The following is a 59,680-nucleotide window of genomic DNA, read 5'->3' as shown; positions in this document are numbered from 1 at the left end:
ATATATATATATATTATTCTTCTTAATTTGGAGACCGACAGAAGCAATTCAGGAGGCTATTTGGCCAAAGGGCATGTCTGATGAACTTGACATACATCTGAAGGTTATGTTGTATTCTGTGATAACTAAAGCGCAATTCACTTGACCAAGAACCAGGTCTTTCATGAGAGGTCCAAGCATTAGATGTGAAGCTTTATGTTGTGAGGGATGTTGTTGCTAAGGGTTTGGTAGTAGTGGGATAGATACCCACTGAAGAGAATCCAACCGATATGCTCACTAAGGTGCTACCTATATCTAAGTTTATGTACTGTATAGACTTAGTGAACTCAACCAAGAATTAAAGGCCATTTGGGGGCAATGTGGAGGGAATTCCTTTTATTGAGATTTGTAATTAAGAGTCAAGGTAGAGAATCTTTATGATGACTCTCAATTACGTGAACTAAGACGACGCCGCAATTTATAAGGAGGTTTTCTATAGCTAATGGGTACAACGGTCATTTGGCTATGACAAGTGTTTAACCGGCCATATTGTATGAGTCATTGCTTATATATATGTAAGGATGTATATGAGTTGAGAGAGTTAACGAGAAAGAAAAATTCTGAGAGCAATGCGAGGAACCAAGAAAGCTTGTATCGAGATCAAGATCAATAGAGAGCTAGAGGAGTTGGTTCGTCCTTGAAATTGTGCGGTGCAATCTTTAAGATTATCTCAGTGAATTATTTATTGATTCCCTCCAGTGGATGTTGGTCTTATGAACCAAACCACGTAAGTTGTCAGTGTTCTTATTTTCATTTTCTTTGCAGTTTTCTTTTTCCAGTTTTTGCCGTCCTGCGGTTCTCTTGGCAATATATTCTGCTACATATACTTATAGTTTAAGTTGGCGAAAGAAATCCAATAAGCTCAAGGTCATTTCCTTCTTATTGTTTATTTAATTTATTTATATAATATTAGCACATGATTGCTTAATTATCAATACATTAATGTGCTCAAACATTAAAAAAATATCATGTGATGAATGAGATTGTTGTTAGATGTTTTAAGGATGCGATAGAAACAATAAAACCGTTACTCCAAAAACATATAAACAAACCATCATTTCCTGCACTTGTTAGTCAAAAAAGAAAACCCCAAATTCAATATGAAACTAAAGAGAGTTTGTGGAATCCAATTGCTAACCTTTGTCTTTGATCTATTTATTAATGCATGGTCGTCATCACTGGCTTACTGCAACTTGATCAACAATGTTGGATCTTTGTTGTCTAAACACTATTGTTGGACCGCCACGGTGTGATCTCTACAAACAGATAAATGTCACCGGAAAACCGTTAAATTTGCATGCAACCATCTGAACAAGACTCATCCCTAAACGCCTCACTAACTTTTCAACCACTGCAACAAAGATCAAGCCAATAATCCTTAATCATTTATTCTTCCATTCTTAAATTTGTGGGACGGCCAAATCTTTGTAACATCATTTCACTTGATGATGTCATTTCAACTGATCATACTTCTCATGATTTTTTTTCCTATTTGTGTCTCATAAGGTCATTTTATATCGTTGCATTGGCAATATTTTGTGCATAGTTAAGATGGAATCCCACTCTATTATGCTAAAATCTTGTACTAACATGATTATATTTTATACCATAATATGAACTATTATTTTCAAACCAATAAAAATAAGAGTTTTTTACATGCATGTAATACAACTATTCTGCATTTACATATCCAACACCTAACCTTAATATTCACTGTACATTAAGATGTGCAAGCACGGATCCTAAGGAGATCCAATGGTCTAGAAGAAAGGAAGTACAAGAAAGAATGACACACTGATAGGAGACCAAGCGACCCACTTATCTGATTGAATGCAACCATCTGAGCCAATGGACAACGGTTGGCCGAGCTAGGAGAATGACAAAAAGAATGATCCAAGTCAGAACCAATCAGACAAAAGCAAAATGAAATAAACACCTATGCCAAGCATTACAAGAAAGTTGAGCGAAGACACTGCCATATTTTTTGGTAGTTCAAACTCAAGGAAAGAGTACTCTAGTTTCTCAATATCACAAATTGTCCTACGGATGCCTTCGATGTTCCTCATCAGGAACAAAGAGCTAGTAATATGATAGAGCCTCACAATCATCCATACGTGATAGGACACCATCGTCAAAGAATGTGTTATCTATTGGGTTACAATGATTCACTTTCTGTTGACAACATAGTTTTGTCCTGTTGATAGGAGCGCCTCAGGGATCGAGGGTCGATAACCATAGTAGATCAAGCGATCGACAAGGCCTAGCCGATCGAGTCAGTCCTGCCAATTGATATTATAGTACACAAATTACATAGACTGTTCAATCGTAAAATAGAAAAGCCAGAACCATCTAACTAATGAACTTAGAATTTTTACTTAAGAACTTCAATATGGCCTTACTAAAGCATGTCAATCATGAAATTACCAACATAAAAAGTCTTTCACTTATGTTAAAAATTTTCATAAGTTAGCCACCTTTTTTTTACACGATCGATTTATTAAAAATTCTCTCTTCAGCATAAACTCAAATTACAAAATTTTTAGTATATCGGTTCCTAATATGATTAAAGCCTAAATCCAAATTAAACTCTTCATCATACCTTCAACCAAAGTTAATTTTTTTCTTTGAATATTACTTGAATTCTTTAACCAAAGTATGTATATATGTATGCATGTAAGTTTTATATTACTTTCTTTATTATGTATTTATGAATATTATTTCCAATTTTGTAATCATCTTTCTTATTTTATCATTTCTAACTTCTATCTATACATTCAATTAATTAATATGTACTTAATGCCACTAATCATAAATGACCAGTGTTAGTTGAATCTTATCCCGCTCTATTTATTATAATTTGGCTAACACATTCCCTTTGGGGCAGTGGTGTGGCGCCACACCGCAATTTTGCCCATTCAGGTAAACTACGTTATAACATTTTCTTCAAAAAGCTACTGCTAAAATCAGCATTTTCCACCGCTCCTGACTAGATATGATGAAAACATTCTAACTTCAGTATGATTTTTTCAAAAAAAAAAAAAAAAATTGTGGTAGCCGCCGCAACTTTTTGCAACATCAGATTATTTTTCAAGAGCTTCACAACAAGCTGCAACTGCCCTAAATAGACTCTCAAACTTCATTTCTATTACAAGATTTTTAATTAAACACTAAACATCATACATCCATTTGGGCATTTTTATAAATAATTTTTTTCCATATAAATTAAATATATAATATCATATATCATATACATACCGTATACATTACTCATCTTATAATTTTAAAATTAATTTTAAATTTTGAGTTGGCCACCAGAAAATATTCCTTCGGTCATTACTCATAGCTTAAGATCACTAAAAAGCTATATAAAGCGGGATTTGATGTTTGATTTTTAATTATTATTTTTTAAAAATAAGTATTAATTAAATTACGAATTAAAAACACACATCAGCAAGATTATCAAGCTGGTATTTACCCGATAAACCTAAAAAAAATTAAGAATATTCTAATTAAAATTTAGTGATAATAAATTTAAATTTTCAATTTCTTTTAATTATATAATTAATAATTAAATAAATATTCATATGATACATTTAGGGGTGTAAACAAATCGAGTCGAGCTTGACCCACCACCGCCTTGAGCTTGTGCTTCATTAATTTTATCAAGTTCAAGCTTAACTCTACAAATTTGACTCACCTCACAGAGTAATTATTCCGTACGGAGCTGCATGCGGTGTCCGATCTCCACATTCGATCAACGCAATCAAAATTTTTTTTTAAAAAAAATTGAAAGTGAGGTCCACCGAAATACATTTTTGCGGTGATCGACGATGGAGATCAGACATCGCATGGATCTCTGCATGCAATGTCCGTATGGAATAATTGTTCCACCTCACGAGTAGAATTACTTTTTATAAAAAAAGAATAAATAATATTAATTTAAATTATTGTTAAAATAAAATTATAAATTTGAAAGAAATAAATAGACATCATTTAATATAAAATATAAAATATAAAATATAATTTTTAAATATTTTTAATATTTTAAAAATAAAGTCTTTAAATTTATATTTTAAGTATATTTTATTGAAAAATTTATAGACATAACACCAAATTTATGCATTTAACTATGTCATATCGAAACATTCATTTCTACAAAAATAACACACAATTCTTTCAATCTGATAAAAAAATAGCACTAATCATGCTTTTCAACCGAGAAATCCACATTTTCATATAAAAATAAAAGCTTTAGCATGAGAAATGTAAATACACAAGAATTGGTTGCTACTTAAGTTTCACATTTTATATCAATAATTTTTAACCGGGCTGGCTCACATGCTAACAAGTCGAATCAGATGTAGCTTGAACTCGAGTTTTAACTCATCGAGCTCAATTCACGAGTTACACATCGAGCAGAGCTCGATCAGGCTCACTGGTTGGGCTGACTTAATTACAACCCTTTTCCATTTAATTTAAAATAATTATAAAAAAATTAGTTTATAATAAGTTAATTACTTGTATGATACCTGGAACCAAATTATCCTCTGCTTTAAAAGGGCAACTGCATCGTGCAGGACCCGATAGCACCGCCGGCTACCATTTAGGGTTTCGGCTTGAGAGAGGGATTCAATTCGTGAAAGCGAGCTTGGAAGAAAGTTAAGATGTTTCTGGGAGGGCTTCCTCGTCGGCCGGACAAGGCGACGGCATACAAACAGCTTAAAAGGCATCTTACTATCATGGGGGTATGGGTTGCGGTTATCCGCGTCACTCCCATCGTTCTCCATTACCTCACCAAGGAGAAGGAAGAGCTTAAGCTAGAACTCTAGCTAGTTAGGTTTGTCCTAACGATTGAGGTTTTTTTGTCAGATTTGTGTAATAACTTGATTAAATTTACACTATCATGCCTTTAGGATGCTAGGGTTTTGCGATGTGAACTTATTTATGGATTTTATGGTTTTTTTTTTTTTATATCTGTAATGATGTCTGCAGATGCTTCGTTGTGCTGAATTCATTCTTTCTGCGTTATTTTGTTCCTGCTATTTGCTGTTGCGTTGAGTTGCCATTGTGTAAACTACTGATTATTCTGGTTCTTTGGTTTTTCTTGTTATGTAATTTCCTGCATTTGCCTACTTCTTGATATGAATCAATTTTAAGTTCAATAGCATTGAAAAAAAACACCAGCTTTGGGTCATGAAATTAATATTCCGTTCTTTCCTCGCACCAAATTTGGAAAGAACAGGTCTTTTCTTTTAATCTCTGTTTCACTCTCATTTTAATTGCTTCACTTGACCTCCCGTTGAAACAAATAAGTTTGACCTTTTTAAGAATAACAAGAAGATGATGGGAGAAGCAAACTAAACTACTCAACGGGTGTTTAGTTTCCTAATGCATTCGGATTTGGCTTAATATATGTCAGATTACTGATTTGTCATCTTCTTAAATCAGATTTGGGCTCTCTGCATTTTGTTATCCTTAAACTGGGAACTGAAATTTTAAGAAACCGGCATCTTCAAACACAACTTTGACTCAATTTTATCTCCTACAAATTGTTCTGTACATCTTGTTTTTCGTTTCCCATTTCAAAGCACTCATAGTTTACATGAGAATCGTGGGCATGCCTCACAGATCCACTTTGGTGCGCCATTTTTGTGGACTGGCTTTATTTTTTCATCATTTTATGTATTTTGATTGTTTCTTTGCTTCTTTTAATGGATGGGGTTCTTGAACTGTGGCATCTAGCCTATGTTTACCGCTTCCTTAAAATTGTTATGTATGGGGATCTTCTACAAAGCTTTTTTGGTCCTAATTGATCTAATTAATATCTCTCATACCAGGTTTTGGATTAGAATTCGTAGGAGTATGCATTAAAAGATTGCAAAGGTAGGCATGCATATCTAACCTTTTAGATCACCAAATATGCCTAAGAGAATTGGTTTTGTGCTAGGACACGGCATAAGTGATCAAGAAAGAAATACAGGTTAGCCGGGGAGTTGATTGCCATCCAGCTTAATGAAGCAATAAGGGGAGGATATGTTTTTATTATTTCAGGAGAGGACAATGTAAATAGTTACTCAACCACACAAGTTATAGTCACTTTAAGCATTAAACACCAAAACAAGACAAACAAACTAGTGTATGCACTCCACACACAATGAAGATGATTATTATAAAATTAATTAAGAGATAATTGCATACATAGCACTTAAAACATTGCTATTTACAAAACTAGCATCCATGTGACTTTTTTAACAACGGATCGATACATTTTTACACGTGTCGCAATCAAGCCATTGAGAAGCTGATAAAAATAAAAAAATATGGGGTAGGATTTTATTGTTAATTTTGATATTTGAGTGAGAATATGAAAATTGGATGAAGCAGGGTGCTAGATTTGTAAATAACAATGTTTCAAATGCTATAGATGTAATTGCCCTTCAAATTAAGTATTAAGTGTATGAATATAAAATTTATTAAGTTTAATAGTAATGCTTACTTAGCAATTATAGTATATGCAAGTAAAACATAAATCACCCCGTAACCATATTAATTGTACATTTAATTGAATGTTCGAAAACTAATTTTACACCATTAAAACAAAAAAGAAAAAGTTTTGTTTGGGTTGGTGTCAAAAGTGTACATCAACGCATAAGAACTCCTTTACTTTAGGGTCTACTACTTCCCTCTTTCACTCTTTGAGCTGGTGGAGAAGTTGATGCATTATTTTTTTCAAAGAGCACCCACTTGTTGACATAACAAAAGCACCAAATAGCCTAGCTTTATATCCAAAGCTTCTTTAAGTGTACTTGATATCTTCCAAAGCATTTCAAAGTACTGGCAGTGAATGAAATCAATCATAAAAAAAACTAAGAATTGCACAGTTTTCTCCTTATATTCAACCATGTCAGTTTAATCGTCATTTTGAGGACCTAGATTGGGCTTAGACTATCGCAGATTGAGCGCTAACTTGAACCATTTGAAAGTTGGAACTCACCACACTTGAATTCTCTTAAATCTTTGAGTATTCCATAACTATTTACAGGTCACGTTGCCCTAGAATTAACTTTAGCTTTACCCTCAACGTTAAATCGCTGAAATCGCTCTTTGGGACTCGCACATTCACCCATTAATTTGTGAACTCTCCAAAATATTTGTTAGTCGCTTAGGGATACTTGCTAGAAAATCTCATCACATTTATTGGTCTTCAATCCAAAATCTGTTTGGAAGTTTTTAACTAGAAATGACTTTTAGAAAAGCTTATTTGTTACACAGATTGTAACAACATGTTCAATATATTTATTTATTATGAAACTATATTATATAGCTAATTATGTAAAGTGGACCTTGATTCTCACTTAAAATAAAAGGACATTGGTTGAGCACAAACATGATAAAGTCATATGAAATATCAGTAGGATTTTTATGAAGGCCTTTTCTCTCTGAAAAGTTTTATTATAATTTAGTTTGAATGAGTTTTATGACCTGAGTTTGTTACCAGTAACGTTGCCAAAAACTTGTTATGGATCAAATGCAGCGAAATACTGATGAAACACAAAAGTATATATGTCGTCCAAGTTGTATATGAAATATAGTATGTATATCGATCTCACAGGGAATGAACTAAATTTTAAAGCAAAAAAACTTCTAGTCTACTGGTTTTGAACCTAGCTTGAATGAACGAAATTTTGTATTTTGTTAACGTGATTAACCCTAAGTTTTGAAATTTGACGATACTAAGCTAACAAGATCAGAGAGTTTAAATGTTTTCAAATGTACGATAATTTCTTTCAAACTGGCGATTTAACTAGGCGAGGATTAGGATCAACACTCTTCCTTATCCTCTCCTAGGCGTCTAAGAAAGTTTAGCGATCAAATAACTTAATTCTCTAAATCCAGTGAAAAGCCGAAAAATCTTATTCTCCTAAACGATTGCAATAATCTAGAAGCAACATCCCTACAATAACAACAACAACAACAACAACAAGCCTTTATACCACTAAGTGGGGTTGGCTACATGAATCATTTTTCTCCATTGCGTCCCATGGAGTGTGATATTTTAATTTAGTTCTAATACATTGAGATCGTTTTTTATACAATTTGCCCATGTCTTTTTAGATCTACCTTTGACTTTCTTAATATAAATTGAGTCTAAAACTTCTACTCTCCTAACAAGATCATCAAATGTCGGCGTTTAATGAGATCAAACCATCTAAAACGACTCTCTCTAATCTTGTTCGTCGTTGGAGTTACGCCAACTCTATCACATATATATTCATTTCACATTGTCTCTAAGTGTCAAGCCACTCATCTACCCAAGCATTCTCATCTCAACAAATCTGAACTTTCTTTTATGCTTCTTTTTTAAAGGCAAACATTCTGTGCCACAGAGCATTACAAGTCTCATCACCATCTTATAAAATTTTCCTTCAAGTTTGAGTGATACTTTTTTATCACACAGTAGACCCGATGCATTCCTCCACTTCAACCTACCAACTTGAATTCTACTCATAACATCCCAATCTACATTACCTTCACTTTGAACTATAGAGCCAAGATATCTAATTTGGTCACCCATATATACAACTCTGCCACTAGAGCTACTATTATTAAAATTACATTTTATGTATTCAGTTTTAGATGTACTCAAACGAAGGCCTTTAGACTCCAATGTAGATCTCCATAATTCAATATTTCCATGAACTCTTTCTTTAGTCTTATCCACAAGAAGGATATCTTTAGTGACACCAAGGTACATCCTCTTGTAAATGTCCAGAGCATCCATAACTAAAGCGAAAATATATGGGCTTAAAGTCGATCCTTGATGTAATCCAACTGAAACAACTGAAATAGATGAAATAGAAAAATACTTGATCAATCCTCCTGTTCGAACACAAGTAATTGCTCTAGTATACATATCTTTAATGACTTGAATATAAGTCATATGAACATATTTCCTCTATAGAACTCTCCAAAGAACTTCTCTTGGAACCTTATCATAAGCTTTTTCTAAATCAATAGAAATCATATGAAGATCTTCCTTATTCTCTCTGTATTTCTCCACAGATTTCTCAATACATATCTAACATCCATAGTAGATGTACCCGACATAAATCCAAATTGATTATGAGAAATCTTTGTATCATGCCTTAACCTATGTTCAATTACCCTCTACCATAATTTTTAAGTATGACAGATCAATTTAATTTCTCTATAATTTGCACATTCTTGTGTACCTTGTTTATTCTTAAAAATAGGGAACAAAATACTCTTTCTCTACTCCTCAGATATCTTTTTAAATTTTGAAATAATATTTAAGAGTTTAGTAAACCAAGAAACTCCCAAATCTCCTAAAAATTTTCACATTTTAACTGGGATATCATCAAGTACTATTGATTTTCCACTATTTGTTTTCTAGAGTCAACATCCCTATTCCACTAAATTAAGTGGTTAACCTAATTGTTCTAAGAATTTTCTCGAATCTCGAAGTTCACGATGAGTTTTAACATTTTAAATGGCCAAGTCGAAAGCAAATTATGAATCAAAAGTTAAAACATCACCCTGGATGAATTTTGCATGAAATCACACACTAAAGTTCTCACCAACCATTCCTACAACGCCAATCCAGGAGAGATGAAAATAAATTATTCACAAATCATACTCAATAACAACATTATCATATTATTGAAAGGAAATAGCATGCACAAGAAGTTTGCAGGTAAAAACAATTAAAAGCACATAAAAGAAATACAAACTTTTCTCCTTTCTTCTTATAAAAATGTTGTAGTTACAACACGATAACACACTTCGAATCACTCTTAATCTCTCTTCACTTACTTTCTTGCACTTGGATCTTTCTTCCTTCAAATTCTCTCCACTTGCATCCTTCTCCAAATGACGAGTGTATAAAATTGCCTTAGATCCTATCTGACTTTGTTTGAATGGGCATTCAAAGCGCAGATCACGAATTGATGCTAGTGAACCGTCAAAACTTCCTAAATGCATGTACTAACATTTAGACGCTCCTATGCGCTGGGCATTTGCGCCTAGGTACTAGAGCCGCAACACCTGCTTTTTGCTTTCTCGGGATAAATTTCTAGGTCTTTGGGCGCCTAAGCGCTACGAAGTGCCTATCGCAGTGACTACTTGCCACATTCTCTGTCTTTTAGATGAAATGCTGAGCACGGAACACATCTTAGGTGCCTAGTGTCACGCTCCGCGACATTCGAGAAATCATCGAGACGAACAGAGGATGGAAGGCTCTAGAGAAGGTCCGAATATGAGGAGTCATCAAAGGGGCTCTAGAAGATTCCACCACGTTCAGGGGAGAGCAAGAAGGAAAAGCTCTAAAGAGGATCTAAGAATAACCTAGAATGTTCTAGAGTTATTTATGTACATTAGAATAGTCTAAGAGATAGAATATTATATTGTAATCTAGAAGCTTCTCTTGGACATTGTATAGTCCCACATTGGCTAGATGAAAGGCCAAAGGCATGGAGGAGGCTATAAATAGGAGCTCCTCCCCTCATTTGTATTTACCCAAGCATTGAATCAAAGCATTCTAGTATTCAAGTGCTAATTATTCCTTTCTCTCTATTCTTCTTCTTAAGAGTGCTTGGGGCTGCTAAGTCCAGTGTTGTGAGTGATTAGGCTGATTTAGTGCTAAGAGAGAGCGCTAAAGCCGCACGGGTGACTTGACGAAAGTTAGTCCGTGACAGTTGGTATCAGAGAATGTGACAAGTGACTTGAAGAAACAGTTTTATCCCGAGAATGCTGAAGATGAGGCTCGAGCCCGGCTACGAAGGCTCAAGCAAGAAGGTTTGATTCAAGGCTACATCAAAGAGTTCACAAGTCTAGTTCTTGAAATCCCAGATATATCAGATAAGGATGCTCTCTTCAACTTCATGGATGGGCTTCAACATTGGGCAAAGACCGAGCTTAGGAGGCGAGGAGTGCAAGATCTGAGTTATTCCAATGAAACCAAAGTGGCGGTCCCCAAGGCCATGGAAGGATTAAAGGGCCTTTACATACATTCAACAATCAACACTCAATTCTTATGTATAATACGATTTAAACTTTACTTTCTTATATTTATTCCCCCCAAATATATAAATATTTTTTAATTCATAGATAATTATTTAATTATTTCATGTCCTAACATATCTAGAAAATTCTAAATGAATTTAGTTGCAAAAATACCAAGAATAAGTTTCATGATAGTTGGATCTATAATTCTTCATGAATTAGTATAAATAAGCCTCATGTTTTGCCATTTTTTATAAGCTAAAATGAAGAACAAATGGTTTAATACAAGTTTGATTATTTTCTTCCTCCATCATATATTGTATCAAAATGCTAACAGAGAAAGGTTTATGAGAACATGGCTAGCAACATGAACCTCGAAGTGCCTCTTCTCATGAAGAAGATCTATGAGAATTTGAGTATGCAAATAAAGGTGTTGTTTGGCTCGAAAAACAGTTTAGGAGGTATTCAAAAGAAAGCTGCATTATTGGCATCCCAAAGTGACCCTTTGTAGGAAAGTATAAAGAAGAAGAACGTCCCCCATTTCATTTATGAAGTCTACACATCCATTGACAAAATATTATGAAGCAAATTAAGCCATGAACTCCTCCATTGATCATGTAACTTCCCGTATTTTATTATCAGTGTGGTTCTTACAAAGTAAAAATAATTGAATCAATGATCATAAAAATAAATTGTTGTAATTAAGTCATATTATTTTTTTGGTTTATTTAGATTGTTAAAAATTACCATGTTTTTTTTTTCTTAAATTGTATTTAAGAAAAATGTTGGGGAGATATCATAGATGTTTTATCTTTCAAAAAATTTTAGCAAAAAAATTAATTTTAGATACCTGTCTATATTAGATCTAGCCATACAAAGCTTATTTTCACTACCAGAATAAAAAAAAAAAAAAGAAAGAAAGAAAGCAAAAAAGTTGCAATCCAATAAAAGTGTGGCTATTATTTAAAAATAAGATCGAGAATAGACTACTTCATGAAGACCTTTAATCTAAAAAGTGTGGTCATTATTTAAAAAATAAGGTTTAGAATAGACTACATCAAAATTATTTTGATTGAAAATTGTATATCAAAATTTTTTTTTAACAAAAGCTATTTTGCTTCCTATCATCTATACTGTTACTTTTTACATAATAATTATTAAAAAGATAAAAAGTGGGAAATAGAGGAAAGAAAAGAACTTTATATGATTTTGTTTCACACAATTCATTTATACAAACATAAAATCACGATCATTTAGGTTAAGTTAATCAAATCAAATTACACACTTGAATAGGTCAGGCTCAGGCTCAGCAAGTCCTAAACACTAAAATAATTTTGTAAAATATAAAGTCACCTAAGAGAAACACTTGTTAAGTCACAAATGCATGCTAGAACTATGATTAAGTATGTTTTATTTTAATATAATTTTAAGTTAATTTTATGCATTTGAAAGGTTTTTGTGATGTATTTTACAGAATTCATGCTAGAAAGTTATTGAAAGCTTAAGAAGTAGAAAATTGAGCAAAGTAGAGGAGTAGCGCCTAGGCAACGACATGGGGTGCCTATGGCAACCAAGAAGCATTTTTGAGCCAGAATGATAAAGAAGTTTAAAAGTAGGCACTAGGTTGGTGGCACTATTAGACACCATGACTTAAGAGCCTAGTGTCACGCTCCGCGACATTCGAGAAATCATCGAGACGAACAGAGGATGGAAGATTCTAAAGAATGACCGAATATGAGGAGTCATCAAAGGGGCTCTAGAAGATTCCACCACGTTCAGGGGAGAGCAAGAAGGAAAAGCTCTAAAGAGGATCTAAGAATAACCTAGAATGTTCTAGAGTTATTTATGTACATTAGAATAGTCTAAGAGATAGAATATTATATTGTAATCTAGAAGCTTCTCTTGGATATTGTATAGTCCCACATTGGCTAGATGAAAGGCCAAAGGCATGGAGGAGGCTATAAATAGGAGCTCCTCCCCTCATTTGTATTTACCCAAGCATTGAATCAAAGCATTCTAGTATTCAAGTGCTAATTATTCCTTTCTCTCTATTCTTCTTCTTAAGAGTGCTTGGGGCTGCTAAGTCCAGTGTTGTGAGTGATTAGGCTGATTTAGTGCTAAGAGAGAGCGCTAAAGCCGCACGGGTGACTTGACGAAAGTTAGTCCGTGACACTAGGCACTGGTTCATCCCTTGGCATTTTTCTGGGGTTCTTCCGCTTCAATGAGTTTTCGATTCTGTATCCTGCATAACATATCATAAATACTTTCCAAAAGCATACAATTAACATAAAATTAGATTAAAATGAAACATAAACAAGTACATTTCTTAGGAGCATCATTTTACCATGTTTCTTGTAAACCGATTCTTTCAACTATGTTTGATTTAAACCAATCCTCTAAGAGACTTCGCTTCTATATGACTCTCAGTCTTTGGAATTAATTCATTTTATATGGTAATGTCTTGGTATTTTTTCACAGAGAACTTTAGATTCAATATTCTTTTTGGTGCAGTGAATGTGGATTATGCTGTACTTTCTTGAGAGAAACCAAAACAGATGGAAGTGTGTTTTTTAAGAATGATTCAGGGCATATTCGAGGAATTGCCACAAGTTTATCTTTCTTCCCCTTGTAAGAGAGATTCTACGATCTCTTGCTGATGTTTCTCAATATTGAAAGCTGGTCCTTAAGCTCCTTGTCAAGCTGGGCATTTTTATCTCTTGAGAGAAAAATACTACATAAACTCCCCTTCTCATCATCGTACAAAGTTTCAGGCTTACTGGATAATTCAGATCCTGGCGACCCAACCATTATCAAAGTTTAAGATGATGATGCTAGACTCCTTCAAACAACAGTTAAACCCTATCATTCACATCGCTTGCTTTGAGCCGACCATTTTTCTTCACCATCAGCAACATCAAGACATGCTATTTTTACTTCTACCATTAGTTTCTCCTGCATCCTCTTGGAAACATCAAGTTAATTTTAAGCTTCAATTTGTTAGTCAATTCGCTAGCCCCTAATTGTCATAGAACTCCTAGGCTCTCTTGAACTTGAACATGAGACAAGTTGGGAGAGTCGCTCCAACTTTTTCGTATAGGCATTGCTTACTTTAGGACACCCAAGAAGGTCCTTTTCGTTAATTGATTTGCAGCTATTAAAGATGGAGTTGATTAGAAGTCACATAAGTGGAGAGGAATATAATCACATGACTTTTACTTCCAAGCCTTTTTGCCTTGGTCCCACAATGGGATTTGTGGGTTCAATGGAACAAGTTGGCTGTGTCATTGAGGTCAAGTCTTTTGAGAAGTCACGTCAACTTTATAGAGGAAACCTTGAAATTTCCGTAAGAACTTTACCAATTTGAACCCAAAGGACAGCACTTGAAATATTTGTAAACAAACTACACACACACACAAAATAGAAAAAAAAAAATAAAAGCACATAAAACAAATACAAACTTCTCCTTCCTTCTTCTTATGAAAATGCTGTAGTTACAACACGATAACACACTTCGAAGCACTCTCAATCTCTCTTCACTTGCTTGCACTTGGATCTTCCTTCCTTCAAGTTCTCTCCACTTCTGTCCTCCAAATGTCGACTCTCTAAAATTGTCTAAGATCCTTCCTGACTTTGTTTGAATGGCCACATTTAAAGCGTAGAACACGAATTGATGCCAGTGAACCGTTAAAACTGCCTAAACACGTGAACTAGCATGTAGGCGCTTCTAGGCGCTGACCATTAATGCCTAGGTTCTGGAGTTGTGGTGTTTCCTTTTCGCCTTCTCGAGATAAGTTTCTAGGTCTCTGGGCGCCTATGCGCTACGAATCGTCTAGGCACTGCTATCGCGGTGCCTACTTGCCACCTTCTCTGTATTTTTGACGAAATGCTGAGTACATAATACACCTTGGGTGCCTAGGCGCTGTGGCCCGGAGCCTAGGTGGTAGTTCATCCCTTGGTATTTTTCTGGGGTTCTTCTGTTTCGATGAGCCTTCGATCTTGCATCTTGCATAACATATCATAAATACTTTCCAAAAGCGTAAAATTAACATAAAAATAGATTAAAAGAAAAATAAAACATAAACAAGTACATTTCTTAGGCACTTCATAGTTCTCTCAACTGTGTTTGATTTAAACCAATCCTCAAAGAGACTCCGCTTCTATATCACTCTCACTCTTTGGAATTAAGTCATTTTATATAATATCTTGGTTTTTTGTCACAAACAATTTTTAGATTCAACATTCTTTTTGGTGCGGTGAATGTGAATTATACTGTAGTTCCTCGAGAGATACTACAAGATATGGAGGTTTGTTTTATAAGAATGATTCAGGGGCATATTAGAGGAATTGCCACAAGTTTATCTTTCTTCCCCTTGTAAGAGAGATTCTAGGATCTCTTGCCGAAGTTGCCTAATATTGAAAGCTGTCCTTAAAGCTCCATTTCAAGATGTGCATTTAGGAGGTCCTTTTCGTTATGCAATTGATTTGCAGCTATGAAAGATGTTCAACAAATTGATGGGAGTTGGTTAGAAGTCACATAAGTGGAGAGGAATATAATCACATGACTTTGACTTCCAAGCCTTTTTGCCTTGGTCCCACAATGGGATTCGTGGGTTCAATGGAACAAGTTGGCACTGTCATTGAGGTCAAGTCTTTTGAGAAGTCACGTCAGCATTATAGAGGGTTTTTTTCTAATGAAAAAATATTACGTCCGGAGTTCTGAAGCAGAGCTGTGTTCGGACAACGGACGTGATACAACAAAAAGGAGCGGAGCTCGGACCTCCACTGTATCACATCTGTTGTCCGGACACAGCTTACATCCGGACTCGGGACGCAATATTTTCTCCTTTTTAACAAGTTAGACCTCTTACTCTACTCCGATTGAAAGCATATAAACAAATTGGTAGAGTGAGTTGGGTGTGTGAGGACACCTTGAAATTTTCTCTAGAATTTTACCGATTTGAACCCAAGAAACAGCGAATGAAATATTTTTAAACAAACAACACACAAAAAAATAGAAAAATATTTATCTATACAAGAACACATGTACAAGTGCTGGTGATAATTTATATAACATGTGCATTTTACAATGGCAGTGATCAAGATTATGTACAAGATATATGATATAAATTCAATTAAATTGGCGCATAACCATACACAAGTGAAGCAATCCTACGGGTATAGCATTTTGTATTTGTAGGAAATGTTAAGCCCAAGTATAAAGAAACTACTAGGCTCATGAGTATTATTTGCTCAACTATAATAAAATGAACGGATGTGTAAAGCATGAGTCACTCCATAAAGAAGAGAAAAGCTAAGGAGAAGTGGAAGAGAGGAGAGACAATTTTATACTTCTGATTCATGGGTTAAATATGTTTGTTGCGATTGTCAGCACAAATAAGAGCAATTGCTAGTGCAAGTTAGCGATTTAAGCTAACAAAAACAAAACGAATGAGCAATTGTGAGCTCAAATATATTTATGATAAATCTTTTTTTTTATTAATATATCAATTGATGTAGTTGGAATGGATGCTTTATTGGAGAATATGTGTAGCTGCAGTGGTGGACAAGATTAGAGAGAGTCGTCTTAGATGGTTTAGTCACATTAAACGTCAACCACGTGATGATTTTGATAGGAGAGTAAATGTTTAATGTTTGACAGCCAAATCGATGTATTTTTGAAGAGCAAAGGCAGTCAACTAATTTGCTACTCACTGAAAAATTTTAGGGATAATTACACAAGACCAAAAATTTACAAAATCTAACACCCAGGCGATATTTTTGAACAACCAAACCAATGTACTCGTGCATTCCATGATCAAATCCTTGAGATTGATAAAAAATGAAAAACATGGGTTGGGGTTTTGTTATGAATTTTGATATTTTGAGTCAGAATTTGAAAAATGGATTGAAAAGGGCGGTTGATCTGTAAATAGTAATGTTTTGGGTGATATGTATGTAAACAGCCCTAAATTCTAACATTGCCCTTACAAACATTAACATAATGATATGTATGTTCTTATTTTAAAATTGACATCAAGTAGGATGTAAATGAATCAAATCTAGCTTAGTAGGGAAGGTTGTTTGAAAATGAGCTCGAGCTCGAGCTCAAATTTGAGTATTTGTGATAGTGTTTTGACTTTGGTTTGCTAAATGATCTTTGTTGAGTCAATAATGAGTAACATTATAGCAGTTTGCTTAGTTAATTTGATTGTATTTTATCGGGCATTATATATAATCACATGTTAAATATATGGTTAATAGCCAACATATTATCGCGCTTTAATCATTTTTTTTAAAAAATAAGTTTGTTCATAAGTTTTAAACGTTTCTATTTGCGAACCGATCATCCAATTGTTTAAGCTTGAGTGCACACAACACGGACGGACATAAATTTATTCATCAAATTTCGCTAAGTGTAATGTTAAAATATATTTTATCAGATAAGCTTTTAATAATAAAATTAATTATCTAAATGCTTTTTTTTGTTATATATATTCTTTATTGATCTCAATACATTATATTACTAAACTGTTTATATGTTAGTGGCTGTTTAGGTATTTGCCATTTTTCTTAAATAAAGCATTAAGTACCATTTCTTCTATTATTTTAAAGGGTAAAAAAAGTTTATTTTTAATATTAAATTAAAAGTAATTTTATGAATCAAAAAAGCTAAAGATGTAGGTTTGATATTTAATTAAACATGTAATTATAAGAAAGGCAGAGGATAATTATATAAATGTGATTACCTGAAAATATTTTGGGGCATTTACATACATGTGGCCCAATTCCTATGTGTTCACATATATAGCTCCAAAATTTAACTTTTTATATCTATACCCCCAAACTTTTGGCATCACAATAATTGGGACTATTCTAACTTGAAAAAAAAATGAAATACACCTTTTCATGCTTATATGAAAAAATTGAAGCTTGGATCTTAGATATGTAAATACATAGGAATTAAGAGGTATATATGTAAATCTTCCAAAGTATTTTTGAAAATTTTGATAATACATCTAAGATTTAGTAATGAGATAAGATACAGATGACTTGTTGAAAAAAACAAAAAATTGTGACAGATGCTTAAAAATCTTTTACATTAGTAAGGTTTCACAAGCCGGGTGTACGTGTATTTATCAACGTTAAAATTGGTTTTGGTTCTGAAAGTTACTCTTTTACGTTGTGGGGCATAATATTTTGATGTACTTTGAAGCAATCTAGAAGTATATATATTGTGGCTGACATGCAAGGTATAAAACCCCTCAGGTCGGGGGTTCGAATCTCCTTTGACACAGTTTGTCTTAAGGAGGTGGTACTCGAATTGTTAGTCACATTAGGGGTGGTTGAAGACTCATATAATAGCCACCGGTCATTCCCTAAAAAGGAAAAAAAATGTATTTATGTGCAACTATTTATATATTCAAAGTATGCTCGGTAGAAAAGTTGGATAAAAATAGCTTGACTAAAATTTAATTTAAGGTGGACCCATACACAATTAATTAATCAAAGTTCATAAAACATTCATGCCCAATAAATTTACAATAATAACTTTATCAAAATCAAATTTAACTCAAGATATACTAATATAAATTTTTTTTTTGCCATACTTGTAGGACAATATCAAAGGAGGCATTAACCTTTGTCTTTCAAATAGAATGCAAAAGTTCAAATCTCCTAATCAAAACCTATGAATTTAGCTATGTATTTATAATCATGTATTGAGAATTCATCGAATTCAGCAGCTAATAATTAGTTTTATGCTTATTTATTAACTTATCTAAGTGCTAACCTGATTAATTTAGGCAAGTCAAATATACGCCAAGCTTACTCATGGACAATTCTAAACAAAGTATAGACATATGTATGAAGATATTTGTTTGAGCTTACGCCGAATTTGAACAGTTTGAAGTACATAAACAAGTTTCAATCAATGATAGAGTTAACTGAGCTCGTCTCAATTATAGCCCTACATGGAACTTCTACTTAGTGGGATAAAGGCTCGTTATTTTTGTTGTTATAATTAACACGATATGAAAACTCGCCCAAAGTTAATGATTTAAACTTCTAATAAAAAGTAAAAATGGACCATTTATTTTCAAAATATCACCTAAATACTAAAATTCACAATAAAATTCAACTCATATTTTTCTCTTTTATGATATTACCAGCAGCTTGATCATTTCATGGGTAGATACACAAATTCAGTAATTATATATATATAAAAAATCATATTTCTTAATTTTGTAAACAAAACATATGCATAAATATTACTAAAATCTCTCTTCCCAAACACAAAAAATATAATCTTAAAACAAAAGCTCTTGATAGCGCATCATACCCAATGCTACATTAGTTATTTAACCATGAGATTCATGCAGGATCTTAATATTTAAAAACAGCACATATATAAAAATCTATACATGCAAAATCATGCCAATGAAGATTGCAATTGAATCTCCTAGATCATAAATCAGTGTCAAATTTAATACACTAATAACATCTAAGATGCCAGACCACATTGCAATTTAACCTTAACTTGTCCATGCTACTAAAATTGCCTCATCAATAAACTTTGAAATTTGTGCCAATTAACCTATCAATATTTATCTTCTATAATGACATTTTGTAGCTTTTCTTTCTTCCACAATGTTGTCACATTGGAGGGAAAAAAAATTGTCTACTTTAGTGTCATATTTAAGAATTATTTAGAGGTATAATACATGTCAATGTGAATATCATGTTTGTAATTGATAAGCAAAGGCCAATTTACAAAATGTTGAAGCAAAATCATAAACTTAATAGTAATCATATCTTGATATCATAATGCAATGGACAAGTTCTAAAAATGCCATATTTCTACATAAAATCATGCTGCAAATGTACATGTCCCTACAAGTAGTTCAGATTGATAAGGGTCTTGAAAGTTATTGCCAAGATCTTCGATTCGATTCTTGTTTATATGATTGTAAACTTTCACCTAAGGAATTTTTGGGTGGCACACAAAGATAACAAAGCCACAATAATGTTCTTTAAGATGTATTTCTTTAGTAATCTCTCTTTGTGAATTGTCAGTGAAAGAGGTCATACAGAGGCCAAGAATTCTTCGATGTTTTGTAATTTTGACAATCTTTTCCTACGCCTTAGAAAAGCTCTCTCCAATTATATGTAATTTTTTGACCTTTGTTTCTTCTATGTTCTTGCAGGTTAAGAAAATGATATCAAAACTATATTACTATATAGACAAGTTAAGCAAGGTATGATTAAACATAGAAAATTACAATACTCTCAGGATACAGAACTACTAACACTCTCCCACATCCATCACAGAAAAAAAATGTAACCAAATTTCATTATAAACTCATTGAATTTGCTTCGAAATGAACTGAAAATGAAAATTGATTAATTAATCATGCATTGAACTAATATCAAAGTAAATTTAATGGTTAGAAAATTCATTTGATGAAATTTAGGCTACTATAACTTACCTAAAAATTCTCCCTATTCTCACACATTTGGAGCTGATAGCGCGGAACTGTACTTCTTGCAGTAATGCCGCAATCTTTCAGCTTTGGCTTCAGAATCAACAACATTTGCAGTTCCCTCAATCATTTCATTTTTTTGCGCAATCCATCCATCTATGATGCAAGAAATTCTCAAAAGCTGCAGTAATAATCATCAATGTTAAGAAAATAACCAGGTAAATAACAGCAGTAATATACATGTAGAAACTTACCGAAATTTACATACGAAGCACACAATTCTCATGCATTTACATGTCTCACATCTAAACTTTGATATTTACATATATATAGCACCTTGGTGCTTTAAACTTATGCATGAAAATATACATTTCACTATTGAAAAAGCGGTAATGCTGCTATTTTTGACGTGACATTAAAGATATGAGAGTTATGCGTGTAATATGAAAGTATAGGTGCGAGATATGTAAATACATAAGAATTGTGAAATACATACGTAAATGCCCCAAAAAGATAATAACGAATTCAATTTTCTGACTAAACTATCCACTAAAAAGGATACAGTTCTAACAATTGCACCAGTGTTGGAGGCATTTAGATGGCTGGAATCCTCCATTTGATGACCATCCAAGTCATCCATAATGAGACTGGACTTCTCTAGTAATAACGAAACAAGTCGGTAAAGGGATGAAATTTCGATATCTGGCTCTGCGACTAGAGCGAACAACCACTCTAAGATGCACCAGAGAGCGTCACGGGCTTGCGGATCGTCGGAAACAAAAGGGATGGTTTCGAGCAGACCTTTCAGGAATTCATGATCTAGACATACCAATGCTAAACCTATTAGCTGCAGCTTGGTAGATTTGTAAGAAGAAATTTGTTGAAAGCCTATTTTGTTTCCTTACCTTGTGAAAGTTGTGATGCAATATGTTGTTCGTCCACCAAGAGGTTTGCAATTATAACCACAGCAGCGACACAGGAGCTAGTGTACTAAACCAAATATATAAGCTGTTATATGCATAAAATAGATGCGAGAAAACATAAATTTTGCTTTTATTGTAAGATAAAATGATTTGGAGCCTTCAAGGTCCAACAATCCATTCTCAAACATGATTTAATCAAATTTGACATTTAGCTTCATAAACTTGTAGGACTACAAAAGGAAAGAAAATTATAATGAGTTCAAAAAAGGTCAAATCTTAATAACGGCTTAAAGCATTTTGTTTTACTAACAAAGGTATATGTGATTTATAGAAAAGAGTGAATTTAAGTGTTGATTATTTTTTCTTTCCTGGAAGAATCCCTGTTTGGATCACACACAAAATCAATAAAATTGATGCCAAGCGAGAATACTGTTACAACCTTCTCCTTTTTCCCATTCTCATCGTCTTCCTTACCTTCTCTCACTCTCTCTCTTGATACAGACAGACAGACAAAACCCTCTCTCTCTCTCTCTCTCTCTTTCTCTTAGCACACTTAACCTGCAATCCTAATTTTTGTAGCGAATGCATCACATTTTGGAGCCAACGGGTAATGAAAACTATTGAAAAGTCATTAAGGCAACAAATCTTGCCTCAAGGCCAAACAAAAAAAAAAAAAAAAACTATAATTACATACAAAGAACCCGGAACATTGATATACAAATTAAGCACCAAAGTAATTTTTTTTGGAACTACCGAACCGATATATTTATGCATGCCACGGTCAAATTACTGAGAATTTGATAAAAATGAAAAATATAATTTTGATATTTGAAATAGAATTTGAAAAATGAATGAAAGTGGGTGGTCGATTTGTAAATACTAAGTTACGGGTGGTCTCGTATGTAATTACCCCTAAAAAAAGAACAAAAAAGGAAAAAAAAATTAGCTCGCACACATGCCCGGTTGCAAAACTCCAGCTATAGTCCTGATCATGTTTTGGCCAAAGCAAGATACTTCGGCATACTGTAGAAGAAGCAACAAGTGTGGGTGCTTATCCCCACTTCGCACAGAAACTCTTGTCATTTACTTTTATTCTTTGGCAGTTTATTGAGCCAGAAATCATTTTGTACGCCAACTATTGAAATTCATGAAATGGCGTGACCCAATTTAGAGGCAGACTCATATCTAATCTGTGGCTCAGATAATTATTTTTTAATTATTTTTTAAATATATATGGTTAAGTTTTGATCATTATTTTGACATGTGAAATGGCTTGGAATTGCGTTAGATTTTTTTTTCCCTTAAATATATCTGGTTAAGTCTTGATCATTGTTTTCACATATGAGGTGGTTTGAGAATGTGTTAAGTTTTTTTTTTTTTTTAAATATGGTAAAAGCTTAAAATAGTCTCCCGGCTATTAAGAAGTGTCCAATTTATGTAATTGACAATATTTATGTGAGTGTGTGTGTGTGTTCTGAAAGAATATTTGTGTAAAAATATAAGTGAGTCACAGTCAATCACACAGTTTTATCATTCGCATACATAATGTTTTAAATGTAAAATAAATTCATTCATTAGTTTTTCAAGTTAACTTTAACTATTTTAAAACTCATTCTCTAATAAATAATATTAAAATTAAAAATTCAATTGAAATAGAGTAATTTATATAATTTCAGATTAAGCGAGCTCATATTCATAATTCTTAATTATTTTAAAATTTCTCATTTAAAAATAAAGTGATGACTATTGTAAAGATTTATTAATACAAAATAAAAATTATAATTTTTCAACAAATAAAAAAGAAATTTATATACAAATCACATAAATTTTGAATAATTTTATAGAAGACAAATCTTTCAATTAATGCAGACAACTGTTAAATTTAATTGAAAATATGATTTAGGATAAATTTGGAGCATTCTAAAATTCTGGGACTAAATTATACACTTTTTAATATTTAGGGACCATTTTTCTCTTTTACTCTTTTTAAATATATGTCTAAGTTTTTATCATTGCTTTGACATATGAAGTGGCTTAATATTGTAAATAGCAGTGTTTTGAGTGCAATGTATGTAATTGCCCCTATAATCTATTGATAACTTGTTATGATCAACACTACTAAACTGTTCAAACAATGCTCACCTCATATTTCTCATTAAGCTTGATCACACGGCAGACCAAATGACAGAGTTCCTCATTTGGAATGGTAATTTCCGAACCACACTCCGTGGAAGAAAGTGCTTCAACTAAGCATAAAATTGGATCAAGAAAAGATGGCCTGCTCATAATTCAAATAAACAAACAGTTAAACTAAAGAGAAATTTACTTACCACTCAATTCTTATGTATTTACATATCTAACATCCAAAGTTCTATATTTACAGTTGTAATATCTTGGTGTCATAAATCTATGCATGAAAATGTGTATTTTACTTTTACAAAAATAGTGTTGTGGGTTCCAAAATTTAACAACATTAAATTAGTCACACTCTCAGTTGGGTCGCCTTGCCTATACGTTAGGGGGTGATAAATTTCATCTTTCACTAATCTTATCTTCCTCGTGATTAGGACAAGAGTTGACAAGACTGAGTCCCCGTCCAAGCCAATCGATCCTTCTTACAAGATATGGAGTTGACAAGACCGATACTTAATGATATTCAAATAATAAGCTATAATCAATATTAAATATGAATATTCTAAGTATTTCAACCAATTCTCCAATAATGACCGTGTTAATTGTAAATTTCAACAGAAATGATCGACACATAAAATTAAGATTTTAAATTATACAAATAAGAAAAATATTTAAATGAAAGTCTATCATTAAAGCTTAAAGGCAAACAAACAATTCACTATCCGTAATCGCTTCTCGAGAGTGATAAATTTAAGATTAACAAAAACTTACAAAGAATCAATGTCATATAAAAATATACTACTAAATTCACACTTAAAATAATTTTGTATTAGAGAAAACATGGTCCGAATTCTCTGTCTAAATAATTTGGCTAGTAGGCTCCACAAAAGAATGATACGAGTAGGACCCACTAACAAAATGATTTGACCAGTTGAATTCATTATAAAGCAATCACAGCTGCAACTAATACGCTCCCTAATGAGTTTCAGCTTTAAGTTGTACAATAAGATTTACCTGATATGACAAAAAACTCTCTGTAAGCTAAGGTCGACTTAGATTAACCCACTTAGAAAAAAATCCAGACCAGGACTACAATTTTCCATTGGACAAAATTATGGTTGTTGATAAGTAACATTTTGTCAGGTTAGGATGATTGTCACCTCTAGCTAAGTGGATCAGGGATCATGACAGCCCGAAATAGTCGAACCATAGGATCTTGGAACCCAGGTAAAATATTATATTAGATAGGGGAATTTGCCGATCATTTATGAAATGTTTTGCAGACCAAACGGATGTCACACTCCTTATTTTAGGTGGTTGAGTCTACTGTCAAGTGGTACGCTTATCTTTCGGGATAGTGTATTACTTGTAGTATCACGCTCAACCATCCAAACCGTTCAATATGTGAGACTCGTTTGGTCTCATCTAATTTTAAATTAAAATGTTACTTTAAAAAAAATCATATTTACATCAAAACTATTTTCATATTTTACAAAAATCATCATTTTAAAAAATAACGGCCGACAAATTCTGGCGACTCTGCAGGAGACTGATTCCTCTCTCCATCTTTGATCATGTGGTTTTCTTTTCATACATCGGTAGTGTGCTCATGTCCCTCATGGGCCAGACTGCTTTTCTTCTGTTGACATACTGTGTTTATTTCTTCCTTAAGTCAGTATAGTTAACTCTTTTCAGATTCCAAGACTGTCTGCTTAACCATCCTTAAGCAGAAGGGTTCAGGAATCCTTAGGGTTTAGTGGGGTGGACTCCCAATAGGTGCGATAGATTAGGAGTGGTCTATCTAAATGAATCTGATGTGAGGCCGACACCCTCCAATTCTTAAACCAGGTCTTACGCTTCATTCCTCTTTGATCTTAACTTGTTGCGAACAAGTTAACACTAAAATTTCACTTTCACAATCTTCCTTTTAAACTCCAAACAAAACAAAATTTCATCAAAATTTCAAAACAAAACAAATCATAAATTTTGTTACAAAATTCACATGAATAAATTTTAACGGATACCCAGTTCATAAGACAAGTGCGTTAACTTGAGTACTGTCGCCGAAATTGCAAGGCATTGGGCGTCACTAACTTCTAGAAAATTTTCAAATGACGGATATAATGTCTTCACCAAAGTTGACATTTTCTTTCGCCACTGAAGTGAAGTTTGTTGTCAGCAAGAGTGAGCTGCCTGACTTGGAGGTCATTAAATTTGGACAAGGATTCGACGATATTGAAGCCAAGTTCGGGAATGTCGCTGTTGCCGTAATGAAACCTGAAATGGACAAGTTCGTCGAGTCTGTGATGGAGTTTAACTTGAAGTCTGCTAAGGAATTTCACCCTCTGAAGAGGGTGTTGATTGAAAGAATTCTGTTGTTGTTGCAAAAGTCTGCCACTATGAGCGGCTACGCTCCCAAGACTATTTCTGCTTCTGCCGCTGAATTCACCGCTACTACACCAACTGTTCCACTAAACAAAGAGAAGCAGATTCTATACGAAGAAGTGTCAGTCGATGCTTTTGCCCCGCCGTTTTCTGTATTCAAGATTGGGTCCAATTCAAAGTCCATGCGACTGATCAAGACACAAGAAAGGAGGTGCAACCAAAAAATTCTAAGGACCGAGAAGGCGAAAGCCACAGAGTTGACTACTGACATCGCCCTCCGACTGGATGTGACAGGATGACGTGATACCTCACCTCTACTCATGGGGAGTAGGTTTCACCAGTTGCCTGCTACCTACGGAGAGGATGAAGTCTATGAGATTGCTACCACATCACCACCACCATCTCTCCACAATGGTCCAAGGCAGGTGACGACATTCGAAGGAAAATCTGAGATAGTGGCAGTGGTGGACAAAGGATACTCTTTTAGAAAAGAAGCTGTAGCAAAGATGTTTCATGATTTGATTAAAAATTCCAAATTTAGATTACGAGAGCCAAAGAGGCCGGAGGAAGTCGACAAGAAAAACCATCCCAATTACTGCCCCTACCACAAACTGCTCGGACATACTATAAAAAACTGTATCAGCTTCAAAAAATGACTCGAAAAGAATTTAAAAAATGGAAACATAATAATTTCGAAAGAATATTTGACAGAGCCTGAAAGAGGTTCTATCAATATTTCTATCAATATGATTTCATATGATTTCAGCTGATCCAGTTGCTCCATCTGACTTCTACACAACTACCCCAGTGCTCAACAAAAGAGGTGAAGCTCATAAAAAACCTCAAACTGACCTTAAAGTTGTCAAAGGAAGGCCGATCAAGGATACATTGGAAAAGCTTCGAGCCGACATTACACGGTTGTCTGAAGAACGAAGAAAATATATGGGTGATGAACCCTACGACCCGTCAAAATATGAGATAGAAGAATTTGCAGAAATCAACGTTGTTGAGGCCAGAGCCACCTTATCCTTGTGCAATGCTCCTTCACCCACTGAGGAGAATGACGTGGATGAGTTGCAAAGAGTCACTCAACAACGTGATGAACATATCAACCAGATGAAGGAACAACTAGAAGAAATGACGACCGCTATAGCCACTATTCAAAGACAATCACAGTCACCGCCGATAGTACCCCCAGGGGCAAGCCATCCAGAAAGCGTCCGGATCGTTGATGATAAGAAGAAATTCACTTTTGTCAATGAAGATGATCAACCAAAGAAAGACTCAGTTCATGAATCAATACCAGAAAAAAATATTAAACAAATGGTAAAGCAACATGTGAGAGAAGCCCTGACTCAGTCAAAAGGAGAGGCATTGATTCTAAAGGGTAGACCCTATACCGAAGAATTTGATGATGTCTAATACCCTAAGGGTTTTCTATCACTGTCGTTCAAGACATTTGATGGAACGGGAAACCCCCGACAACATGTTGCACACTTCTGAGTAAGTTGTGGCAATGCGAGGGGTAGTGATAAGTTGTTTTGTCGTCAATTTGTGAGCAGTCTTTTGGGAATCGCTTTTGACTGGTACGCCGAACTGCCCAATGGCTCAGTGAAAACAATTGTAGAATTGGAAGACCTCTTTGTTAAGCAGTTTGCTAGAGTTAAACACCATATCACCATTGATGATCTCGTGGTGGAGCGATAGAAGCCAACCAAAACATTGATGAACTACATTCTGCGACGGAGAAATTTAAGCATGAAGTGTGAGCCACAACTCCAAGAGCAGCACGCAGTTGAAATTCTTCTAAAGAGCATCCATGGTCCAGTGGGTTTCTTACTCAAAGGATTCACTATCAAGACATTCGAGAAACTGCTTAGAAAAGTTGAGAATCTTCAAGAAGAAGCTAAACAACTTAGGTTTTTTTAGAAAACTAGAAAGCTAGAGCCATTGAAGATATCTGAGAAGAAAATCTGAGAAGAAATCAGAAGAAATCTGGGACAGTAGCAGTGGTTGATAGGGGCAAGCGACCGTTGCAGATACAAGTTGAACAGTCTCGACAGATCTATCAACTTCCTCGACAGAATGGTCAGCAATCATTTCGACAGAGTTCTTATCAAACAAATGGAGGGAAACCCCCGAACATAAAGAATCGTTTGAAAAAAATATATCCTTTCAAGGATGAGGCAGTCGAACAAATGTTTCAAAATTTGATAAAGAAACATGAGTTCAAGCTCCCTAAACCAAAGAAACCAGACGAAGTTGATGAACAAGATCATCTGAGGTACTGCCCATATCACAGGCTGATCGAACGCACCATAAAAGATTGTTTCACTTTTAAAGATTTGCTTGAGAAGAAATTCAAGAATGGGAGCATAGTGATCCCGGAAGAGTATTTGAAAAGAACCTAAAAAATGTTTTATCAATATGATTTCAATCGATCCCAATGCTCTGATTGACTCTGAAGCAGCTAACAAAGAATGAAACGTCTTTTAATTACTATTGTACTATTTTTGTTGTTGAAAGGGATGTTAGTGGTATCAATATTTGTCTGTCCCTCCGCTCCCACCGCAATAAAATAATAAAAGAACATGTTTTTCAGTCAGAACTGTTCAATGTTTGGAAAGCACAGTTAACAAAACATTCAGATTTCATCTCAGAGTTCATCAAGAGGACAATCGAGAAAGGAGTAATCCAAGATAAAAATTCCAGCATCGTGAAGAAACTATGATTTCAGGGGAAGATGAAATTAATGCTCTAACAACTAGGTCCTTCACTTTAAAGATTTTGGACTAGGTCCTAAGTAAATTCCAGAATAAAATATTGTGATTATAATACGAGTAGTTGACTAAGGATATCATGAGTCTTTTAATCTTCTACCAAGTGACTGGGTCCTAGCTTTCAAATGGGTTATAATATCTAAGGATTTGTCTTAAGAAATATTTGAAAATTGTTAATTAATGGAGTCCAGACATTCAAAATCCTTAAAATATGCTCCACCAGTTATAGTAATTCTCAATAAAAAAATGGGGAGTAAAAAAAAATTGAATGAGAAGAAAAAAAAAAGAAAAAAAAAGGTTCATGAGAAGAAGCTTGAGGTGAGCATAAAATCAAAAATTGGTGTTTGAGTTCTCCCTTAATTAATAAAACTTGAAAGCTCTCTTAAGAAAATTCTTCTGATATTATACTCAGAAAAAAAAAGTGAAGTGATATTGTGTCTTTTGATCGGCTATTAATTGACTTAAAAATATCTTCGGGAAATGAAAAATGTTTTGATCGCATGAGTAAAATTTCTGAGATATGCTTAGGCCCAGGAAAAAAAAATTAAAGTAAATGACTATGTTATTAGCAAATTAACGGATATTCTACCTGAATTCATATCTTTCAGTGCCCAGAAGATTCAACCTCGAAATTAATTCGAAGAACGTCAAAACAATTTCTCAGAATAATGTGGACAATCTTTACACAAATCAGTGGTGAAGAAACTACATCTACTACAACAACGGTACAAGGTTGAAGCCTCTCGAGTTGTGACGTTCTTAGAAGTAGCACATCTTTATGTGTACTTGACAAAATATAATTCTGATAGTACCTTAGAGAATGTGTTATTTTTACACATTTCTCCAGTTAGTAGATAATACCTCGATAAGTACTATGCATCTCGGTGTTTCAAAGACAACTTTGTTCTTAGAAACACAAATATTGCGCCTGTCTAAAACTGAGTCCAAATCTTAAAACAAATGCAACAAAATAAAATTCAAGATCAAATAAATCTCAACATTAAAATGAAATGAAACACAACACCGAACCAAATAAGCAAAACAATAAAAACCAAAATTTTGAACATCACTTCAAATTTCGACCTGGTCAATTTGAGTCTTCTCAACCTATTACCAGCGCCAATTCTCTTGGCCTGAAGTTTCCTCCCACAGGAACTCTGGTCCTATTGCTCGTATGAATAAGGTTGGCTGGTTCTACGAAATCACATCTCTTATCGCATGGACATTTTCTTCGATCACCTCTTGGGATTGATTTAAGTCTCTGGCATTCTTTCCCAATGTGACCGACTTTTTCCTGAGATTTGGCGTAATTTCCTTGACAGTCGTCATTTTTCGATTAAATTTAGTTCGAATGTAATGTCCCCGGCGGTAGTCCGAGCTGGTTTAGTTTCTACGCACTTCACAAACTTCTACATACATTCTCCACACTGCATAAATTGTCAGAAATTCCACCTAAACTTTCACAAAATTCTACACTGCATAAATTACTACATACATTTTTCACAACTCCTAAATTCTACAAGTTCCATAAGAATTTCACAAACTTCCCACAAACTTTTCATAAGATTCAAAAATCAAATCCCCGAAGATAGGTGTGAGTCCTTGAAAGCAACATCCTATTCTTATGTTTCCTTTGAGGTAGGTGTGAGTCCCTGAAAGCGACATCCTATTCTCATGTTTCCTTCGAGGAACGTGCGAGTCCCTGAAAGCAGCATCCTATTCTCATGTTATCTCCGAGGGTCGGTGTGAGGCCCCCTTCAATGGATGTTAAGGCTTCTGCTCCCTTCAAAAAAATCAAATTCCTAAGGATCGGTGTGAGACCCCCTTCAATGGAAGTTAAAGCTTTCGATTCCTTCAAAAATCAAATTCCTGAGGATCGGTGTGAGCCCACTTCAATGGATGTTAAGGCTTTCAATTCCTTCAAAAATAAAATTTCAGAGGATCGGTGTGAAGCCCCCTTCAATGGATGTTAAGACTTTCGATTTCTTCAAAAAACAAAATTCCAGAGGATCGGTGTGAGACCCCCTACAATGGATGTTATGGCTTCCGATTCCTTCAAATTTCAAATTTCTGAGGATCGGTGTGAAGCCCCCTTCAATGGATGTTAAGGCTTCTGATTCCTTCAAAAATAAAATTTCCGAGGATAGGTGTCAGGCCCCCTTCAATGGATGTTAAGGCTTCCGATTCATTCAAAAATAAAATTCCCGAAACTTCAAATTTCAAATTCTTTAATGATCGGTGTGAGCCCCCTTCAATGGATTTTAAGGCTTATGATTCCTTCAAATTTCAAATTCTCAAAAATCAGTGTAAGTCCCCCCTTCAATGGGTGTTAAGGGTTCCGATTCCTTCAAAAATCAAATTCCTAAGGATCGGGTGTGAGGCCCCTTCAATGGATGATTAGGCTTCCAATTCCTTCAAAAATAAAATTCCTAAGGATCAGTGTGAGGCCCCCTTCAATGGATGTTAAGGCTTCCGATTTCTTCAAAAATTAAATTCCCGAGGATCGGTGTGAGGTCCCCTTCAATGGATGTTACGGCTTCCGATTCATTCAAATTTCAAATTCTCAAAGATCGGTGTGAGTCCCCCTATATGGATGTTAAAGCTTCTGATTTCTTCAAATACAAATTTCAGGATCGGTGCAGGGATTTCGATTCCTTTAACTTCCACATATATTCCGCAACTCTTCATAAATTCTCATAAATCACACAATTCATAAACCCCTTCAATTTTCCATAACTCAAAATTAAATTGACAAGTAAATCAAATCGATATATAAATTTGAAAGCTTAAACTCACAATCACAATTTGAAAATACACCTGCTCATCCCCAGTGAAAATCTTCAAAAAAAATCTTCAGTGCACTCTTGCGTTTGGGTTGGGAACTCTCCAGCGGAGGGCCAAACACATTCATTCACAAAATCTTTCTCGAATTATGGGTTCCCGATTGGGAACTCAACTCAAGTTTAATTGCATATCAAGTTCAATCTTTGGTCGGTCTACTTAAACAATTCTTTGATTTATTGATCCAATCGGTCAGCACCAATACGCTCGGTGGGCTTGGTCAGCACACCACACCTATTGGGGGTCCATTTGTTGACCTCATTTTGAGGTCATTACTCTTTTCTTTAGGATCCTAGGATCTAGCTCTAGGGGTTCCTATTGACTATCTTAGAAAACTAGTTTCGGAATTCATCCCCTTTAGAAATTCAAGCCACTTCCTATTTCTCTTGTGAAGTCTCGCATTGATGATCTCAAAATCATCGTCATATGGTCGAGTGGTTAAGAACTATCATGTGGAAACTCAAAGAGAAGTTCTCAATAAGATCTCAAGCAATAGAAAACCTCTTCAAAGCTTTATCATCACACACACACAAAATGCACAAGATTCACTAAAGTTGCAAAAGAGTGGACTATAATTGAGCTTAAAGCATAGATGAAAATGCAAACTTCTCTGGACGACCTCCGATGAAAAAATGGACTGCGCCAAAGCGTCCGAGACACCAATTTTAGCTAGAAAAGACACTCATATTGTCATAATTTTGCACACGAGAAAATTGAACGCAAATCGATGAATTCCCCAAAACGACCTTCAATGACGAAAAGGACTGTGCCAAAGCGTCCGGAACGTCAGAATTACCTAAAAAAACATCCATTTTGTTATGATAAGACATGAATAAAAAGGTACGAATTAAATATTATTTTGAAAATATTAAATATTTTTAAATTTATATCATTAATTATAATAAGATTTATAATCCTAAACCCTATTTACCCGCTTTCCCACACACTTAGCTCCCCACTCAATCCCGCGGCTCAACCAGCCACTCGGCTCACTCCCTCTGCGTGCCCTAGATCCCGTGGCCCATCCACACGGCTGCCTCCCTTCTCTCGACTCTTCTCCTTCCTCGCGTGACCGCTCAACCTCTCGGCTCTCCAATCGCAGGGGATGGGCTGGCCGACCATTCTTCTTCTCGAGGCTTTACCTTCTCCTTCTTTATTATGGCGATCCCTTCCCCGTTATTTTATTCGACCACGAAATCGTGGTAGGTGGTTTTCCCCCTCTCATCTCTGCCTATAAAAAGGCTTCTTAGGATACTTTTCTGGGTTGTTGAAAATTTTATGAGAGAAAGGAAGGCTGAGGTTTTCGCTAGTTGCTGTTCGAGGCTTTTAGGAGAAGGCTTTGCCAAAATGCCTTCTCGGCTAGGTTCTTGTGTGCTGGAGTGTTCATGGGTCGTTGCATTCTCGAAGGTTTTGGAAAAAAAATTTCTATAGGAAGCATCTTAAATTTATTCTAAAGTTTTGCTTTAAATCTGTATTAAGAGGTATTTCTCTTCTCCTCTCTAATCTGCATCATTCGGATTTGCACATGAAAGTACTTCTTTTTCCCTTCTAAAGCATGTGGAAGTAAAGTTTAGGCTTGTTTTGAGATTTAAACATGAAGAGTTTCTAGAAACAGTAAAAATGGAGCATTATATATACTTTCTCTTTTTGTGCTCAAAATGCATGATAGATAAAATTTAGAAAATTTCAATTGTTGTCATGTGATAATAGTTGATTATCTGGAATATATGCTAGAAATGTAATGCTGAAATTCTTTGTTGTTGTTGCTCATGTTCAAATAAATGCTGGAATCAGTTTCAATACTGGATAATATGTTGACATTAGGGATCCGTTTATACTTATTCGTTCCCTGTTACCTGTTACTATTTGAAACATATGTTAGGGTGCAAAATTTTGAGGCTAAAGGCTTTATGAAATCTGATTTTGATGGTCATGTTTCTACCCATTTGATGTGCTCGATTTGGCTCCTTTTGGGGTTACGTTTTGACTGGAAATCTTTCATGTTTTAGCCCTCTTGCTGGGCTCGATTTACCTGGGATGTTTATCTGTTTTTGGTCCCTTCGCTGGGCTCGATTTTGTCCTTTCGCTGGGTTCGGTTTGGCTTAAAACTAGGGTCAATTTTGTGGAAATTATATTATGTTCTTGGCTCTCTTTTGCTGGGTTTAGTTGAACCGAAATTGTGTTTTGTTGTCCCCCTGTTGGGCTCGATTTACCTGTTATGATTATTTGTTTTGCCCCTCAGCTGGGCTCGGCTGTACCTGTCACGATTCTCTGTTTTGTCCCTCTACTGGGCTCGATTTACCTGTTATGATTATCTGTTTTACCCCTCTGCTAGGCTCGGGTGTACCTGTCACGGTTCTCTGTCTTTCCCTTCTTGTTGGGTTTGGTTTGCCTGTAATGGTTCTCTGTCTTGTCCCTTTGCTGGTCTCGGTTTACCTGTCACAGCTCTCTGTTTTGTCCTTCTTGCTAGGTTCAATTTATCCAAACTGTCGTTTTGTTTGCCTCTCTTGTTGGGCTCGGTTTGATTGGAGGTTCTCCGAATAATGTACCTCCTGGGATTGTAGTTGATAATCAAGTTTGTCATCCAAAAAAATTATGATTTCAATATGTGCTTCTATGTGGGAATGCTTGATATAAGCAGACCAACTCACTATCATGTCTTATTCGATGAAAAATGATTTCAGTTCGGATGATTTATAAGAGCTTGTCCATTAACTCTCTTACGTATATAAAAAAAATAAGAAAGAGTACAATAACATGTGAAGGCTTTCTCTTACTGCCCCTACTCGTGAGCTTATATGGGGAGCTTGGCTGTGTTTTTTCTAGTCTCTACCCGTGGGCTTATTCTATGGTTTGGTTGTGCCCTTTCTTGGCCCTACCACGAGCTTAAATATGTGGTGGCTTCTCTTTTGCTACTCCTACCCGAGAACACCTGCTGGTTGGTTGTGAGGGCTGCTGCCCTTACCCGTGAGCATCCTAGTTGGTTTTCTTTTGTCCTGTTTGGTTGTTCTCTGTTCTCCCCGGCAGTGAATACCTATCGTTTGGTTGTGTGGGCTGCTTCCCTTACTCGAGAGCATCCACGTGGTTCTCTTTTATTTTCTTTAGTTGTTCCCTGCTTCCCCCTTTGCTGTGAAACTGGTTTGGTGGTTTTGGTTTGCTCCCCTGCCTGCGAGCATCCCAGTTGGTTTTTTTTGTCTTGTTTGGCTGTTCTCTGTTGTCCCTGGCTGTAAACATTTATATGATTTTATCTGGATGATATCATGACTTATTTGACATCAGAAGCTTTTGATTAAGGATGAAATTGAATGGTTTTAATATTGGCATGATTTTTTGAAAATTTAGAAGGTTGTCGTCCCTGGATTACTTTCCTTTGTTTGATTTGTGAAATATGAAAGACTCTTACAACTTCATTTTTTAGGAAGTACAAGGTTGATATGAATTGGATTCATGAAGGATTCGAAAGCTCATAAAATTATCATTCATGAAAGAGTTTCTTTTTTGAGGTTTGACATTAAGGTTTGGATAACATAAATGCCACATTTGAGTTCAGGCTTGGGTGTGTGAGTATATAAGTGATGGTGGAGCCGTATATACAATTGTCACATTGATTCGGGCCTGTTTCGACCTATTCGAAACAAAATTTGGAAGGAATACCCTTCTTGGGTTGATCCATTTATAAAATTGGAGAAAATGATATCCTTCTTGGATTGATTCAAGGAGCTTGGGCCCTTCTTTTCAGATCTTTTCGTCACAAGTTTTGAGGGTTGATTCACCATTCGTCTTTTCGATCTTTTGGGTGTATCAGTTTCTCCTCTCTCTCATCCCCGTTTTTATTCTTTTTTCCTTGCTTATTGATTCGGTTTTCGGTGCTTATGTCTGACACATAAGTGCTCATATATAGCCTTTTGATATATATGAAACCATCAAGCAAGGTCGTAAGGTCGGTTTTGTTTTTGGGGCTTAGGGCGATGATGACAAAGGCACGCCGGTAGTAGAGCAAAATGATATTACATCATACGATATCATGACCCAATCCTGAGACCTGATAAACTATAGGATGATAGTATCATTCACCGACACGAGACAAACGGGAGACCCGTACTTTCTTATGTTGTTGGCGGTCCTATGTCCAATAGCGTGATCGACTCGTGATCAATCATAACTTTTCAAAATTAATAAGAATAGAACATAATAAGAACAAATATAATATTTATAAAAAATATTTTTACTACAAAATTGATACAACTTCCTTTTGTATGCCTGAAATTCATGTGCATGTTAAAATATAAATTTTAAATATATTATAGCTTGATGTGTTACAACTTGATTGTCCACTTGTTGATTACCAGTATCGGGCTAAGAAGTACCCTCCTAAGTTAAGTTTAGTAGGACACCCTTCTAGTTGAGTGGCGGACTCTATACATCCGGGTGACCGATAGTAGCCTTCGACGTCCCTCGAGTACAAATATATAATATATGAGTCTAGCCCTGACCCGAGTGCTTGCGGTATTCTTTCTTCGAATTTTTCGTAGGATTTTATTGGAACTTGGTAAAGCACTCGTGGTCTTTTTCCGGGATCTTCCCGTGTTCTCAGTGGCTTTCCTTGAGTTACCATTTGTTGTTTTTGCTTCGAGATTTTCGTCGTAAGTCATTTGCCGATTTTCTCGAGTTTTCTTTCGTCATGGGTCATTTGCCGCTCTTTCTTGAATTTTCCATATGATATTTCTTTTGTTGATACAATTCGTGCTAGTTCATTTCTTAAATTCTGTTACTAAACTTACACCTGCTACTGTTTCTTTTACGCACTATACCTTAAAATAGAAGGTCAGTAGTTGGTTCCAGAGGAAGTACCTGACAGCAAATCGTTGACTAAACAATTGTGTAACCTTAAAATTAACATCGAATCCGAAGGCGCTATGACGGGGAGTTGGGAGCGAATACCGTGGGCAGCACGACAAAAACACACAGGAAAGCAATTTCGAGATGGATCTGCAACATCAAAACAAGTTCACGTCGACTAAACATTTTTCTTAGTTTAAATAACAACCCATAGGACTTTGAGGTAGTTTGCTTAGCGCAGAGTGAATCCTCAAATATTATCTTTAGGTTTTTGCACATCCCTATTGTGCAATTGCAAGTCCTAACACTTTTAGGATTTCGAGGTTACCGTGTGGTGCAGTATAAATTCTCCTGTCTTTCTAGGCTATTTGCACGATCAGATATCGTGCGAATGTAAATCCTAAATTCTAAAATAAATTGCAGGATTAAACATTGAATAACATCATTTCAAAGACATAAAGTCAAAGAATAGGATAGTTGGGAAATCACCAGGGTTTCCCCTAGATCTGTGATATCACATACTCTTCATTCATTTGGATTCCTTAAAATAACTGTTCCTGTTTGAGCCACTCTCGTTTGATTTTCCCGTGTCCAATCTTGAAAACCTAAACATTGAAATCTTGAAAGCAAAAACCACTGATCTTAATCGAGAGTCTTCTTAAGTGACCCTGGTCATTTAAGATGTAATTAACTATAGGGGTTTGCCTCTATAGAGAACTTGGAACCCAGGTAAAATAAATCTTATATAATCCTTATATTAGGTAGGGGAACTTGTTGGCCATACATAAAATTTTTTGCAGACTAAACGGATGTCACAAACTTTCTAGTTTAGGTAGTTAAGCGTACCGTTAAGTAATATGTTTATCCTTTGGGATAATATATTACAAGGATAAACATATTACTTGTGATATCGCGCTCAACCGTCCAAACTATTTAACATGTGAAACTCATTTGGTCTAATTTTTTTTTAAAATTATAATGTTACTTTTAAAAATCATATTTATATTAAAACTATTTTCATATTTTACAAAAATCATCCTTTTCAAAAATAAAGGCCGACAACCACACAATTACTATGTAAGGAAATTCTAAGCTAACTGGGAAGGTTAGTAAATTATGAAGGGGAATCTTGGAAGGGAATGTATAAGATTCAACAAAATAAACAATAAATACTCCTCAGAGTATTACACCATATGTTTGAAAATGAATCTAATTATAAAATAAATAGTTCTAAGATTAAGGGTATACATTTCTATAGATTTTTCCCCAACCGAATTTTGGTGCGATAGAGTTTATATTATTCTAAGATAGAGGTTCTCCATAAAGACAATATCTTATAGTCAATTATATCATAAGAGAGGTCCATGAGAAAACTCTCGATTAAAATAATAACTTTCACGTTTCTATAGATTTCTAAAGTTAAGTATTCAAGTTTTACATTTATACCACATAAATATTTCCTATCCTATCAATTATATCAATATTTTAACTTTTAAAAGAAATACACCTTTCTATTTTTAGGCAAAGTTGTATACATAAAATTGAAATATAGGTGTTAGATATGTAAATACATAGCAATTGAGTGGTATTTAATTAAATCTTCTAAATTATGGTATATGTCTAAAACAGATTTTGATCCATATGAAAAACGGCAGGATGGTAACGAACATAAAAAACGTGAAGGGATGATAACATGATAAGAGCAACTACAAAGTGCTAAGACACGAAATAATAAATTAAAAATAAGCAGAATGATTAACTACCTTTTTGGCTTGTTTTCATCATCTAAGTTGTCCATCTCACAGGACAATAAGTTAACTACAAGATTTGGCAAACCCAACTTTATCATGGGTAGAAGAAGAACGTTTGCAACTTCTTTATTGTTAATCACAGTCAACAAAAAGTCGATACTCTGTATCCATAGTAACAAGAACTAATCAGTCGAACAGCATGATAATTGTATAATAGTAACGAAAAAATAATCTTTGGAAAAATAATAATCACATACACTTTTAATCGATATCTGTTGAAAATTAAAATATGATGAAGAACAAAATAATGCAAAAAATGTTTAAAAATTAGAATGCTTAGAACCTATACAACAAAGAATTGAATAAAAGATATGTAATGTCAGTTTGCGTGATATTAATAATTATCAGTTGAATATAAGGTGATACATAGGTGTAGTAGATTTAAGTCCTTTGAATCCATTATTCAAAAGAACTAGAATACATATTAAGATAACTTCTAGAGTAAATATTGGGTGGTTAAAATAAATAAGTTTCTACAAAGTTTTACATGATTAGAGAATATCATGGAGATTTAAATTAAACATAAAAAAATTATAATTAAGTCAACTATGTTGTATGAAAACAAGTATTAGGCTGCAAAAAAAATCACTCAAAACTAAATTGAGCATGCCAAGAATGAAATTGTTAAAATTAAAGTGACAAAATTAGAAAAGATAAATTAAATAATGACATAATAAATGGATGGTTGGATTGTATTGACTAAAGATTAAGATAATAAAAAACTAACTTAGGATCAATTTAGTTAAATGCTACCTAGATAATAATGTATTAAAATAATGATACTAATCAAATGGTGGTGTTATATTTCAAATGTAATAATTTTAATTTTCTGTATTTTTTTTTAAGAAAAATGTACTATTATTTAGAATAGTTAATAGTGATTAAGACATTTCTTATCTTCCCCTCTGTTTAAGCCATCAATGTTGAGGTAATCAAGATAGAAATCAATCTGACTGCTACGTAGAGTACGACAATCTTAACTTTTAATGTCAATTAAATTTCATCAATGTAAAAGATAACTTCAAATCAAACATATTTTGTTTAAATAAAATAATTTTACATCAGTGTCTATTGCTTACCAAGCAATTCTTTTTTTATCAGCAAAAACATTGTTTGAAGTGCAAACAATATCTTCCTGCATTTTGATAGTCATGAATTCATTCTAAATCTTCACCGCAACTTTCTTTTGCGAGTGAGCAATTGTTTGTGCAGCGACCTCAACCACTAACTTCTCCAATTTTTTTTTAAATTCCTTTAAAAACTTTAAGGAACTTATACATAAAAAAGGAAATGAGTTCCTCGCTCAATTGCAATATTTTGGGGCAGGTTGACAAATTACCTTCCAACAAAATTTAATGTCAACTTTTGGGTTGCTTCTTTTTACAGAACGTACCATTTCAAAATTATTGGTCATTAGGATATTAAGTTCTACTTACAGCACTTGCTCGTGTTAGGCAAAGTTTGGGGCTCAAAGAAAAGAAAGCTTCAGCATTATGTCATAAAATTGAGGGGGGCAGTTCCATGAGTGTTTTAAGATTGGCATGACTCATCGTTGTTGATTTGATTTTAGGCTTGAAAGTTTTCTTTTTTTTTTAGATTGGACCCATAGCAGCTGAAGTTAAACAAATATTGAGGCCCATTAAGGAGCAACATCAATAATAGCAAGAGCCTTGGCAGCCTCAATGAGTCAACACACCCAAATGGAAGGAACTATATTATCATTGTCGTCATGAACAAAAAAAAAAATCAAGTCGCATTATCACTATAATCAAGATGTGAAAAGAATCAAGTTTCCATCAACTTCATAAAAACATAAAATAACCATTTGTCTAAAAATAAAAGGAAATGTTTTATTTTTTAATGAAGTGTGGAGCAATTATAAAAGATTTTAATAATGATGAAGCCAACAAAACAGAGCCCCTCAACTGCTAAACATGTTTAGCTGGAATCTAGAACTCAGAAAGCATGAAGAATCCGCCCCACTCTCTCTACTCTTTCTTTTATGGCACCATATAAATGGACAAACAATTTGAATGTTTTAATCAAAAGATTAATCATTGTGATTTCAAAAAATAACTTCAAGGAGAATCAGACAATCAATCATGCATGTTTGGAATTAAAAAGTCCAAGGATCCTTGAAGTGGTTGGCCCCTCCTTAATTTATCATGAATTTTATGTTTTTTTTTTATTTCAGAAAATTATAACGGAAAAATTATAAATATAAAGCGGCCTTGTAATAGAAAGTAAGCATGGATAGATCCACTTGGTCCAATGTAATTAGAGTGTTACTTTGAGAGGAAATAAAACGTGGTGTTCTTTTGCGAGTTTCCCTAATAATTATATGTATCTTCATGTTATTGTTTTGTGTGAATAATAATGTCATATCTACATTGTCACACCTTCACATCATTTATATAGCATCTCTTCTTCCTTCTTGCAATGCTAGAGCACGTTATCACTTGGCATTATGCCCTAGACTACATAAAATAGCATTGTCCATCTTCTTTATTATTTAAACTCTCCGAAGTAGAGTTCATAAAGAGAGAAACAGATATAGAACAAAAGAAGGTAAATATTCACTTTCATGATATATTCACTTCTTGAATTAAGGTAAGTTATCATAATCATGAGATAAACATCGAAATGTTGAAAGTATTCAGTTATCATCATCATCACCACTATTATGGGGAAGAAGGTTGATTGGCATTATCACTATTGTCTAAATATATAAAAAATCAAGTTTCCATCAGAATTCTACAATTATAGAAAGAACTTTCATCTTCAAGTGTGAAGGATTTAATGGACATTTCTATTATTATGCAGACAATAATATAAAAGCACTCTCATTCCAAATATGCTTGGCAACAGTCTAGAAAGAAGGAAACGTGAAGAAATTGGCCACCCTTCTCTACCCTCTTTCCTTTATGGCATCATATGCAAAAAAGGAAAGTCTGAATGCTTTATTTAATCAAAATTTTATTTCAAATATAATTAAGAACAATCAAGCAAGCAAGTTTAGAATTAATAATTCCATTTGAAGAGACAGAACCCTCACACTTTTGCATGAATGTTCTATATTTCTTTATTCATGAATTGTAATAGTAAAATGGCTCTGTAGTAGACAGTAGACTTCAACATATTCAATTAATCCAATGTAATTGGAATGTTATTTTATGAGGTAATAAAAAGTAGAATTTGATTGTTCTCTTCTATTAGGAGACGGTGAGTCTACCTTAAAATTATATTTATATCTTCTATTATTATTCACATGTTGATTACAACAAACCTAACCCTTTTCTAAACAAAATCATCACCATCCCTAGCCATCACACAATAAATGTCTGACCATCAACTTGTAATAACAAAATTTCAAGGATAATTTTCATACGTTGCACACAATTCTTATCTATTTACATGTCTGACACCTAAAGACTTGAGTGTTGTGTGTAAATATAAAAGGTTAGGTGTAAAATATGTAAATATAAAAGGTTAGGTGTAAAATATGTAAATATATAAGAATTGTGTGTTGGTATGTAAATGCCCCAATTTTAAATTAAGGGGTCATTTGATTTTTGACAATAAAATGCAATGTAAAATGTTTGCAGAGTACTATGATTACAATGCATTTGAAATAATTTCGAGTTGTTTGGTGCACTATAAAACAAACGTAAGACTTCATTTTTTTTTGTTTTGTTTGAAACAGAAAAAAAATATTTTTTTTTGTTTGTTTAGTTAGGTTCACCGATAGTTCTGGGCGGCAACGGACAATCGAAAACTGAGTTAGCGGCGACAGATCACCAACGGCAATGACCTGCGGAAGCGGCGTCGGTGGCGGTGAAGGGCGGTGTCAGCAACCTGCTGAGAGAGGCGCACTGCGAACAGTGGTGAACTACCACAACAACAGGTGGAGGGTGGTAGGCAACCGGCAGCGACTCGCCTATAGCATTTTACATGATGGTGTAATTTGAATTCATCCAAATCGGCTGAATTCTAAATTCAACCAAAATGAACTACAGTGTAAATTTCAAATTCATTCAAACTTCAAATTGTATTTGTAATTTTTCACGCAAAATACATAATTTTCTTAAATTCTGGAAGAAAAATTACAGTACACCACTAAGCACTCAACCAAATAGCCCCTAAAAAACCTCTGGCATCATTTACCAGCCCAACCAATTTTGCACATAATATGTAAATACTGTAAATACATGAAAGTACTTAAGAAATCAATCATCTTTATCCTACCTTTTCCAATAATATTGTATTTAATGTGTTCCCAACAATCCAAATTATACGTAGACATGCTTGCTCAGATAGTAGTGCTTTTGCCCACAACGTAGACCCAATACCTTGAAGAGCCACACTTAAAAGCCTGTATGCATAGATACCAAAAAGAACATACCATGAAATAATTTCACATTAAATTTTCAAGAATTAGCATTTAGCTAAATTAGCAAATAAAATCAATTTAAGTAAAAAAAAATAATTAACGCTTTTTAATGCAGTACAAGTTATTAATCAAGTTAAAACAGATGTTGAAAATTCAATTGCCTATAAGTCAATTACAATAAGTCAAATAAGGCCATAATAAAATTGAACTGATACCATGTCTACACTTATTTATTTTTGGCTAAAAATTTTCATGGTTTTCATATAATAATTTTTTTAGGTTTACTTAACCGATTTGGGTAATTATACGTTTGACTTTAAATGTTAAGGTGGAATAAAATTTGATAATAGATGGGATGGAATTTGAATTTAAAATTTTTAACTTAATTTTATAATTTATTTTTATAAATAGGCATTGTTGAATCTAACTGAAATAAAGATAATTTGATGAAATAAAATTATTTTGTGAGGCCAATTAAGTGCAAGGTGTGTGGCTAGAACCAAGGTGTGTGCATGGATCACCCCAAGTTATGAAGATAGAATTAATTATTCCTCTCCATCAATTGGCACCAGAGCATCCATTTTTACCCCTCTACATCAACTAGAATGGTTTTTTAGGAAAGTTACCCTTGTCATTAATTTAGGTAATATTCTTACATTGAAGCTCACTTAAACTTTAAGGAGAAAGTGAATGAGGCAAAACAAAAATACAATATTTATAATAGAGAATTTTAGGCTATCATTGAAGTTTCATAACATTAGCAAAATTATTTATTGTTGAACAAATTTATTATCATTCTTAATCACCAAGCCTTAGGTACATAGATACAAAAATAAGTTGATAAGTATGCCTGTTAAGTTTATTAAACAACACCCAAAATATATACCTAGCATTTCAAAATAATATAAACTCACTATCATGGGTATTCCTACTCTTCTCGACTTCTATACAAATTGATATACCTAATTTTGATATAATACTAGAAGAATAGTTGACATGTATTGAATTTCACTTAATTTATACCATCACAAAGTTATTTCATTAATACATTCTCCTAAATTAATGGTTTGATATGAATATCAAAATAAAACTAATAGGCTTTGCATTTCAAGTAAAATGCTAAAAATTTTATGAAGATAAAATTCAAATAGATTTAAAAAATGATTCAGACATCATAAAAATAATTGAACCTTTTTCACAAAATTGAATATTTTGTTAGGCTCATTTTAATATATACATGTGTGTGCGCGCGCGCGCGCATGCGTGAGCGCACACAAACAATTAAAGATGAATATATTTGTACAATAAAATTATATTATTATTTATATTATTAGTCTAATTTTCATATGAAAATAATATTCATTGAATTAATGGTTGTTCACACAAATTTTCTGCTTAACAAGCAATTTTTTTCCACTTAACATGCATCAATTGATTAAATATCAAATGGCCATGATGGATTCAACTAAGATGCTTTAAATATAATTACTCACATATCTATGCACTTAAGCACTCATCATGCCTTTTCCTGATCTCGTATCCTAACTGTGAAAACAAATGCTAAGAGTGAATAAAGCCAAAGGAAAGAAAAGAGAAGAGGAGACAGAAAAGAAGAAATGCTTAGTTTTTGTTATAAAAATATAATCTTTGATAATTTCATCATTGAATCGATTTTCATTACAAGTGTCAGACCTCAAGATTTGTATGAGAAGATATTGTATGGTTAAAATTTATTTTGAAATTATTTTGCTAAAGATATGAGTTAAAATTAAAAAAAAAATTATAAAACGAGATATTTGTATTTTATAAATTGCTTATGAAATAACACAAAGTTTCAAGGTGATTGTAATGAGGAATTAGGAATTATGACTTATTCTTAATTGTCAACTGGGTAAGTTAGTAAAGTTTAAATTTAGAAAGTAAATTTGCTTCAGAATTTAAATGTAAGCTTATATATACTAAAATTTGTATATAAGGTATAATTATGAAAAGCATATATTTGAAGTATTAGAAGTATGCTAACACTTTATTAAATTGTTAATTTTCAAAGTAGGAGGATATCTTATACTTACAAATTATATATGGATGCACAATATTGATAAACATATTTGTAAATAAAAATATATGTATTTAAATATTCAATAATGAAAATACAATTTTCTTAAGAAAAGTCATATAATGAGGGATAGGTTGGCAACGGCGTGCTTATGATGACCTATAAAGGCAAAGCAATAGACTTTCGAAGTGAGGTTCTATAAACAAAAAGTTCCTCAAGTAGGTTAACAACAAAAATATTGGATTACACCTAGGCTCTATAAGATGTTAGGTTTTTAACCTATAATATGTAGAATGGGTTGGATACTGATCATTACCTTTGTCAATGAAACCTAGACATCCATATATGATATAAATTAATGCTAAAGTAAAATATTTTAAATTAAAAAATAAATAAAATAATGCCATGTTGTGATAAGTTAATTATGTTGACAAGTGCACTCGGCTAGTTTAGCAAATATTATAATTGGAAATTTAACATCATTTTTTTTATGTTTTCTTCAGTAGAATTACCTCACTCATTGTTATGTCATATTATTATTAAGCAATTTTACCTTAAGATAATTACAATTAATGTATTTGATAAGTCTAAGATTATAGTTTAATCCTTAAATTCAATTTATGATTAGAACATCATGTTATTTAAATTGTTGAACGTTTAAATTATGTATAAGAGTTGTTTATTTTGTTGAGCTTTATAGATCACACGAAATAATTCAGCGTTGTTTTGGATCAATGCTTAAAATAACGCTCGAGGCTTCCGCTTAAGATTAACCAAGAGTAAAAGATTTTGAATCAACTATCTTAAAATTTAATACTTAATTTTGATTGTAAGATAAAAAATAATGATTATATAATGCACATGATAAAAGTTTATTGTCAATAATGTAAATCTCACTGTGTATTAAAGCTATGTGTTATGATTCTTAGTTGTTATGGATGCATATGAATGAAATATTATAAGACGCTTCATGGTAAGAATTTTGTTAATTTTTTATCTTTGTGAGTTAAGAATTGTGTGTGGTATAATATATTTGGGTTATCTAGATGATTGAATTTATCATACACTCTATTATAGTAGCTAGAGTTTGGGAGTATTGGTTGTAGATTCAATCAACTAAATTACAAGCAACTAACGCTTTATGTCTAATCAAGCGGGGTCATCATGGGACGTGACATTCAAAACCTCTAAACATGATCATATTATTTTGAAAATGTATTGGTGGCATGATAGCTATTGTTGTTTAAGATAAAATCAAGCATTTATTTGAATGTAAGTTTTATTAGCATTCATTCAGAAGGGATACAACTAGGATCGTTAGTTCCATTCGTGTCAAATGAGTAAAATGTTAAACAATATGTAGGTACATATAGTTTCCTTTACGACCTTTCAAACTATTAGAAGCCATAATAGTATAATGGTGGTAATAAATATAATTTAGACGTTAGCTCGTTCATTTCATGCTTAAAAACTATTAATATATCTATTTATATTTAAAAAACGCATTCTTATAAAAATAGTTCAGCATTTTATGCATAAGGCCATACTATAAGTTAAACATGCTATTATTTTTTTATTTACAAAACATTTGAAAATTATCGGGAACTATCCTTCAGTTTTCATCTGCCTTTTAATTTCTAATTAATGATTAAACTAAGATATTATATATAAGCCTAGAAAATATATTGAGATAATTAGTTGTAAAAAGGCCTAGGTAATTAATATCTAAATCTTCTTACTGATGAATTTGCATACAACATTATCACATGTAAATTTACTGACAAGTCACCATATAAGATTGTTCACGTATTGAATCATAGAATGCTTATAAATCTTATCCTTTTACCAATGCATGAACATTTTGTTGCATAAATAGCACAATATAGGTACACGCACAAACATATATGTTTTACATGAAGAGGTTATAAAATGAAGTATTTTACATTGTGATTTTAAGAGTACTTGAGAGTCTAATGAAGGTAATTTTGCCATGATTCGTATACATTAGCTTTAAATGCAATTTCTTTGCCTTTATTGATTCAAAATCCATTAGCAAATTGTCAAAGTTACTCATTGGAATTAAAGCACAAACTCAACACTCGACAACTTCAAGCTTTGCACTTCAATAGAGCATCAAATCTTAGCTTGGTCATCACGATCAACTTCCTCTTCTCCCTTTGAATTAGTAGAGATATCAACATACATATCACCTCCTACAAGTGATGGCATTGGAAAGTTGACAACTCACTCATTCCCACAAGTCAATAATTTGCTTGGCAAAATTGTAATATCATTAAGAAATTTCTTTGTCGTTTTCATCCATAATGATAGAAACAAAGAGGATTCACAATTAAATCTCCTTTTAGGAGAGTTGTCCAAAGAAGATCATTCATGGTGGACACCACAATAATGACTTCATTCTTCTCACCCGCACAACCATCTCAATTTTCTCCTCATTCCAATTTAAAGGAGATGCAAAAGAAGATTTACTTCCAACTATAAATTTTTTGCACTTCTTATGTAGCTCTCCAGCAATGTTGCAACAACATCCATGTTGTAATTGTTGATTTTAGCCACAGAGATCAAGAAGTAAAGGCAGAAGTCTAGGAGTATGTATAGAGTATGTATAGACTTGAAGCATCTATATTTTGGTCACCTTTCAAATTTTCATAATCGATATGAGAACTTGCAAAAAATTTTACTTTCATTCTCTTGTTCATCTATCATTTCTTCAAAAATACAAGTGAATCTCGAAACTGAAGGTTGTTTGGGATCACTTTTATTTTTTGTTTGTTTTTTTTTGTTCATGTTTATGGTTATTTGATTAAAGTATGGTTGTTTTAAAAAACTCTCAAAATATCAACTGGTTGACACGCCAATTTGTTTTTAATAATAAAAATTCAAAACATGTCCAAAACACACTAAACAAACATGTATTTAAAAATTTTTAAAAAAATAAAGACAAACAAAAAACAAAATTGATCTCAAATAAGCCCTAAATACATTCCCAATAATGCCTCAGCCAAGTTAGACGAACTTCAATGATAAGTAAGAAATTAAGTTCAATTCAAGTCGATCAGCTGAAAAAAATTAATTTGCAACAAAAAAAAATCTCAAAGTTGTAAGATGATCTCTCCAATGAGTTGAAGTTGCAAAAGTTACTCAACAAAACCCTTACTCGACACCAAGATCACCTAAAGTTGCCAGAGTAACTCGCAGAAGTCGCCAAGACTATCTGCCCAAACACTTAAAGCTACTAAATAACCTAAAAGGAAGTAGCCAAAAAATTCACCATAAATCATTATTTCCAAGTGAAATCAGCAACATCTTCTAAATTTGTTTATTTTATAGCAAGCACCTATTAGCCTAGCTATTTAGTCTTATTTACAGTGCACAAATGTAGTCTTTCATGCAGCATTGTGCATAAAAGGTCAAAGGATCAGCCTAGCACATCCAATCATTTTACACAATCTTGTAATTGTTGAAAATCTAGTGAAATGCTAGAGCTTTTCTTTGTAGGTTCTCTTTTCTCTTTAAGTTTAAATTTGGATTTAATAATTTGGTACATCCTAGAATTCTATTTACTATATCAGCTTACACTTTAATTATTATATTTCAACTATTTGCTGTTTTTAAGCTTGTGGTCGATTTCTATTGATGGCAAAATCAATGCAAAATCCACTAACGCATGACGTTTAGAGCTTGCATAGATAAACTTTGGCATACAATGGATTTCATAAGTTCATTATATCTAAACAAGCTTGATAGATTTATCAATTTGCATACCTGAATGTTTCAGAGAGGCACGGAGAGTCGTCTAGGTATAGTTGATTAACAACTGCTTCAATCAAACCATCTATAGATGTCATGGCATTGCTAGAAACATCATGGCAAGTCAGATTTCCCAAAATCCCTAGACAAATCTCCTGTAAAAAGCAAACAACTATCATATTTAAACAACAATGCTCCATATTAATTGACAGGATCTTTAGAACATGTTTTACCTAAATATATAAACAAATACGACGCTGGTGAAACACACACACACAGTGTGTGTGTGTGTGTGTGTGTGTGTGTGTGTGTGTGTGTGTGTGTGTGTGTGTGTGTGTGTGTGTGTGTGTGTGTGTGTGTGTGTGTGTGGAGAGAGAGAGAGAGAGAAAGATGCACACACACGTGATACTTTGCTCTTAGGAGCAACTATTTAAACATAGACAAAAGATTAAAGCGCCATCTAAAGGGTCTACCCTACGAAATCCAACTAATCAACTAAAACCCAACCAGAAACAATTTTGTGCACTGCTGAAAAAGGAGGGATGCAGCCAATTCTCTAAATTTAAAGAGAGGCAAACAAGCAACAGAACCTTCCAAAAATGAGCAGAAGGTCAAACTAATAGATTTCTACATTGCATCTCTACAAAATCTATATTCTGCCAAGGAGCCAATTAAAAAAAGTACTCATAAATTTTATTTTAACCGAGCGAATGAAAGTATGCTATTTCCATCTTTCAAATTAACATAAGTTCAGAGAATAAAAAAGTTAGGTAAGTATTAAATAGTCCTCCAAAATTGTCCTAGTAATATGACTAGTTTTACCATAAACTACCATCATCGCTAGAAATTTTGGATAATTGTACAACATAGTAAGATATAAACATTGTCTTCTATCATAGTTAGCAACCTATACCGTCCATATGGAGCTAAAGGCTTACTCCTGGATTTTTAAACATCATGCTTAAGCTAAAATAATAATAATAATAACATATATATATATATATATATATTTTATATTTATTTTTTTTTTGAAAAAGCCCCAGGGCTGATATATTAAAGTTAAAGATACAGATAGGTTTGTATGAGTGGGCTTAAACACCTAACCCACACGATACAACACACACCAAAAAATGTAAAAGATGGGTACATATAGAAATAAAAAAAACCCAAAAACCACCCGGGCGCTGAAAAAGTGTGGGTCATCCTAATATAGTCTTGCCTCTAACTCTAGTTCTCGGTAGGAATCTAGCTAGCAGATTGGTAAGGTGTTGACCATTACCCGTAGTAACCAAAATATCATCCATAAGACTCCTGAGCTCTAGTATCTCCATTCAGCTCTAGTAGATCTCCATTCTTCTTCTTCCTCCTGAAAGTGTAAACTTGTCATTCCTTCTTCGAAGAATCCGCCTGATGGGGTACAGCTGAAGCAGAAGGATTACTAACAGTAGTACCCACAATAGGTTCTACAATATGTGAAGTATGAGTTGCCGCTACACAGGTTACTTCTTGAAGAAGTGGAGCTGCGAGGCTCTCCTGATTATCAGTCTGAACACTATCATTTGTAAGTAATAGTCTATCAGAATTATTTTGTATGGAGTTTGTAGGTGTCAGCATCGCATCACTCGCAGTAACAGTAACAACAGTGTCATTTTACAGTGGGTACAATATGAGGGTTTGTGTTCCATGATAATTTGTTGCCAATAACCAATATGGGTTGTGCCCAACCAGATTTCAGTAACATCACGTAAAGTAATATCCATTTCCACAAGTATTCTGGCCACCAGGGTCTAGTTAGGTTGAAAGTGGGCAGATCTAGTTTCAAATGATCCCCAAGGATGACCCCAATACAGTAGAGAACCTGATGGTGAAAAAAATGCAGCTTGAGACCAGGTAAACTAAATCATACCGGTACAGTGGGAGTTTCATGATTTGGGTCGAAATTAGAAGACCACTTGAGTAACTTCATTGATTTGTCTTCGATATTAATATATTTCTTGGAGAACATTCTGGTGTAGTCTTCAGCAACTGTTAGTTGGATCAACACATGTCTCTAATCCATGAGTCCTACTTTCTACTTGCCTACTAGCTTAAAATCATCAACACTCTTTATGATAACCTCCATAGGAGGGTGTTCCCATTGAAATTTTTCAATAAGAGCAAACTTAAATTTTTCCGTCATGGTAGAAATTTCTGATTCAGAGAAAAAGATTGCTTCTTTTCTACCTTTCCTGCTTCCATTTTTAATAAAAGGACAATCATCTGTACCCTCACGAGATTCCTTATAACTTGAGGGGAATCCCATTGCGGACTCCACCTAAGGGTTACCCACCACGTGAGCAAAGAAGACTTTGTCCGGCTCAACCAAACAAGGAGACGCCATAAGAGCAAGGAGAGCTGTCGAAGTTAAGCTACAACGAAGTTGCTGCGGCAGGAACAGTGAGAAGCTTCACGAGCAGAAGCGAACGCGAAGCAAACTCTTCGAGCAGACGAAACACCGAGCACACAATACCGAGCGACGCAGAGCAGACGCAGACGAACGCCGAGTAGACTCGTCGAGACGCAGACACGCCGACGAAGGCGGGCGTGAGCCGACGAAGCAAAAAGGAGCAGAAGCTTCGAGCGATATAGATAGTTTGGATGAAAGGGCCCAAATTGGCACCCTAACCATCTGACATACAACACACACGTAGGTCCCAAAAAGATATATGTATACCCAAAAAAGAAAATCAAGATTAAAACGTAAACATATAAACTCTACGCCAAAATTCTACCAACACTCGCATACTTAAGAAGCTTGAGAATGATCCAATTTAGCCCTGCCTCTGCCTCTGGTTATAGGACAGGAGACAGCTAACAAACTGTTAAGTTTACTGCCATTACCCGAAACAACCAATGTATCATCCATTAAGTTTGGTAATAGGCCTCCATTCTTCTTCTTCTTCCTGGATGTGTAAACCCGTCATTCCTCATTCGAAGCCTGGCTCATCAAATCAGTAGAATGGTCCAAAGATTGTCGGACATGTCTAGACTATTGCACATCATGAGCCCCAAGTGTCTGACTAATGGTAACAACTTGCTCGATCTGATGAGGCGGTAGAACCACAGTAGAAATACTATCATCTGTTACATCAATGATAGGTTCCAGGGTAGATGAAGTATGAAATGTCTACTCTACCCCCTCAAACAGAGGTTTCTTAGGAGGATTGTGTGGAGGCTGAGTGATTGACAGATTGCCCGCGGGAAAAGTGACACCTTCAAGAGTATCTTTCGGATAATCAATAGTGTCAATAACTTGGAGTAGATCAAGAGGGGGAATCTCTGCCTCTGGCTGAGCACTTAGTTTCTTTGGTCTTATATGGGGGTGTAGATGGTGACATTGAGAATTGAAGTGGTCGAACATACGACAATTCGAGCAATATGAATGGAAATACTCAATAACAACATTTTTCCAATATCGTTGGTGTTGTGAGCCTAACCAAATTTTTTCATGAGCGATTGAAGTGATGTCCCTTTCAACAAGTACCCTAGTTTCAACGGGACGAGAAAAATTAAAAGTAGGAATGTCCGTTTTGAGTGACTTATGATATGCTAAGGTAATAGAGTACAACACTTCTTGAGTAAAATAATGAAATTTTAGGTTGGGGAGGTGAATCCAGACCGAAATAGTTGGTGGTTCCGTCTGTGGGTCAAAATCCACTGACCATTTCAAAATTTTCATTATTTTGTTATCAATCCAGATTAATCTTCTAGCAAATAAACATGTGTATTCCTCTTCATTATTAAGTTGAATAAGGATGTGTCAATCATCTAAGAGTCCAATTTTTCACTCCCCAACAAGATGCATAAGCTCAAATTCCTTACGAATAAACTCCATTTTGGGATGGTCATAAAAGAATTTCCCGACCAAATTCAGACTACAGAAGGAAGCAAGCTGAATACATTCGGCTTTAGTAAAAAAGGATGGTTGACTTCACATTCTTCCTACCAGGTTTCTTGATGTAATAGAACTAGCCACCCTCTGTCAGTGCAAAGGAAAGTGGGAAGAAACACAATTTAGGAGTACATGAGGTGTGAACACACGCAAGAGCAACAACATACATTCTATCTGAAGCCATCACAAGTAAGGCAGCAAGGAAAGGTGAAATCCCCTTCTACTTTGAGCAGAGGACGAAAGGTAAAGACGCAGGAAAACATCCTTCAACAAGCAGCCGAATTCGAAGAGGAGCGAACCTATAAGTATATATATATATATATATATATATATATATAATTTTCTTTTTTTTCAAATTATTAATAATAATTTTTTGTAGGTCTATAATGCAAGGCATGAATTGTGAGCAATATAAGGTTTTGAAAAAGAAAACCAAATCCTACACACGACAATATCACTATCAAAAACAATCATAGTATCCGAAGTTTCAATAGTTATTTTAACATAGATCTAATCTTTCAGCTTCTGCAACATGTCATAATTTTCATGGGAATTGATTTCTATTTTATTTTGATTTTCATCGAAGTAATTCAATAATGCATCCTACAAATTTTATGTGCATGTTGCAGGATTTTCCACATTGCTATTTAAAACTGCATTAAATTTTCTAGACTCTAAGAAGTCCTACTTATGATTTGGAATCAAGGTTCAAAATTAAATCATAAAAAAATTAAGACATAGAACAAAAGGCACAGTTACGTCCTCAGGACGTCCTTGGAGATACCCTTTCATGGTCAATTCAACATATAAACACTGTAGTATATAGTCCATGCTTCAAATTTAAAGTTTTTAAGCAGTGGCATCAAAGCGCAAAGCACAAAGTGATGTGTAAAGCTTTATTTTTGCTTCAAAGTGCAATTTGAGAATACGTTTGAGCTACTACCAAAATTTGTTTGCACAACATCTACAACATCACAATCATTTATTGTTGAAGGAGAGAAACTTGGTTAGCAAAGTAGTTGGAGGGTTTTCCTTCCAATTTCAACATATTGACCTTCTATTATGTTCTTAAAGCATTCAGAATCATGAATAGTTCCTCTATCTTCTTAAATCTACTTTTTATCAACACCATACCCCAGAGTTCTCTCCAAACCAAGAGCTCATATACCAAGAATATGATCTGTTAGCACCAACACATCAATGATATCTAACACATTGAATAGGCGTCAAAAGATTATTAATTCTAAAAAAAGAAAAACACATGTAAGAAGAAGGCAAAATAATATGAGGAATATAGTGGTCTCTTGAACCCCCTCCTGTCTAGTTGTCTATTTCTCAAACTCCACGGAGTCTCTTGCTCTCCCTACTCTCTAAATACCCAATCTTTCGAGAGGCTAAGAACAATCTCTCTAAGATTTTAACTCATAGGGCTCACATGAAAGAGGCTAACCCATATTCCTCCTTTAGCATCCATTTATATAAACAGGTAACATCAATTAAAAAAGGAAAGCAGCTAATATAAGAAATCATGACTCCAATTGAAGGAGCAAAGAGAAAGCGATGCTAATTTCGACAATTAAATCATGGAATGCTAACAATAGATTGTCGTCATCGCGACTTGATAAACGGCACATGATCACAGAGTCATTAAACTCATGTGTGCTTCTTCCCAAAACCTTTTATGAGTTTCTTCTTGGCCTTGACATCCCTTAAAAATGACATCTTAGCTGGGGTTCTTCTTGATGTAACTCTGACCTTCTTGAGAGCCTCCTCAACTTCCTATTCTAAGCTTGTTCTCATTTTGCTAGTATACTAGTCTACTAATCATAATGAAATTTCAATTATAGTAAATATGTCCCTGGCCAAAATCAATACCCTTACAACAACACAAATGAAAAGATTAAGAACAAAAACATTAATGAAAGAGATTGCCAAGGTGGAGAAAATTCAAGCCATGCCCAAGTACAAATAGATATATTTACCCCGAAGTTATCTACTGCATTTATACCACAATCAAGGAAATCCCATGTCAAAAAAATTTTACGAAATTGAAAACAACAATATGAAACATGACTCAAGTATCTATTCATGAATCTCTCATTCCTAAGTAAATAATTGACACAAAATTAGCCCAAATCAATTTCAATAATTCTAAAATTCAACTCTATTTCATACACTCGTCGGTCATGTTATCCTAAATTTTGAAAACAAAAAAATAAGTGGAACAAATCTAAGAAATCAACAAGGTCATAAAGTTGTGCTGAGGTATATTGAAAATTTTGAAATAGCAATAAACTCACCACATTAGGTTAAAATCCAAGGAAATCAAATCAAGGCAAATGCAAAGCTAAAACCCATGCATAGAGGAGGCTATCACACATGATAAGGCTTATATTTAATTCCATAGCCCAGATTTAACTTGAATTGATCATATATTTACTCATTGTTTTTAAACAAATATAAACATGAAGATCTCCATCACTACGTAAAAATGTTTAATTTTCTTGGGTAAATTTTATTATTCCAATTTAGTAGGCTTGAATAGTTCCGTGACAAGTTTTATAATGACGATGAAAAATGCTAAAAAACAATTTTGTAGAAGGAAGTGAGCATTTAAAACCACACCATGCCTTGACCAGTACTTCCGAAAGCTTCCTTGAATAAGCGGTGTCTAGAGAAACATAATTAAAATAAAAAGCCTATAACGAGCACCTCGAATATTTATCCTAAAGTATTGCTCGTCTTCAAACAAATCAAACATAAAAGATACTCGAAATCTTGAAATTGCTGAAATTTCAATATAGCATGAAAGTTTGGGCATAACAATATAAGAAACTATTTTAGTCACTGTATGAATCTCTGAAAACAAAACTTTGAACTAAGGTGGACCTTGAAGGAACATTAACAGCTATGTCACGGGAGCATCAAACCGAGAAATCTATTTTCAAGAAAATTATTAGCACTTAGCCTGACTTGATCAATCATATCACTCAATTTAAATATCTAATTAAAGATTTGTTTACGGCTCGGAGAGAAATGGTCATATGATTCTATACCAACGATTCATTATGGTAAAAGAAAAAGAAAAAAATAAGTATTTGAATTTAGTAGATTTTAAAAATTTTGCACCATAAAACTACTAACTCTATACTTAAAAAATATTTATTCTCATAAAAATAGTGTATCAATTGTAATCATTACTTTTATTAGAAAATAAAGATGAGACCGAGTTAGAAATTTTCAAAATACAAAAGCATGTGGATTTGATCATTTATTATCTTTAATCAACACAGCAGCTTCAACAACTGACCGTGATTCGAGGAGATATTGAGGCATGGAGACTTGCTAGAAGTACTTCAAGCATGAAATTGTTAACCTGTACAGATAATAAAATAAACTCATCATTATAAAACCATCCATTGTCGGATAGTCATAAGAAAGTATTAAAATTGAACCATATAATTACTCCAATAATTGCCAAGGCATTTAATAGACAATATAATTTGCATGTTACATATAAATAACTTAAAAAAATGAATAACTCAACCTGTAATACACAATCTGGATATTAAGCTGAAAATAAATGACAAAATCAAATGTCAATGTGAAAAACTGCAAATTTCAAAACAATGCAAGTCGTTCATTTATTCTTTGAAGAGTTCATTGTTTACAGTTACACATAGCAGCTTTCCTAGGTCTAGCTTTGATAAAATATAACCCTTTCTCCAACATGCAGATTCAAACTTCTGTCTTTATAATAATAACAAGAATTATATCACAGTAATTATCAAGTTGTTCAAGTACACACTTATGTCCATTCAATTTTCAACAAAAAACTTGCAAACAATAATAGCCATTATTGTGTGTCAAAACATTTCCATTAACCACTACCTAGATGATTGCATGATTATATTTGACATAGAGACCATTGGATTGCATAAAAAACTCACTTAATGAAGTTGCATTTCTTTCCAAGTATTACATCAATCAATAAGGTAGAATGCGAACTAAATAATATGAGGAACTACTGAGCAAAATTTCAGATCATCTGAAACTTCTATATCATCAAAATCATAAATCTCAATTTATATATTGAGAATTCTTTTATCCATCTAACATATGGTGAAATGATGTACGGAGTATATTAAATAAGGTGGGTTTTATGTGATAATGATCAATAATGGAATGAACTAATTTAATCTTTTACCACCAGATGATGAGGTTGCAAAACCTACATCAAGGTTATTCTAGAAAACTGTCAGATTATTTCAGCTTTTTAAAATTTTATATTCGCTATTAAAGGATCTGATTTTTAGTGCTATCTTGATTTTAACATAGATAATAGGATTTTTCGGTGTTGTCTAAATGTGAATCAATATAGTTAGAATTTTAAATTGTTAATAAAATATTCTTATGAAAGGGGTTTAAGTGCTGTTACATGAACTAATTATGACTTCAATTAGAGCTTAATTCCCTTTTCCTCTTGGGACTCTCTCTCCTCCCTCTCCTCTATCCTCAATCTTGGCCGCTTCTATATACGTAGTAAACAGCTAATCGACCTACTAATTTGTGATGCAATGTGTTCTGATCCGCAATAGATTATTCAGTTTGCACATAAGGAAAACAACTGTTAATATATGGGGGCATAGAAATTTTTTCATTAAAATAATTAAGACAAAGAAAGCTTCGTTTGCATTTACACAATCAATGGCATAAAATATAATTAGTTATGAATGAAAGACTCAATGATTGAGTCGATGGCATGATATTTTAATAAAATCAATGATTGTCCAAGTTTAATAACTAATTGAAAGTCATAATAAAAATAAACAAGCAAAATCTAAAGACCTTTCTGAGTATGGAAATAAGAGAACAACTTATGTATGATTCCAAATGATATTTTTCAAGAGAATACTAAGTTTACTCATCAAAACTGTTAGCCACAAAATGCTTTAAATTATCACAAAAAAAAGTAAACTGGCATACGGCAATAAATTAAGAAAAATGAAATCAAATACCATGAATTCTGCATGAGTTCTACTCGTCGAAAGATCCCAGAGTATGCAGCCAGAGTCTTCCCACGTATTTACCTCATCAATAAATCCAGTTTCTTGATCATCAGAACCAGTGTCCTCTTTTATAGAATCTGCTCCTATTCCATTATATATGGGAGCAGAGGAATATGACTGACCACCAAAATGATCATTAATGGAACCCTCACATCTGGCTTCCGTGTCCAATAGTTTCTTCGAGGAGATAGATTCTGCCTCCTTGTTCTCTTCCAAAGGACACACTTTTGATGTTTCAGAAAGATTTAGACTTTGTTTGTTTATATTATTTGGTAAAAGTTTCCTTATCAGAGAAATAATATAGCTGGGATCCACCGTTGTTGTGTCAGGTAACTGCAGTATAATAGCTGCAAGAAAATCAGTACAATTAAGTGGAAAAATAACATTTATTAAGATTGCACAACGAGTCTAGAATTCAAACTTCCACAAAAAAAAATAATAATAATAAAAAAAATATATAAAAAATCACTAGGAAAATCCGGCAATAGTTAAGCAACTCAGCTTATGCTTTCAAAAAAGTTAGTAAATTCAGAAATCAAAAACCAAAAACAAAGTCAGCAACATGCTGAATTCCATGCACAGAAGTCGGAAATAAGTTTAGTAAGATCTTCAAGTGAATTAATAGCTTCAAGAGTTATGATTTACTCGTATTTCAGATCACACTTAGTTTCTGATTAATGAATCAATTCAATGTCTGATACACATTTACCTTCAAAATTAGATTTACAAGTCCAAATTTTAGAACTTATTCAAGTATGAATTGGAGCTCATGCGCAGACCCAACGTCCGTTTCAATTCAGGTCTGGTCCAAATTTCAGATTATGCAACAGGTTTTGGTTCAATCTCACGTTTACGATTAGCTTTCCTGAATACGCATCTTATAAGTTTATGCCAACATCAGAATGAGGATCATGCACTATATAACAAAGTTGAAGTGTGAAACGGGAATGAACGACGGTGGCGGGAGCTAAGTACAGCCATAGACCGAGGGATAGAGTTGGTCGATAAGAAATCAGTTACTGATTGTGTCGAAACTTCTGCTTTTGCTATCAAATGGAAACAATACTGCGGTATGGAAAGCTGCACGGATGCTTTCATGAAAAACGATGAACTAAAATACAAGAGGCTGCTGGAATTTTGGAGATCTTACCTCTGATGAAGGGGCGAAAGGGAGATGCGAAGGAGATTCTCCATTTTCCTCTCCCTCGGCATCTTCAACCCATACTTCCGCACCAACTTCTTCCCGCCTTTTGCCCTCAGACTCTTCTGGGGCTTCTCGAATAGAAACTTCACCGGTGACAGTCATCTCAATAGCGCAACGGTTGCCCAGCAGCGTCACAGTTGGCGGAAACTCACTTTGATTGTTGGGGATTTGACAAATTACGACGAACCTAACCCTAACTTTTTTTTTTTTTTTTTTTTTTTTTTATGCTGCATTAGTGTTTGTTTGGGGCACTTTGAAAATAATTTTATTGTAATTGTTTATAGATAAATGATCATTCTGCATCTTTTTATAATGTTGATTGTAACATAACTATTCATATCAATGCATTCTATATTTTAAAATTAAATATTCAATTCATAATATTATAAAATAAAGATAGATAATTTACTAAACAGTGAGTAACATAAATATCAAAATTTAAAAAATAGCTATTAAAATAATAATTAATAATATGATAATATTGTTTTAAAAATACATAGCATATATGTCAAGTGTTAAGTCGTCATCCACGGATACTCTTCCTTCCTGATTGTTATGAAAAACGACGGTAATAAAGCGAAAAATAGATCGAGAAAAATTACCAGAAAAAGGGCGACACAAGATTTACGTGGTTCGGCAAATTGCCTACGTCCACGGAGCTGCAGAGGATTTTTATTAATTTGAGGATTACACACCGTCGATCATATCGACTATTACAAGAAAAACATTCTCTCTCTCCCTCTCCGAGATTCACACCGAAGAAAAGACAATCGGGAACAACACCTTTTTGATTCTCCTCTTACTACCGTAAGCCAAATACATGAAGAAGAGAGGAAGAGCAAGTGTCATGCAATCTATTTTTGTTGTAACTCTTCTCCGCCTTTTATTTGCAAGCCAAGCAAAAGCCTTCCAAACAGGGAACTGAACCTTTCCATACAGGTAGCTGTAGCATGCTTTTTTTCCTTTGTTTAATTTTACTCATTAAGGAATTAATCAAAGCATAAAAA

At 33.8% G+C, this 59,680-nt stretch overlaps 2 protein-coding genes across 2 annotated transcripts; one reads left to right on the top strand and one right to left on the bottom strand.

Moving 5' to 3' along the window:
* Positions 1-4,582: 4,582 nt before the first annotated feature.
* On the top strand, positions 4,583-4,987 carry LOC110039390 (mitochondrial import receptor subunit TOM6 homolog). Its single transcript, XM_020744429.1, has one exon. The coding sequence runs from the start codon at positions 4,704-4,706 to the stop codon at positions 4,866-4,868; it is 165 nt and encodes a 54-aa protein (XP_020600088.1). The 5' UTR covers positions 4,583-4,703; the 3' UTR covers positions 4,869-4,987.
* A 15,477-nt stretch (positions 4,988-20,464) lies between these two features.
* Positions 20,465-58,850, bottom strand: LOC110032594 (protein saal1). Its single transcript, XM_020736270.1, has 10 exons — positions 58,620-58,850; positions 57,419-57,802; positions 55,711-55,776; positions 48,485-48,624; positions 42,498-42,624; positions 38,205-38,353; positions 23,606-23,741; positions 21,446-21,530; positions 21,103-21,359; positions 20,465-20,721 (listed from the first exon to the last, which is right to left on the bottom strand). The coding sequence occupies exons 1-10, from the start codon at positions 58,773-58,775 to the stop codon at positions 20,566-20,568; spliced, it is 1,656 nt and encodes a 551-aa protein (XP_020591929.1). The 5' UTR covers positions 58,776-58,850; the 3' UTR covers positions 20,465-20,565.
* Between the last annotated feature and the right edge of the window lie 830 nt (positions 58,851-59,680).

This window comes from Phalaenopsis equestris, unplaced genomic scaffold, assembly GCF_001263595.1.
Source record: "Phalaenopsis equestris unplaced genomic scaffold, ASM126359v1 Scaffold000002, whole genome shotgun sequence".
Taxonomy (NCBI): Eukaryota; Viridiplantae; Streptophyta; class Magnoliopsida; order Asparagales; family Orchidaceae; genus Phalaenopsis; species Phalaenopsis equestris.
Note: the sequence above shows the minus strand (reverse complement) of the source record. Positions and strands in the feature narration are given on the sequence as shown.

Bases quoted from the DNA above. Each gene is read 5' to 3' on its own strand.
- LOC110039390 (XM_020744429.1), top strand. From the start codon at position 4,704: ATGTTTCTGGGAGGGCTTCCTCGTCGGCCGGACAAGGCGACGGCATAC.
- LOC110032594 (XM_020736270.1), bottom strand. From the start codon at position 58,775: ATGACTGTCACCGGTGAAGTTTCTATTCGAGAAGCCCCAGAAGAGTCT. The intron at 48,625-55,710 runs GTCAGTTGTTGA...TGCTTTTTACAG, and splicing joins CAATATCTCCTCGAATCACG to GAGATTTGTCTAGGGATTTT. The intron at 21,360-21,445 runs GTAAGGAAACAA...TGGTATGTCTAG, and splicing joins TGCATCACAACTTTCACAAG to ATCATGAATTCCTGAAAGGT.